The sequence below is a fragment of the Bufo gargarizans genome, chromosome 8 (genome assembly GCF_014858855.1).
Source record: "Bufo gargarizans isolate SCDJY-AF-19 chromosome 8, ASM1485885v1, whole genome shotgun sequence".
NCBI lineage: Eukaryota > Metazoa > Chordata > Amphibia > Anura > Bufonidae > Bufo > Bufo gargarizans.
In genome coordinates, this window is record NC_058087.1 from 175,221,045 (window position 1) to 175,293,133 (window position 72,089).

Sequence of the window (72,089 nt, forward strand, 5' to 3'; positions counted from 1 at the left end):
TCTATTAAGGTTAATTCTTGATCAGAATGAATTAAAATCGAGTAAAGTAATTGGCGTTCAGCGACGGTATGGAATTCTATTATGGCTAATTGCATCGTAGGAATTATATTTATTAAAACGTTATAATGTGGGATTTATAATCCGTATTACATACCGTTATCTTCTCTGGAGGACACGGAGAGATGTTGCCCGATGTCTTGATATATTATATCTGACCTACATTCTGTAGTCAGTGATATTATAATGTTATTCCTTGCAGGGAACATTCCTGTCTATGCTGATCTATCATACAAACCATAGCATGGAATCAGAGATATGAGGCAGGAACGGCGGGGAACCATGGTCTCTCCTTAAAATTTGGAAATCCCTTTAAGGGATCTCCAGCCTACTTCCCATTTAATTATGTGTAAGCCATTCCTAGTCTTCAGTGTTAGCTGCTTCTTTGAGGTCCTCTAATAGAGAACAGGTGGCTCCGGCTTATCTTCACTGTCTACTGGGAGTTTCATGGTAGTCTGATGTTCATCTCCAAGCTCTAGAGATTCATATAGGTGATGAATATTCTTATAACTTACAAGGGAGGTAGGTAGGTCAAGGCTGTGTTATCAGAAAAGCAAATGGTGCTCATGCCTAGTGGTCTCAGCCACACTCTGGCTTCTGCCACTGACCAGCCTTTTCTGGACAGTGCTTACCTCAGGGACTCCACCCTTCAGGAAAGCGTCCTCAGATGTGTCCTCCATTACCTTTCTGTTTGGCTTGAGATATCTTGAAAATACATGGCACCAGATGACCAGATTAGAAATAAAAAACCTTTATGTTACTCTATTGGGCATGGCAAGTAAGCAAAGGTTTTTTTTCTTCTGTCAAAGCTTGACATCTTGCACCACCCATAAATGGATATCTCAAGACAAGAAGAAAAGTAAGGAGGACACGTCTGGTATGTCTACCTCACCTACAGTATACCCCCTATTTTATACTCGCCGTGATCACAAACTCCAGCTCATTTGCCTTACCTATTTGAAGTTTAAAGACTATTTACACCTTCAGAGAAATTTTTATGATTGCATTTTATTCATTTTGGGCTAAAAATATTATTTTTAAATGGTCTTTATTAAAAAGGCAATGGTTAAAAATGAGTCTGTTGGCAAGCTGTCACTTTTATGTTTTCCTTGAATCCCGTCATCTAATGGCTCATGTAGGGCTCTTGTCTCTGATCTCCTGACCTCATAAACACTTATTTAAGCCATATTCTTATCAGTTTGCTAGATATTGAGCTCTAAAGGGGTCTTCCAAGAGTTTTCTACAGGGTATGTCATCAGTATCTCAACGGTGGGGGTCCAACACCCAGTGAACCCCCACCGATCAGCTGTTTCAGAATGGACCAGTGCTCCTGTGAGCACCATTGCCTTCTCCCTGCTCACCAAGCACAGCACCGTACATTGTTTAATGGCTGTGCTTGGTATCACAGTTCATTCCCATTCACGTCAAAGAGGATGAGCTGTGCCTAGGTCATGTGACCGATAAACGTGACATCCCATGGCCTAGGGAAAACTGAAAAGGCTGCGGCACTACTGCAAGTGCTGGTGCCTTCTTAAACAGCTGATCGAAGGAAGTCCCGGGTGTCAGACCCCCACTATTCAGATACTGATCATCCATATCAAAGTCTGGGAAAACCACTTTAATGAGTGTTTATGAGGTCAGGAGATCAGAGATAAGAGCTACACATGTGGCGTCAGATGGCGGGATTCAAAGAAAACGCAGAGACAGATTCAAAAGGACTGATTTTTAACACTTCGAGGACTTCTGTCACCCCCCATTGTGAAATTTTCATTAGCCGGCATTAGCCATTTGCTAATGTCAGCTGAGTGCAATCATACATGTCCTACCTTTGTCTGTGGCTTATTTCTTGTAAAAATCATACTTTTATCATATGCAAGCTGGTAGCTGCTGCATCTGCCGCTTCTAGACACACCCCATCTCCTCTTGATAGACAGGGCCAACGAGCGCTCTCCTCCTCCCGTTGGCCCCGTCTGCCACTGAATTCCCGCGCCGTAAAGTTCCTCGATCGGCGCAGGCGTACTGAGTGAAGGACGCGCGCTTGCCAGCTCCTTCCTCAGTGCGCCTGCGCCGATTACGTCACACTACACCCGGAAGAGAAGACTGCCGATTATCGCTGATACTGGCAGTCTTCTCTTCCGGGTGTAGTGTGACGTAATCGGCGCACTGAGGAAGGAGCTGGCAAGCGTGCGTCCTTCACTCAGTACGCCTGCACCGATCGAGGAACTTTACGGCGCAGGCGCGGGAATTCAGCAGCAGACGGGGCCAGCGGGAGGAGGAGAGCGCTCGCTGGCCCTGTCTATCAAGAGAAGATGGGGCGTGTCTAGAAGCGGCAGATGCAGCAGCTACCAGCAAGTACACGCCCAACTTACTGGTAGTGAAGAAATTTGCATATGATAAAAGTATGATTTTTACTACAAGAAATAAGCCACAGACAAAGGTAGGACATGTATGATTGCACTCAGCTGACATTAGCAAATAGCTAATGCCGGCTAATGAAAATTGCACAATGGGGGGTAACAGAAGCCCTTTAACATTTTCAATAAGGACCAATTAAAAAAGTTATTTTTAGCCTGAAATTAATTAGGTGCAATCATAAAAAATTGTCCCGAATCTGTCCATAGCATTTAAAGTAGTCTGAAATTCCTTTTCCATCTCTAGGGATGTAAATCATTTAGCTTAGAACCAGCAATGAAGTAGAGGGGCTACTTGGCCCCAATGCAAAAACTATACCAGAGCCTTCCAACTAGGGCTGAATTAGGCATTTCTGGGTCCCTCCCTCTCACACCCCTAAGCTCGACCCCAATTGGCACACTAACAGCTGCACCCATCCTTCCGTAGAGCTGCACTGGCAGTATGTCCACCCATTTAGTTTGTTTGGTTTGTTTTTAGGCCAACGTCTTCAGGTCAGCAGTGGGCCCCCCAATCTGTGGGAGCCCAACCATTTGCTTGGTTTGCGTATTGGTAAAGTCTGCCCCTTCTCCCACATACCATGTGTTACCTATACCACTGGTGTCTTCGTCTGTGGCAGAGGAGTCTTAGGGCCCCATTCAGGTGGCAGGGCTGGGGTCCAAATTCTACCACTGCATTCCTCATAGCTACACCCCTACAATGGAGGTAAGTGATATATTGCTCTATACGAAGTGTTGACTGGTAGATCCCAACATGGATTTATGAAAGCCAAAAAGAAGACACTACTGACCCCATCCAGGGAGGACAACCTCCATCATGTGCTCCCTACCGAGGCTCTACCTCTGTCCGCTCTTTGGGTTTAGATTAGTAGAGCATTCGTTATCTTGGGTGTAAATATAATTAGAATCTCGGTTTTGATTTATTAATATCTGATTAGATTAAAGGTTTAGTCATGTCACCTAGAGCTGCAGGGGATTATCGTAATATGATTATTCTCCCGGTCGGCAGCCCTAACGATGTCTCTAACATTAGAAATCTAATTCCTTACATATGAGTGCGAAATTCACACCCGGTTATTAAATCCGACCTCAAATCTGTCATCTGCATGGGAGCTGAAGAACATTGCTCTTTGATGAGCATAACTTAATCTTCATCATCCAGGTGACTTCATGGGCCAATATGCCATGTCTTTACGAGGTACCCAAATTTACCCAAAAGTCTCATCCTTGATGTCATTTCTTTGAGTTTTCCTTATTGAAAGGGTTTTCCAGATTGCATCAACATGATGTAAAATAATCCTTCATGAAGGTGGCTGTATTCTTGTAATGTATTTCTTTCACCTTTATTGCTCCTATCTCCCGTTCTGGGCTGTGATCACATGACCATGTCCATAACATCTCCTGTGACGTTATGCCCATGGGCGGAGCAGTGATAGGGGAGTGTCTATGTAACTAGCTGGGTGGGAGGAGCTATAAACTAGTTGGGTGTTGTTAGGGGCTGGGCTTGAGACGTGGCAGAGGAAGGAGAAGTGCATCATGGGTTTGGTTGGATACAGGAACAGGAAGTGCTACATACAGGATGGAAACAAACCAGAGGGATTGGTTTACATGGTGAAAACGAGTCAGGAGAGTCCAAATAAAAAAAAAAAAAAAAAAGCATAGGGAAAATATACATGAGGTAACAACTACATAAACATATCTGTTATGTTAAACCCATACAAATCCTAGAAAACCCCTTTAAATAGGCTGTCTCCTCTCAGACAATGGGGGCATATCGCTAGCATATGCCCCCCATTGTCTTATAGGTGCGGGTCCCAGCGGGAACGGAGCCCCGCAAAGTGGTGACTGGAGGACTCCGGTCCGGCCACCACCAATCGCTCTCCCTATAAAAGTGAATGGGAGCGCACTGCGCATGACCGGCCACCGCTCCCATTCACTTCTATGGGCCCCACGGAAATAGCCGAGCCAGTGCTTGGTTATTTTTGGCGACCCCATAGAAAATGTGCGCATGCACATCTTTGCGATATGACCCGAATGTCTGAGATGAGACAACCCCTTGAACTCCCGCCTGGTAACAGTATATAGTAGTTAGCTCGAGCCGCCATACTGTTACAGCGCAGTGATGACGCCAGTGCAGGAGTTGCTCCAGCTGTAAGTGGTTAGAAAAACATGATCTTAGGCTTTTGAAGGATTCGTTCAAAGTAAACTATCCAATAGTTGGTGTAAAGTTTTATGAACAGGTTGTCCCATCTGGGTCCCTTGAACTCCCTGTGGGTGCTCATGTATCACGTTGAGTCCACCATGGAGACAGATCCTGAGCCAGGGACCCCCCTCTATGATCCATGTGCCCTATTAGGGCGTATGGAAAAGGGATACCGCAATTTTATTACTGGTTTGCTTTGGTGGCCGTCATTGGACACCATTTCTGGCAGAGCAGGCTTCTTCTTGGTATCTGGGGGGGGACTTCCTGTGACCCTGCTTGGGATTTCTGGATGGACGATGGTTTTTTATTAGCCCCCAGCATTACTGTACCTGCTTTATCCATACAGGAGAGAGGCCTCTGAATCAAATCTTTTTTTTTCTCTCACAACCTCTAAATGAGATTATTAAACGTGCTCCCCAGGACTTCAGCAAAATCAATTCTTATCGATCCACTTCCTGAGATGCCTCCGAACAGCAGCTAAAAGAATCCTCAGAAAACGTCCTCCTCACCAACTAATAAAAATAAATCAGTTTAACAAGAGACCAGCCCGATAACGTGCATGATCCGGGGGCCAGGGGGGAACGCCGCGCTGTATGCCGAAGCGGCTGAACATCTACAGCTGGACCAGTTCACAATCAAAGCCTTCTATGGAGCCCGACACACACAAGATTACAATCAAGTGCAGGATACGCCTACGGCACAGATCATCAACCTTCAGCCCTCTGGCTGCTGTGAAACTACAACTCCCAGCATGCACACTTAGGCCTCATGCACACGAATGTATTTTCATTCCGTGTCCATTCTGGTTTTTTTTTGGCGGACAGTATACGGAATCATTCATTTCAATAACATGTCCTATTATTGTCCGCATTATAGACAAGGATAGGACTGTTCTATTAGGGGCCAGCTGTTCCGTTCCGCAAAATACGGAATGCACACGGTTGTCATCCGATTTTTGCGGAACGCAAAATACATACGGTCGTGTGCAAGAGGCCTTACTCGGCTGTTCTTGTAACTCCCATAGAAGTGAAAGGAGGATTCTGGGAGTTTTAGTTCCAGAACAGCTGGCGTGCCGGAGGTTGCCGATCCCTGGCCTAGGGGTTCGCAGTTATATGGAGTCAGAGCGCAACATTTTGCCATCACAAAGAATACCATGCGGTGGGATCTTTCAAGATGGTCGCAGGTGGCTGGTGACTTTTTTCCTTTCGAGAAACATTGAAGTTGGTTACAACAATGCCATAATTGTAGGGTATGACCACATGGCACGGCCGTGCTGCGTTCCAGTACCGTGCGTCCGCAGTCGGCTCCAATTAAACTAATGAAGACATCTTTTTACGGAACAGACATTTGCATGATTCATGTGTTTTCTGCATCCGTATGTCCGTTCCGCAAAGGAATAGAACATGTCCTACATTTGGCCGCAAAATGTGGACCACGGACCCATTGAAGTCAAAGGGGGTGCAAAAAATGTGGATGCAACATGGACAGTATTTGTATTTTGCGGATCCACAGTTTGTGGACCCCAACATACATACAGTCATGTGCATGAGGCCTTACAGTGATTCACAGGCGATGCCCTAGCCCAGTGATGGCTAACCTTGGCACTCCAGCTGTGGTGAAACTACGACTCCCAGCATGCCCCATTTATTTCTATAGAGTTCTGAGAGCAGCCAAGCAAGCGGGGCATCTTGGGAGTTGTAGTTTTACCACAGCTGGAGTGCCAAGGTTAGCCATCATTGCCCTAGCCTATAGCTAAAAGAGACCTTGCAACCATCACAAAATGTCCATCGTAGTTGGATTGTATGCATTGTCACAATGGGGCAGATTTACTAATGAAAACGTGCAAGAATTCTGGCGTACACGGCGTCCGCCACATTTAAAGAAGGAGCCTCCTGACATGTCTGTTGTAGTAACTACTTGCATTCCCTATGTAATAACAATTTTGGAGCATCTATTCTTATGGCTCTAAATTGTGCCATTCCTCTATTATCCTGCTAGAAGTTATGAATGGATTGCGAGCAGTTTCCAATGAAGGTCCAGATGGGTGTTACCAGTTGGGGGGGGGGGGGTGTCCCTGTTGCCAGTGTCATACTGTGCAGGGACACCCTCCCAACTGGTAACACTAAGAAGGAACTTTATTGCAAACTGATGGCAATTCATAAACTTCTAGCAGGAATAATAAAGGAATGGCAAAACATGGAGTCATAAGAATAGATGCTGCAGAATTGTTATTACATGGGGGATGCAAGTAGTTCCTAAACCAGACATGTCAGGGGAGGGGACAGGTCTTCTTTAAAAAAGTAAACTAAATATATTTAAATGTAACTATAAAAAAAAAAAATAGGGCCTCATGCACACGACAGTTGTTTTGGTCTGCATCCGAACCGCAGTTTTTTGTGGCTCGGATGCGAACCCATTCACTTCAATGGGGCCGCAAAAGATGCGATCAGCACTCAGTGGCCCCGCAAAAAATATATAACCTGTCCTATTCTTGTCCGTTTTGTGGACAATAGGCAGTTATATCAATGGCTGTCCGTGCCGTTCCGCAAATTGCGGAACGCACACGGACGCCATCTGTGTATTGCGGATCCGCAATTTGCGGACCGCAAAACACACAACAGTCGTGTGCATGAGGCCTAAAAAGATAAAACACTTTTTTTTTCCCCAGACACCTTTGTGACGTATTTGACAAGATAGGTGTGGCTTTTTTGGGGGGGAAAGTGGAGCGGCCTAAGAAATTAACCAGGGCCAGTCTTTCATACGCAATTAAATTTTATTATTACAGGGCCGGCCGGAGGAGGAGATCGCGGCTGGCCCTGTCAATCAACACGACGAGGGGGCGGTTTTTTGCGGCGGCTACCAGCAAGTAGACGCCCTACTTGCTGGTAGAGACCTGATTTACATATTATAAAACTTCGTTTTTATAAGAAACGGCTGAATGAAAGTAAGTAACACCATTATATTTTCATATATCGCGCTATAAGGAATGTAACTAGCCCCAAAAAAAAATGACTTTAGTGGGGTGACAGAAGCCCTTTAATTCTGAACACAGCGACATCCCCAGTTATAAGAGGGTGTGCACACTTATGCAACCATATTATTTTAGTTTTCTTCCCTCCACCTAAAAGATTTCCGTTTGTTTTTCAATTGAGTTGTACAGTTTATAGGTCACATTAAAGGTGGAAAAAGTTCTGAAATGATTTATCTTTGTCTCATTTTTTTACAGCACAGAAACCTGACATTTTTCTGTAGACTTTATATATCCACTGTATATATATATATAGATATGGCCTTCGACCCCAGTAATTGTGATTGGTGGGCACCCTGCAACCCAAGATCTATCACCTCTCCTGCAGCTAGCTAGCAAAAACAGCACCACCCCTGGAAAGTGTCTGGTACTGCAGCTCAGCCTTTGGTTAATAGTGAGGGAGGCAGGACATACAGGAGCGGAGAATTCGCAGGGGGCCAGGTTACAGAAAAGTATCTTTGCAGGTCCATCGTGAGAATGCCTTGGGCCGGGATATGTCGGAGAACTTTCCTCCTTTAGCTCCCTGACCCTTCCCTCCGACATCTAAGCGTTCCATCGCCTTTACGGCCTCTTTTTATGAGACCCTCCACATTTATTGCATTGCCGGTCGTTTCAGGATTAACTGAGCGTCGCCTCCGCTCCAGACATTGCGTGAATCGGTTCCTAGATCGGAGCTGGTGATGATCCATTCCTTGCAGCGAACCTGGCAAGGCTCCACTCCCTCCGCACTCCATTAAAGGTTGCTTTATTACGAGCACCGTGAGCCCGGGGGGAGGGGGATTGGCGGCGAGCAGAGCGGTTCCAGCTTTGTCACTAGTAATTCATGCTTGCAGTTGTTAATCAGATTGGTGTTCATGGGACAGTAATTCCTTTCTCAAGAGATTATCCATCTGATCGGCTGCAGCTTGCGGGGGGGGGGGGGGGGGGGGGGGTCTCAGAACGACCAAGAGATTTGTTGTTTTCTAATTTCTTCTAACGCGTTGTATTTACAGGGATGAGGATGCTCAAGATGACGGCCGACAGACCAACAAGAAATCCTCCCTTTTCACACTATTCCCCAAAGGGCGACATAGCTGCAGATCTGTAAATCTGCTGGAATAGAATGAATGAGCGTCCATAGTGTATTTAGTACGCTGACACTTGCTCAGCCGTTCTTTATTAGTGGAAAATACAGTTTATCGCATTGTTCCCTTCGGGGAAGTCTGCGGCGGCGGCGCCTTCACTGTGTGAGGTTCAGTGACCAAAGCAAGTGGAATTGATTGTATTGATAAATGTTTACATTCCCTATGAAATAACAGTCCTCCAGCCAATTCTCTTAGGAGTGTGCATTATGCCCTCACCTCTGTTATTCCTCTTGGAAATGTATGACTACACTGACTACTGGGTATTACCTTTCTCCTTAAAAGGGTTGGGTCACGAAACATAGTCTATTTTTTTTCAAACCAGCTCCTGGATCTGAATACTTCTGTAATTGCCTGTCCTTAAAAATTTTGTATAGCTACTGAGCTATTCAATAAAATGTATCTGTATAGCGCCACCTGCTGTTTGTTCTTTTCCTTATTTTTTGTCCGTCTCACTGAGCTGGTCGAACGTGGTCAGTTTTAGGGCTCATGTACACGGCCGTTGTTTTTGTCTGCATCTTTTGGGAATTGAATGCGGATCTATTCACTTCAACGGGGCCGCAAAAGATGCGGAGAGCACACAGTGTGCTGTCCGCATCCGTATGTCCGTTCCGCGGCACCTGCAAAAAAAAAAACAGAACATGTCCTTTTCCTGCCCGTACTATGGACAAGGATAGGACAGTTCTATAGGGGGGCGGATGTTCTGTTCCCCATAATTGTGAACGCATGCGGCCAGAATCCGTGTTTTGCGGATCTGCAATTTGCATACCGTAGGTACGGTAACTGCCGTGTGCATGAACCCTTAATCTTTAACTGCCTCCAACCATATGTTCTGTTAGGAGCTGTGGCAGTTACAGGGAGAGAGCTGCAACTGAAAGGCCACGCCCTCTTGGCTGTTAGGCTGAAGATAATCTATCAAAACCATTGGAGCAGTGAATGGGGAGATCTATGGACCCATGAGAGGTACAGAGCTGGTTCTGTTTTGTTAGAAAGAGATTGTCATGTCCTATAGGATATCTCATTTTTATATCGATCATGGCAATAACCCCTTTAATAGGGTGTACCCATACAGTCTTGTTGACGGTAGCACTGATTATACTGCATAAGGCTACATTCACACGACCATAGTGTTTTGCGACATAATGGGCACTCAACCCCACTGCACTGTGTCCTCTGAGGGCATCCATGACAGATCAGTGACACAGCTGCTGTCCCCTCACACTGCAGGGTCTCCATGTTCTTCTATGTGAAGCGGCTTGAGCCGGTCAGCTCTTACATGCAGGAGACCAGTGTGAAGCTACAGCTCATAGAACTACACTGGAGAGTCAGCACACACAGATAGTACAGGCTGGTTTGTAAACCTGCAGCTAATCACTGTATACACTCACCTACTATATATCTGCACTCCTGGTTCTTTACATAGGGGAGAGATTATGTCCTCAATGGAATATATGGATATACAGAGTGAGGAAGGGGGAGCCTCAGAGCTGCCACGAGGGAAATGATTGGTGATGTCACAGAAATTCAGCCACGTGGGAGAGACGGAGTTGCTGATTACACATTAAAGCAAGATATCAGACTTGAGGTCACATGACCAGGTTCCCATAATGAAAAGGTTCAAAATGTATGAATGAAGCCGAGTTAAGATAACAAATTACACTTGCTTGGCTGTTCTCAGAACTCAACAGAAATGAATGGAGCATGCTGGGAGTCATAGTTTCACCACAGCTGGAGTGCTGGAGGTTAGCCATCACTGTCCTAAACTACACATACATGTCTAATCCTCATTGGATGGGTTCCAATCTCTATGCTACAATAATGCACCTCCTTTGTCCTGTCCAGTCTGATTTATTGCCTCTCGCCCGAGTTTAAATAGAAGTGGTCCCCGGCGGTCTACTGATCAAGCCAATCGGGGCCACATCTGGTTATACACGCTGGCCATTCAAATGAATGGAGACTGTACAGTATAGATGGTCCCGAGCGAGAATTCCTTTGACAGATTTCCTTCATTGTAAGGGTTCATGCACACGGCTGTTGCCCGTATTGCGGCCCGCATACAGTGGGTCCACAATATGTGGGCACCAGTCGTGTGCTCATCGCATCATGGATGTGGACCCATTGATATGAATAGGTCTGCAATCCGGAAGGTGCGGTGCAGAGCAGAAGCACTACGGAGTGCTTCCGTGGAGTTTCTCTCTGTGCCTCAGCACTGCAAAAAATAGAACTACTTCTATTTATTTGTGGTGAGGACAGATCACGGACCTATTCAAGTTGAATGGGTCTGGATACATCACGGCAGCAGCACGGGGGTGCCCATGCATCGGAGACTGCAAATTGCAGCCCAGAATGGCAGTGTGCAAGAGGCCTAAGGGTAGGTTCACACAGCTTTTTAGAAGAGGTTTTGAGGCAGCTTTTCAGCCAAAGCCAGAAGTGAATCCAGCAGGGAAGGGGAAGTATAAGTCCTTCCTTTATATTTCAAATTCCTTTCAAATTCACTTCTTCAAAAACTCTGTGTGAACCCACCCAAAGAAATGCCGTTTAAGAGATTGTCTAAAATCCTATTCCCTGGAATAAGTTCACATTTTTCATATGCAGTCCCGCAAGCAGTCAGTGATGGGAAATCGCCCAAGATCTCCGAGCGCTCTGAGATTATCGTGCGCATTACTGACAAAACTCATAAAGCTTTAATCTCGACTTCCCTTCATCATGAAACTTCATTTAAATCCATCAGTTAATGCGTTTTGAGAAATAAAAAAAATATATAAAAAAATAAGAGTGCAGCAGTGGGGCGTAACATTGCTTATCTTTAACCATACGAGCGCAAAAGAAAAAGCCTGTGTTTGATTCGTCTCTGGAGCATCGGATTAGGTTAGACGCAGCACAAAAGGGGGGAGAAAAAGGCGCACTGCAGTCTATCATATTTCTGGAATTAGTGCGATAAAAGCTTTCAAAAATAATTTTAGGTTATGAAGCACAATCTAAAAGTGGAACCTGCGGTGTCAGAGTGAGGACCTTAATGAAAATCAAATAAACTCCATAAAGCAAGTCAGGTTCTTAAAGGGACGGAAATTAACAAAAGATGTAACAGCGTGGCTGCACTGCGTAATCATGTATACAGTATAGAACATGGTAAGGGAGTATTGTCACCAGTATGCCCCGGCAAAGGATGGAATTGTGCCAACTGAATGATCCCTGATGTGCCCCTATTTGTACTAGGGATCTTAAACCTAGGTTGCAAAACAACCATGCCCAGCATGTCCAGGAGTAGTAGTCTCAGAACAGTTGAGAAGCCACAGTTTGGAGCCAATTGCACTATATTTCTCACCCCATAGATTTAAAGCTTTGGCCTTCGATTGAAGTATGACCTCACGACTCTAGCCGTGCGACATTACGTGCTAGATCTTCAATCAAGATGGCGGCGGCCGGCTCTTCGTGACAAAACGGAGGCAGTAAGTATCTGAGGGGTACAATGACGTGGAGTGTCGCAATCATCGCCACACATTTTTTCCAATAGATCTTCAATTAAAATGTTCAACTGTTTGTCTTCTGCAGCCTGCATGTTTTCACATATAATCTAGGCTGCTCTGTCTCTTCACAGAGAAACTGTCCGAGGTCTAAATCTGTACCCCTCATTTCTGCTCTCCTGAGAGCTCAAAGACTCAAGTTGAATTCGGATCAAATTGCTAAGAATTCAGCATTGATAAGACGATTTCACAGTGAAGGAGACGGCACAGCCTGGATTATATGCGAAAAGATGCAGGCTGCACAAGACAAACTGTTGAACATTTAAAAAAAAAGATGTATTGGACAGAACATGAGACCGAGGAAATAAGTACAATGAAATAAAATAAAAATGCCCCCAGATGTGTTATGCCCTACGATAGGTAGCTAACATGATTTGGAGCAGGATTTCTGAGTTAAAGGGAACTTTTCACCATAAAAATGCAATGTAAACTACCGGTGGCATATTATAGAGCAGAAGGAGCTGAACAGATTGATATATTGTTTTATGGGAAAAGATTTTGTATAATGTGTAGTTTATACGTTTATATTCCTGCTCATTCTGGGCTTTGAAGTCCAGGAGGTGGTCCTACCAGTGATTGACAGCTATCTATACACAATCACTGTCCATCAGAGATAAGACCGCCCACTGGACTTTAAAGCCCCGAATGGGCGGGAATTTAAATGAATGAAGTACAAGTTATACTGAATATTTTCCCATAAAACTATATATCGATCTGCTCATCTCCTCCTGCTCTATAATATGCTGCCTGCAGCTCAGACACCATGTTCCACCTGACAGGTTCCCTTTAAAAAGCATGTCACCATAATCGACCAGATTAAACCAGGCATACAGCCTGGTAGGGTTGATCTTGCTGATAAAAATCTTCTGGTGTCAGCACTTGCGCAGTGTTTCTCTCCTGCTGCGTAACAACGGAGCATGCACTGAGATTAGTCATCTTGTGCCTGTGTTGTTTTTTTGGTCTCCATATTCAGTGGTCACTATTGAATGCTGCATCTGAGGGGTTAAAAAGTCGAGATCAGAGTTTTATCTAAGGATCCGAGCCTCTGCAGACAGGTGTCCGCTATGTAAACTCATCCGGCACCCGCAGTGTACGGAGTAGGCTCAGCTTCTGAGCCCCCTCCATATAGGCCCTGCGTACTGATGACATACAGTTATATCGTGGTACACAAAGGAATTAAATAAATAAAAATCATTGATAATTCTGGACCTAGAATTGACAGTAATTAAAGATGATGCCAATCCTAATTACATTGTATTTTTTACCCCATAAGACGCACTCACCCCCCCCACCCACCCCCTTCCCCAAAGTGGGGAAAAATTTCACTGCGTCATATGGGGCAAATACTAATGAACGCTACCATTATGGATAGGCTCATTAATACCAGATGACCTGTAAGCGGTGAATGCAGTGATACCCGGGCTCTGTACTCATCGCCTCCTGGTCGGCTGTGCTGTGACTGCGCACAGAGTGACGATGCTCAGTGATCTCACGCTGTGCGTGTCCGGAGCAGGACAGGCAAGTTGATATATTTTTTTATTTTATTTGCTCTGTGGCATGGGGGGGGGGCTGATCAGAGGTCTGAATGAGGGGTGGGGGGGGGGTCTTATTTATATTGGAGCTCTTATCTAAGGTCTGATTGGGGGTCATTCACATTGGAGTCTGAGCTTAGGGTCTTATTAACATTGGGGGTGTGATTGCTGGTCTGATCTGAGGTTTAATAAAAAAAATAAAAATAAAAATCTTACTGTCCTACTCTAAAAACTAGGTGTGTCTTATAGGGCGAAAAATACAGTTAAGTAGACATTCTTTACATAGGTTCACAATAAAGCCACCTTAGCTTACGGTATTACATTAGAACGGATAAGACACGCTAAATTAACGCTGCCCCTCCTTGTGAACAGAAAATGATGAAAATAGATAAAATAAGCACCAATGGGATGAGAGCTTAAAAAATTCAAATGAAGATCCATTTAATACTGTGCCCTCGATATTGAACAGTCAGCAACAACCCTCTGTCAGAATTATATTTTCTTTAAAACAAATACATTTTCAAGCACAGATGAATTAATATTAAAGCGGCTCCGCTATAATTGGGCACCGTGTCACAGCACAACTCATTATCGCCCTCTAGAGGGAAGATGAAGCATAATGCTACGTAAAAAAAAATAATAATACTCAGACTCCGGTTTATTTTTGTCCATTTTGATGCTTTAATTTCTGCATTATAATATCTTTAACTACAGGTTATCAAACGTGTCTCCCACAAAGAAGCATTCTTGAACGTAAAAAATATAAATTCTGCATATTAAAAGTGCATACACCTGGCATAATAAAACATAAAAATAAATAAAAAGGCATTGTTACACCGTCATGCACCAGGCCCGACATATTAGAACCAGTGTTCCCAAAAGAGCAGAGTAGGAGAGATCTGGGAAGGGCGAGCGATCCGTGTCCGTCGCACGCTCCCCCAAACTCGCAGGTAGCAATTTTCAGATATCTACAATCCAACAAAATAACAAAAAACGAAAAAAGAACAAAAAAACTCACATTTGAATATACTGCATAAATGAGAAGGCAAATTGGTAATAACACCGTAAAAAAGGGAAAAACATGGGAATCAAGCAATCGTATACAAATCCAGTGTAGCAAGAAGGGTCTGGACACGCACATGAGATGGAGCTGCTCCTATAAAGGGTTGTCCTCAAAAGAAGTCCAAGAAACCGATGGCACAACGTAATCACTCTGGGACAGGAGGCATGAGAACCTGTAGGCCTCCAAGACCAAGTCCCACAGCACCATGGGAGGGGCCATTATGTAGTGCGTAGGTGCCACCTCTGAGATGTCCCATTTTCTAGGCAGGGGTGCATCGGGTCTCATCACAGACACTCATGATGGGGAACTAGACCATGGCGATGGAGCCACCATAAGAGGCCACACGCTGTGGATGTCCGGCACGTGTGGCTAATGCCCCCAAAGTGGTCAACAGTTGACCAGAGCACCGATCACTGGCTGCTCCTGCCCTGAATACAAGATTTCAGCCTATTTCGATATGTCCTTGGAAGGGAATGTTCATCAATTAGCAGCAAAAATTACAACAAGAAAAACACAACATAGAAGAAATGTATTGTAATACTTGGGCAGCCAGATATGAGAAGGGGTCTGCAGAATAAAAGGTATAATGGTCCACTGAGGTCCTGACTATACAGCACAACGTGAGGGCTTTCATGAAATTGTAATCCACCCCCTGCCCCAAAAATAGCACCACTCTTTACCACAGGTGGTGCCTGGAATTACAGCTCAGCTCCTTTTAAGTGAATGGGGATGAGATGCAATACCAGAAACAGCCTTGTGGGCGAGAGAGGGTGTGATTTTCATGAAAAACAATAAAATAAAATACGTATTTCTAACGGAGCTTTCACGGCGGCGATACACATCTCAGGTCTTACTACTGACACACAAGGCTTGGATAAATTGAAAGGGGTTCTCCGAGACTTTACTGGAGACCTATCCTCAGGAAAGGCAATTAATATCAGAACAGCGGGGGTCCGACTCTGTGCCGAAACCAGACGTCAGCTCTGTGCACTATGTAGTGGCTGTGCATCTGCCACTGAAGTGACTGGTATGGCCCCTACACAGTGAAGGGAGCCGTGTAGTTCTGGTTCCGCACAGCTGATCGCGGGGACGCCGCTGATCCGATATTGATGACCTAGGTTGGCAAGCATTACATCTTGGTGAACCCCTTTAAAGGGTTGTACGCTTTTTAATATTGATGACCTATCCTCAGGATAGACTATCAATATCAGATCGGTGGGGTCCGAGCCGATCAGCCGTTTGAGGAGACGTTCAGCAGGTGTAATGACAACTGCTCTATCCCCATTCACTTCAATGGGCCGTCTCCGTCCCATACGCTTGAACAGGGAGTAGCCATCCCATTGAAGAGAATGGGACGGCAGAGCTGCAATTATATCTACTCACCGCTGCAATGTCGTACAAGCAGTGCTTTCTCTTTAAACAGCTGGCACCCCTGCTAATCTGATATTGACGACCTATCCTGAGCATAGGTCATCAAAATATAAAAAAATTAGATTAAATAAAACACGTGCAACCCCTTTTTTTCCCACAATGTGTGGCTGAAAATTGCTAAAATCTAAAAATTTATACTGTAGAACTGGGTGTGGAAAATCCACAGCATTTCCAGTAAAGCAAAGTGAATGAGATTTTTAAGAAGTGTCACCAACCCACGGCATGGGCTTTGAATCCGCAGCATGTTATTAAGCTGTTGTTTTACCCCCTTTGCAATGCAGAGGATTTGCATGTAAATGATGCAGATGTGTGAAAGATTTTCCACAACAAAATACACCATGTGCGGCGTACCCTTATCAGATTATGGCCGTTTTGCTAACCAACCTTCAATGATATCATGGAGGTCCATGTTGCACCAGGTAGGAATCCACTGCAAAACACACGTTGGAAACTCTGCATGCACTGAACAGCCAGCGTGAGACCAGACAGTGCACCCAAATGTAGTACTGGTGCACCGCTACTCAGCATGGATCTGGCGCTAACATAATATAGTCAAAGCTGTGCAACTGCCCACTCCACAGAAGGCCATGGAAAGCTTTGCTACTGCTGTCTAAGGCCTCATGCACACGACGGTATGTATTTTGCAGTCCGCAAAAAATACGGATGACATTCGTGTGCATTCAGTATTTTGCGGAAAGGAACAGCTGGCCCCTAATAGAGCAGTACTATCCTTGTCAGTAATGCGGACAATAATAGGACATGTTCTATTTTTTTGCGGAACGGAAATGGAATGCACACGGAGTAACTTACTGATTTTTTGAGGACCCATTTAAATAAATGGTTCCGTATACGGTCTGCAAAAAAAAAAAAATTACGGAACGGATATGGAAAGAACATACGTTCGTGTGCATGAGCCCTAATGGCGAGGATGACAGTGTCCTGTATGAAGGGTTGTGGCATCCGTACAACATAAAAGCTGCAAACCGATGCTACAGCCCCTCGTCTTTGTCTATCACAAGATCAGGGTCACCTTCAATTTTGGGCCTTAAAAGACAGAAAAGAACAGGTCAAAATAAGCTGCACTCCAATAATTGTTAAAATAAAAATAAAAAGGTTTGGGCCCTAAAGTGAACATCCACCATTGATCAGCATTATGTTCAGAGCTCCAAATCCCCTGCATAGGGCAGAGTTACATGAAAACATGTTTTGCTACTTGCAGCCAGCACTGCATACAGTGTTATTACTGAGCTCAATGTATAAACAGTATGCAGTAAACTCCTGAGCTCCCTCTAGTGGTGGCTGCAGGAAGAAAACATTTTCACATTTAAAGGAAATTCACTGGTACACCACAATGCCTTGTAGGGCTAACTAAGCTGAATGCAATACCTTTCATTTAGAGATCCATTGCTTCGTTGTGGAGGAAAAAGTCCTTTTAATCCATATGCACATGAGCAGTTAAGTGCACTGAGGACTGGCCCGAGCCACTGTGCACCCCTGCTCCTCCTGCATCCTCTGCCAGCCCCTTCCGCTCCTTCCTGATTGACAGAGTTCCTGCATAGTCATCTCTCCTGGCCCTGTCAATCATGAAGGAGAGGGAGGGCATAGCAAAGGAGACAAGAGGAACAAGTATACACGGAGTGGCTTGGGCCCACCCTCAGTGCACTTAAATGCTCATTTGCATATGGAATAAAGCATCAGATCGCTAAGTGTAAGATACTATTACATCCAGCTGAGCTAGGCATTTTACCTGTGTATGAGTGAATTTTTGGGTGCCCGACTCCCTTTAACTACCAATGGAGAAGCTTTGGAGCTCTGTATCAGAACAGTGGCCCTCTGGCCAGTATTAAAAAAAATTAAGAAGGCAATCCGTACAGAATTTAGATTGATGATGATGATGATGATGATGATGAAGATGATGCCGACAATAGGTAGAGTGTCACTTTAAACAAATCATTTAAAAAAAAAAAAAAAAAAAAATGGACATTTCTCAGTCATTAATCCAATGTGAACTTCCCGGCAATAAAATGCCCCGGGTGACACAATACCCACCATTACCTGAACGGCAGAAGGAATTTTACACATGGTTTCCCATCCGCAAGCTTCTGCCGCCAGCCATTTGATCAATAAGGTCGCAGAAAGTGCGACCTTGTACAGCTGGAACAGCGCAATGCCTTCGAAAGCCTGGGGCAGCGCAATGATCAGAAGCCAAGAAAATAAAGAGAAGTCTGCCTAACGTCCCAGGCATCGGCGCCACGCTGCCAAAAGCCAAGGGAGGATGGAAATGAGGAAGCGCTATGCAAATCGGGCTGCATAACATTTAGCGGAGCAGGCGACTCTCTAACCTTTGCAGTCCGCTCTTTAGTGTACAAGATTTTCCATATATTTTTTTTTTGCAGATTGTTCCTCATTTGCATAAAGTTTGCATTCGGCGGCTCAGGGCTTCTCCAGCCTTTTAGGCTAAAAAGAAGACAATCAAACCAAGATGGGGAGAAACAAAGAAGCTTCTCCTTGAGGCTGGATTCACATGTGGCGTAATTTCACAGCACGGACAAAATCCACATGCGGAATCGGATGTGGACGTGCCACGGATTTAACACTTTGCAATGCAAAAAGCAAAATCAGCAGTTATTCCACCGCAACTCCGCCTGTATATTTGGAGGCGGATATGTTCATGGCGTAAAATTACTGCACTTTTACACCCATTTTGGTTAGTTTCACACCTGCGTCTGGCTGTTCCGGCTGAGAATGCGAGGAATGGACCAGACAAAAACGCTGCGGGCAGTGGTTTTTGTCCAGCTGATTTCCAGCATATTTGCCGCGTAGCAGCCAGATCTCTGCAGGACTCCATTATAATCAATGGGGTCCGGTGGGCAGGCGGCAGTATCCAGCAATGCCGGATCCAGAGAACTTCGGCAGGCTGTTCTATGGTGGAAAGTAGCCTTAAAAGGTGTTAGATTAAGTTATCCCCATTCACAGGATAAGAGATAACTATTAGATTGCTGGAACCCCCACTGGCACCGATCACGAGAATGGGGCCCCCGTATCCCCTGAAATAAACGGAGCGGCCGCTCCATTAATTTCTATGGAAATTCAGGACACAGAGTGCGCTGTATTCTGCTCTCTGAAATTCCCATAGAAATTAATTAAGTAGCCACACACATGTGCAACTGGCCGTTCCGTTCATTTCAGTGGGTACAGGGCCCACGTTCACATGATCAGTGGGGGTCCCAGCGGTAAGACACCTTCCAATCTAATAGTTATCTCCCCTAGTCTTAGGATAGGGGATAACAATCTAACTGGAACACCCCTTTAACTGATCATTGTTCCAGGGTTGCCCTAAAACATTTATTTGGACTTCCTTTATAAAGGGGTCATATAAAGATGTCATTTCAAGATCTCAGCTTGCCATCAGTGAACGGAAGCACTGTTCATATCTAAGGGGTGTAAGCTTGTCATGCACAATAGGTGCAGGCGCACCACTTAGGTATCAGAATGCTCTTCTCAGCCTTTGAATGTGGACAAAAATGTTCCCAGTTTACTGACAGCAAACAGAGATCTTAAAAATGGTGAGGAGCTGAAGCAGAGCCGCTTACCTATACCCTGGACAGCGGCAAATGGGGGCTGTTAGACTTCCATGGGCCATTCATATGAAGCTATTCTCACCTAGAAGTTGGTTGGCGGTAGGACCACTAGGCACACGCTGATCTCCAAGCTGAGTGGGTCAAGCTCCTCTACGGGGAGGGTAGAAACAGCTGCCTTCCTGTAACTTCATCTGACAGACCATGAAATTCCAAAATGTGAGTGAAAAAAAGTTGCATCCCTCCAAGTCAGGATAAGAACTGACCGCCTAAAGGCAGGCATGCTCAACCTGCAGCCCTCCAGCTGTTGCAAAACTACAACTCCCAGCATCCCCGAACGGCCATCAGCCTACATAAGGGCATTTTGGGCGTTGTAGTTTTACAACAGCTGGAGGGCCGCAGGTTGAGCATGCCTGGTCTAAGAGCTCAGGGCCTCATCTTCCCAAAAGGCAGGTGGCTGTGAACTCCGCCACCCAACATGCCAACCGGACTAGGAGCAGTCATCGGTCCAGCAGGTGAATACAAAAAAGCATAAAAGATGATAACCTTAGGTCAACGATGGCTGCAGTAAGATACTGAGAGCAGATGCAAGGGATACAAAGTAATAAAAAAACTAAAAAAGAACAGAAAGCTGTCATCCTGTGACCGTCACGACATGTCAGTAACACAACACACACCACAAGATATGTCGGAGGTGAGAGCACCGAGTAAATTACAGTTATTAGTTTGCATAGGTTACGAGTGCGTGCACATTCAAACACTGCCATGCAAAAAAAATAAGTGCTTGAGCAAAGGGACAGAAGACTAGGGAGAGGTCCAGCCGTTCGTCCAGTCGTATGCCAGCCTGTGCTACAAAAAAGGAGGGGAAAAAAAGACACAGATCCACTCTCCTTTTTTACCCAAGCAGCAATGAAAAGGAGAAAATATAAAAATGTAAACTAATAAAAACAATTCACGTTGTGTTCACTTGATCTAAAAGGGAATTTTAGTGTTTTACTGTATTGTACTTCACAGCTATACTAATAGGGGGCAGCACCATGTGATTGGCAAACCAGAAGTGGCAGATATGGCGGTCTGCCGTTAGGAAAAAGAAAACAAAAAGCCAACCTTTTGGAATGTCATTTGCTGTACAGGAAATGTATAAGAAAACCTTCCTCTCCGACGAATGGTCTTCTCCGTTCTTTGCCTGCAATCTCCGAATACTGCTACAAAAGCTGCCCTGGGATATTACAAATCCTTCCTGAGGTCAAAGAAGGGGGTTAAACACTGGGGTGGTGCCGGAGAGAGAAAGACATGTGTGGAGCCAGGTCATCAGCTAGGAAAACATGAAACCGTAGGGCGCACGTCACAGCATGACCAAAGCACCTAATGCAGGGACTGCTCCGCGTGGAATAGACCTCAGTCTTGCAGGGCGGTAACTAGGAAGCGGCCTCGAAGCTCACAAACATCAAGTGCATGGAATGGCGGCCAGGAGTTACAGTTTTAACCCCCTTTGCTTTCCGGCGCTTTATATCGAATAGTGGTGAGTATACAGTGCAATAGTACTGCATAGAGTGGAGATATGACATGAGAGCGCGCAAAACGCTACACTATCGACAAGGATGATAGGATTTCCCCAAAAAAAAAAAAAAAACTCCGCCACAATGGGGGAAGGGTATGTATGAACCAAGGCAACCAGCAGTGGCAGTCTACCAACTGACCGGGCATTGGTTAGCTTAATCTCTATGTTAACCGTTATGATATCAAGTGATTATGCATGAGTGGGAGCAGCCACATCAACACAACAGGTCCTATATGCCGCACTATAGGTGATATAATGACGTAATGGAGAACACCATGAAGCTTCGAAGAGTGCTCCAGATAACTTCAATGGTGTATGAACAAGGGTCTACCAAGATTAGAGCTCCCCGCCCCTTAATGTAAAAAGTCACCCAACCTTCCTCCTACTGTCCTCTGTGCTAGAGTCACAGCCGAGCTTTGGTAAGGAAGATAAGAAGAATAAAAAGCAGCATTCTGTTAGCAGAAGAGGAAAAAAAACAAAAAACATAATTCCTCCTCTTCCCTGGAGAATTAGGACAAAGCGGGCAAGGTTCAGCAGGACTGGGGCTGAGTAATTAAAAGTCATTTGGCTGGTAGGGCATGGCTTACTCCACCAGCAGGTTTAACACCACAAAAGTCAACTTCCATGCGCAAGCAATGCTGGGAGAATACAAGGACAAGACCCTCAACTCCACTAAAGTTATTAAAAAAAAAAAAAGTGCATACATTCCCAACGGCGTAGGCAGGGACAGCTTCTCCTGCATGGATCTGCAGTCGGGACTTGTGGCACAGCTGCCCCTGCACCCTGGGTCACTGAGCTTTAGGCAATGGCTTTGACGAAGATGGGAATTTTTTAAGGTACTTGTCAGCAGTCTTTTTCCCACCAGGAGATGACTGGGCTTGTCTTTCATCAGGGGAAGACTTGGTTTTGTTCTGAGGTAAGGCAGAATGCTTTTTGGGACTCGGGGCCACCTCGGCCGTTGGGGAGGATGGCACAGACTCTTGCTTCTCTTGACCTACACCCTTGGTTCCTGTTGGTTTCTTAGACAACAGGCTGGTCTTGCCCAAGTCTGCTGACCGTCTGTTCTCCTTCTGCCTCAGGGCAGACTTAAAGAAGCTCAGTCCCTTATCTTCTGACTTGCTGTCCCGCTTGAGACTGGACCGAGCTGCGGTCTGAGGTGTGCGGAGGCTAGCCATGGAGGAACTTCGTACAGTACAACTATCTGCTGGAGTGCCGTTGCTCTTGGTATTTGCAGCACGGGAGGCGCTACCGGGTTTGGTAGCACAGGCTTTGTCTGAGCCCAGGCTTATTTTAGATCCCTCCCTGCTAAGAGTCTTTTCAGGTGCTCTATGCTTACTAGACGAACTGGATATAGAGGAGGTTCTAGACGAAGGAGCGGGTTTCTTAGGTGCTGGAGATGAGGTGTTTCCATGTGCAGAACTTGAGGATTTGAGCCTCGGCTGAGACACAGGAGTGGAGGCTTCCTGTGGTTTCCCGGTGTCTTTCTTCTGCTGTGTAGATGAACGACGTGTAGGAGTTTTGACTTCACTCCTCTTGGTCTTGGAGACAGGTTTTCCACTACTGCTAGGTGAAGCGGTCATGGTCTTCTTACTCTCTTTCTCTGGGGTTCGTGTTGCCTTTTCAGTCACAGCTGGAGCTTTACTGGTCACAGGCTTCTTAGTCTGTACTTCCTCGCTCTGTGGAGACTCGCGGACAGGGGACGAACTCACAGAATCACTTTGATCGACAAAGGCGATGTGGTTATTGTTATCTATAGGATCCAACGGGTTACTACTAACCAGCTCTGCCGCAGTCTTGACTGGTGGCTCTGAGGTTCCAGTTTTCTTAACCACCTGATCTTTCTGAGCACCACATTCGGCTACTGCCAACGGGGCCCGGGATGCTGCGCGATGCTCACGTCGTACCCCTTCAAGATGATCATGAAAACTGCCAGATAGATTGCGAAGGCTTCCAAAACAGGATGTTGATACGTGGTCATCGGCCTCGCCGATCTTGCTGAGGGAAGACCCGTGTATGGGAGAGTCTGAGGGGTGCCGGCAGGATGTGGCTGCGCGCAGGTGGAGTTTCGCTGCAAGTGACCAAGATGGTCTAAATCCATTCTCATTGGAGACAAGAGGACTGGTGATAGAGGCTCGACCGGAGCTCTGGCGCTGGACGCTGCGGACAAACGGCCGGGAAGAGAAGCCACCTAATGGATGAAAAATACATTAAAAGCCCAGGCATGTAAAATACAAGTCAGCAAATTAAAGGTATTGGTTAGAAATATGACCACTAAATCCGTTTACATAGGGAGAGTCTCTGGCTGTCAAGTCTTCCAAATGGCAAAGAAGTTTTGTTTTCCATTACAGTAAAACTGAGCAGATTTGCCAACTGGGAGAGAGAAAACTGGGGGAACAATCCATGGAGCTTTAGGCCATAGTCTATTATCTGTACTGGGATGTATTCACAAAGTGTGATCAAACCATTGCACCTTGCACAGTTCTACTGAACCAGATAGAGTCTGTCAGCATGAAAACTGCTGACCGCAAGGAGGAGCAATGCAAAAACACCTACAGTGATGGTCATGCAAATTCTGGCAGCAAGACCCCAAGTGTCCAACAGGAGGTCTTCATGTTCAATGTCCAGGGCTCTCTATAATTAAATGCTTCACTGCCCTCCATTCTGAGTGTGAGCTATAGCGGTCTCCTAGCTGTCACTTAGAGCGGAGGGGCTTGAACGGGTTCAGGGCACTGAACGTGAAAGGTCCGTCTCTTGGACAATTGTGGTCTTCTGGGATGAAACATCAATTTATTGCCATGTAATCTGCTTGGCGGTTACTCTAGATCAGGCACTCTCAAACTGCAGCCCTCCAGCTGTTGTAAAACTACAACTCCCACAATACCCTGCTGTAGGCTGATACCTGTAGGCTGTTCGGGCATGCTGGGAGTTGTAGTTTTGCAACAGCCAGAGGGCTGCAGTTTGAGGATGCCTGCGCTGCACGTCCAGTCACATTTATAGTGTTGACAGAAGTTTGGAGGGCTCAAAACTGCTGACAGACTCCCTTTAAGTAGAAATGGGGGAGGTCCAGTCACTGCAACTGCTAAAAAGGTGTCTGTATTACAGCAGCCTGAAATCCACAATCATATTGGCTGTGATCAAAAATTTGTCAGAAAACAAATGTGATAATTACTTCCAGACAACCATGACAATGACAAACATTTGTAATGCGCTTTTCTCACAGTTAGGGCTCGTGCGCACAAACGTGTGCCGCCCCTGCCGTGGATTGGGGACCACAAATTGCAGTCCCCAATGCACGGGCACCCCTTGTGTGGCCTGCCTTGACAAATGCAGACCCATTCAACTTGAATTGGTCCATAACCAGTCATCACTGCAGAGGAGGAAAAAAAAAAAAGCATGTTCTATTTTTTTGCAGTGAGAAGGCATGGACTGAAGTGCCACGGAAGTGCACTATAGTGCTTTCGTGGCCTTCTGCTCCATATATTCCAAATTGCGGAACCACTTAAATGAATGGTTCCGCATCCGTGATACAGTGCGCACACGGCTGGTGCCCATATAGTGCGGACCCGCTGTTTGCGGGCTGCAATATGGCCACGGCCGGCACATGTTCATGGGCCCTTACTCAAAGCACTGGGATAGATGTGTGGCCTGGGAAGTCAGTGGCTGCCATATAGCTGCTCGATCCCCAGTGCACCCTAGGGTCAATTTTATAGAAAGCTAATTTGCCAATCTGTATATTTTTTGTGTTGAGTGTAGGAGAAAACAGGAGCACCTGGCGTAAATCCACGCAAACACGGGGAGAACATACAAACTCCATGCAGATGTTGTCCCCGATCGGATTCAAACCCAGGACGCCACTGCTGCAAGGCACCAGCGCTAACCACTGAGCCACCGTGCTGCCAAATCATCAACATTGAACCAGTTTACCGTTAAAAAGATATTATAGTAGAGAGTTATGTCTCACCATCGTCCTCACTCTTCTCCCCCGTCAGTTCCACAGACTCCGCCAGTGATGCCAGAGATGTTCTCCTAGAAGAGGCCGCTGATGCAATACTGGGCTGTCGGCTGCCGGGTAATCTAGAGATCCAGTGATCACATAGTGAGGAGCTTGTGGAACCTGCAACGTACAAGAATAGAGATTTTCGAGGATGTGCTTGAACCCATAACGTAACGACAGTCCGGTATGCTTTCCAGTGAGTAAATGAAAGCATCCATGAAATGAAAGCTGTAAGAAAACATACCTGCCACAGAACTGTTCGCCGACCAGGATGGCACAGCCGCTCTGCGCTGGTAGAAGAGGATGTAGGCGGTTGGTTTACACACTTCATCCTCTGCGAGGGCCTGTACTTCACTGTCATCGAAGCAGTACCACATGCCGTCCACAGAGTTCTTACAGTATGCTGAGACACAGACATGCTGGTTACACCAAGAGTCGGACTTCTTTAACAGTTCCCAAGCAGGACAGATCATTAATGACATGTGCTCCATTCAATATAAAGGCGGGGGGGGGGTAGATACTCAATTCTATGCACTCAAAGGCAACATACAATCAACACCAAAAGGGGCATTCTGGTTAGAGAAAGCTATCCCCTATCCACAGCATAGGGGATAAGTATTAGAACAGTGGGGGTCCTACTGCAGGGACCTCCACCAGTCAGAAGAACCTGTACCCCAGGGAGCCCCCAGAAACGGATGGAGAGGCTGGTCAGAAATGTGTGCCACAGTTCCATTCATTTATATGGGAGCGCCGAAGATAGGCGAGCTGTGTACTGTTACTCCGTCCATTTCTAGGGGACTCCAGAGAGCACGGGGCCCCTGTTTTTGTGAGCGGTGGGGGTCCCAGCATTAGGATCCCCACCAATCTAAAAGTTATCCACTATCCTGTGGATGGGGGATAGCTTTTGTTAAACTGGAATAGCCCTAGAGGGGTTATCCAAGAGCTATAATGCTAACCTATTACAGGTCTTGGATAACCCCTTTAAGACTATTTGCATCCTGTCAGGTTTCCAGTGCAGTAGCAGATGAGGGAAACCCATGAGAGCCTCAGTTTAAGTCATGGCTCCTGTAAAATCGAAAGCAGCACTTGCACATGGATTTTGCCCCCCATCATACCTGTATAGTGCCCTCCCTGCATGGTCCCATGGTGGTTGCACACAGCATAAAGGTCATATATGAAGTCCTCAGGGTCACGCCCCAGGCCGTAAGGACGTCTCCACGGTGACCAGTGTGACGGGAGGCTCCAAGAGCTTTGACTGCGCTTGACCACGTGGGGTGTCATATCCAATCCTACTAATGGGAAGCGGACTATGTTCTGCAGCTTCACCCTTCGATCCCCATCCTGCGCAGACAGAACATGTTAGAGACAGGACGACGCCAACGACTACGTTCCAGGTTAGTGTTAGTAATCTAAGTGTTTTTACCCTAGATGACAGGACCTCTCCTGACAGGTCTGTTTTTTTTTTATTAAATATTAATATTCCCCATAATAAAGCAGTTCTGAAGCATCTCATCTTAGATCTCTGCGTTGTGCCGTCCCTCTGTTATTCCTCACAGAAATGTGAATAAAATGACAACTGGGCGTTACCATTCCCTGTGTAAAAGGGATGGGTCCCTACAGTCAGCACTGATTGGACAGCTGCCCAGTTGTCAATTGACTATTCGCTTTATCAAGGAAAATACAAGTATTTACAGATGTGTCTTATTTAAAGGGGTTCCTATTTCACCAAATCCGTAGTTGTAGCTAACCTCTGGAAGGAAATCTCTTTTACATAGTTCTTAAAAGGCCCCCAATTCCACCGTCTCACATTCGCTGTGGCCCCTTTTCCTGTTCAGCTGCATTGTAGTAAATGAAGCTGGACAGGCAAAAGTGCATGCTCTGGGACCCGGGCAGAAGAGCCTGCAGCGTGTGCAAGCACAGCAGAGACGGTGGCATCGGGGGACGAGTGAGTACATAGGTTATAATTACTAATTAGGTGAAATGGCCGGAGAGCCCCTTCAAGTTTAAAGGGGTTCTTTAGGGCAGGCATGTCCAAACTGCGGCCCTCCAGCTGTTGCAAAACTAACTCCCAGCATGCCCTAATAGCTGTAAGCTATCCAGGCATGCTGGGAGTTGTAGTTTTGCAACAGCTGGAGGGCCGCAGTTTGGACATGCCTGCTTTAGGGAGTTCAATATTAATGGCCAATCCTAAGCATAAGCTATCAATATCTGCTTGGTCGGGGCCTGACTCGAACCCGCCTCCTGCCCCCCTGTCAATCAGCTGTTCAAAGAGGCCAGTGATGTCACGTTCATTGGTCACCAGGCGTATGTGTAGCTCAGTCCCATTAAGTGAATGGGCCTGGGCTCCAACGCCATGTAGTACAACAAATACCAGAAATACTATAGAAACAGAGCGTACATCCAATCCTAATTAAAATGTAAATGGATTCTTATTAAGCACAACATTAAAATACTCTATATAATAAGAGAAACCTTATATAGGACCTGTATATGTCCTCCCATAAATGTGTGCGAACTAGTCGAAAATAAGGACAGTCATGAAGACCTGGACACATTAGAATGAGCTAATCCATACAAAAATCTAAACGTGACATCCAATGATAAACATGAAGTAACAATACAGCAATAGGCGTCCAGGATCTAGTGAGCACACATTCTCCCCCATGTGTACAGCTGGAAAAAACAGCTTCCTCAGGGGCCTCCAGAAAACAAAAAAACCTGCTTCCTCAGAGGTCACTGGGCACAAAATACCAAGCACAGCCGCTATACAATGTACGGCGCTGGTCTTGAAATTCTGGGAGAAGGATGCAGCGCTGACTGGAGTACCGTGGCCTCATTGGCAGAGGTGCAAAAGTCAGACACTGATGGCCTATGCTGAGGATAGGCCATCAGTACTGAACTCCAGGAAAACCCCTTTACTAAAATACAGCTCATATAGCAAGTTCACAGCCGTTGGATCAGCTCACATAACCAGGGAAAGTTTTCAAATGAATGTGCAACCATGTAATGAGCGGCCAGGCTGAGAATGGTACAGCAAGGGTAACACTTTGTAGGAAACCAGTCCCCCTTTATGACATCCATATGCCATAAAATATCATACAGAAGCATCATAATATTGCCAACAGGACAACGTATAGCAGCTGTATAATCCATTTTAAAGTCAGTCTTAAAAGAGGTATTCCGGCATTTGGGTGAGAAGTCTCCAGGGTCGTTACACACAGCACAACACTAATACTATATCCTAAATGTATAAGTACCTCTCGTCACATTGTTGGGTCCCTCCTTCTCTGTGCAGGAAGAGTCAGCAACCTATGTGGGTAGCAGACTAATTCCAATCATGCATTGCGGCCATCTATTCCAGACTATTCTCTTGCCCCTGTATTTCGCCACCTATGTCCTCATGTGCACCTCATGATGAGCTTCCTCACATGAGCAAACAGTTGCATCTTCCTATAACTCCTAGTGTGATGGAACTGAGCTCAACCACCAAGCTGAAGCTGGACTACAGATGGTAAACCCGATGCAGCGAGTTAAAAACATCACATTTTGGGGAAGTAAGGGGTGAGTGATTATGTGGGAAACTACTGAAGATTTAAAATGGTTTTTCATGACTTTAATACTTTGGATAGGTCATCAGTAGTGTTGAGCGAACTTCTGTTTTAAGTTCGGCGTCTAAAGTTCGGCTTCTGGTTAGCGGAGAATCCCGATATGGATTCCGAATACCGTTGTGGTCCGTGGTAGCGGAATCAATAATGGCCGATTATTGATTCCGCTACCACGGACCACAACGGAATTCGGAATCCATATCGGGATTCTCCGCTAACCGGAAGCCGAACTTTAGACGCCGAACTTAAAACAGAAGTTCGCTCAACACTAGTCATCAGTATCTGATTGGTGGGGGTCTGACACCCGGGACCCCCGACAATCAGCTGTTTGAGAAGGCGGCAACAGCAAACCTGTGAGCGCCGCAACCTTCTCGCAGCTTACCAAGTACAGCGCTCAGCACCATTAACGTCTATGGGGCTGAGCGGCGCGTAGGCTACATGACCGATGAACGTCTCATCACTGGGCCTAGGAAAAGCTGAGAGAAGGCTATGGAGCTACTGTGAGCGCCGGTGCCTTCTCAAACAGCTGATCGCCGGGGGTCCCGGTGCAATACTGATGATAACCTATTCAGGAGATAGGGGCATCAGTATTAAAGTCTCGGAAAAACACCTTTACTATATATATTGAGAATTTTTTCTTTGAACCCCATACATTCAGCAGGCGTTTATACCGGAATACCCCTTTAAAGAACTACAGGCCTCAAACTGGATTTTAGGACTGAGTTCCATGCATTTGGCGCAGGAGTGTCCGGAGTCTCTACATCGGATCTGTGGTCAGTAAGTTAGTAAAGCTTTCAACATAAGCAGCTAATGGTTACAGCGACCGATAGTTACACTTTGCTGAGTGGACGCCCTCTTACCTGTCGAAATCTTTTCAGGTGTAGTATAAGCACATCAGGCAGGGTCCACAGGCTGAGTTTAATGCTGCCCTGTTGCAGCTGTTTACAGTGAGGGCAGCGCCAGGCATTGCCGGGAGCCAGCTGCAAATAGGCGGCACAAGCGGGTCAGGCAGATGGATTTGAGAAGCATAAAATATACAGCACAGGCGGCAAGTATTCAACAGGAAAACAAATTACTGAAATGAGAGGTCACGTCACACAGACTGGCCCTTACGGCGCCATAGGCTCTCCACTAACCTGCTCCTCTTTGGTATACAGCTGGAAACACTGGGAGAGGCTGCAGCACTGCGGCTGATGGTGCAGCTCCCGCTGCAGGCGGACGCTCTCAGAGTCAGGGACATATTCCTCTTCTGTGTTCCCGAAAAGGCTGCAAAATAGAGCACAGGGCGGATGAGACCATCGTTTAAAAGTAATTATTGTCCATCAGTCATCTATATGAGGTTTCTCTAAAGCGAGAGCAATAAAATGGGAAGAGCGAACCTAATCGTACAGCTTAGCTGCTCATACCGTTCACATGTATATTGGGTGAGGCTGGCAGTTTACATTACAAGTGCACCTTTCACGACTTTTAATTGCTGCCATAGTTATTAGTCCGACATGTTAAAAGGACAGACCGACCCAGTGATTACATGCGCATACAGCAAGGAACTCCCATTGTGAAACGCAAACCAATATTTGTTTCTCATTGCCAAACATGGTGAGAACATACAAAACCCATGCAGAAGTGATCGCAGAAGGGCTTCTCCAGCCCCTCTCTCCTGACCGATCTGATGCTGGAATGGAGAGATGCTGCTACAGGCCAGCGAGGGGAGATGGGATGCCAACGGGACATTCGGCATCCGACATAGTGATGCACGTGCCCTATTGATTAAAATGGGCACATGCACAATACTTCCTAGGCACTGGGCAGTACTGTCTCTCCACATTTGATGTCAGATCGGGCAGGAGAGAGGGGGCAGGACAGTCCATTTAAAAGTGATATACCAAAAATTTCTGATATGTGTGGGTTCCAGGAGACCTGCATCTATCTCCAACGAAAGGGGCCTCCCCACCCCCATTCCACCTGGTGAGGCAATTGTCAGACACCGCATTCAGATAAAAAAATGATTTGAGAAGAGGACATGCATGGCCATAAGTCCCAAAAGAGATAATGGAGATTGTCCCATTCATACTCTGCCTGGAATCTGAAGCAGACAGACCATCAGGCAGGATGGGAAAGCCCATTCCTGCATCTATTAGACATTCATGGCATGTCCCGTGGAGTAGCGATCACGAGGGCTCCGATTTTTTGGACTTCATGTACGTCATCCCATTCAGGAACATATGAAGAGCTCAAAAGTAGGAAAGGGCATGAAATGCAAAGCAAATGTATAAACTGAAAAGAGTTGTAATGAAGTGGAAATGTGCATGTACGACTACGGTGCTCAATCTATTGATTGGTGGGGGGGGGGGTCCCAGCCAATTAAACACTGATCACCTCTGGATGAAATATCAATGAATTTGGTAGGAACACTCCTTTAAAGGGGTTCTGCACTTTGTTTAAACTGATGATCTCTCCTCTGGATGTAATGGCAACGCCCCCGGTGCTCTTTTTCATGTATTAAAACATCATTTTTCTCAGCATCGTGGACACATATGAAGATGGGACCGACACAGATGACTTCATGTGCCAAGTGCACATGTAACAGGTCGGCCAGTTTCATGGGCACAAATCTGCTGACAGATGCCCTTTAACGAACAATGCAGGTTTCCGTTCTTATTTTTTTATTACATAACTTACGCTTTTTAGAATTTTTGGGCTTATAGCTTGAAATAATTAGCAAAAAATTTGCCATTTTACATTTTATATATTTTTACTTCTGGTAATACACAGTTATTATAGACTTGTATGAATTCATTATTGTCTACCGCAATATTCCACATCCAATTTCAGGTACGGTACTTGTTTACTAGCTGAGGCTTTATAGCAGTCCCTGTTACAACCTGTCCAGCTACAATGTGCGGTGTCACTATTAGGGCTGCTCTGTGTCTGACTGGATCCAGCAGCGGCCTCCTTATACCGTCATCCTAGCGATCACATGACCAGTCACATGAACACTGGGAACAAGAGATGCAGTGGCAATACCACAGCTCCTGTCTCATACGCAGCGCTGGCTATGTGGTGAAAACCGCTTCTGACTTCTCCCCGGCAGCAAGGGAACCTGACAATCGACAGCCTTACCACTTGGGCAGTCAGCTAAAACCCAAAAACATGCAGTGTGCACTTCTAATCCACTGAAAGGCCATTGAGAGGTATTGTCACACTTCATTTTGCGTGCATTTTTCACAAAATGTTGCACTTTGATGCAAAGCAGCATGAATGGCGCTGATGAGCGTATGAGGGTGATGCATGCGGGGGTATAGTAGGATTCATTTATTTTAGAACCCAGATTTTATTTATTTGAGCACGTCAAAAGTCTGAAAATTCTCCCGACACCCCCCTGAGAACTAAGCAGCTAAATATACAGAAGTTGTGGCTCAGTGGTTACGTGCGTTAAGCGACAGGATTTCACACGCTGTCTGCAAGAACACACGCAATAGGGGGAAAACACTGCAGCCGAAGCTTGCTTGCCGCAGTCACGCGTAACATCTGAAAAAGCAAACGCCAGGAAATTGTCAGTGCTCAAAACTGGTTCTTAGGGAAAGGGATTACAGCTGATGAGATGCGATTTCCCGCAAGCATGTTATTACTCAGGGTAATGCTGTAAATGAGGAGGGATAAGGAGGAGGTGGGAGGCCGATTCTTGCTGAGAGCTGTCAAGCCGCACTCTCTTGGAGCCTAAACGTTTCCTTGTGTGTCATGCTGGCGCTCCATTCTGGTGCCTGCAACGTGACATCATTTAGGTAAGCACTCTGCACTCATTTAAAAAGAGGACCTGTCCCCGCTCCTGACATGCCTGTTTTAATAGCTCCATGCATTCCCCATGTAATAACCATTCTGGAGCATCTATTCCTATGGCTCTATTTCTACTAGAAGTTGTGAAAGAATTGCTAGCAGTCTGCAGTAAGGGTACAGAGGGGTGGTAACCAGCTGGGTGGGTGTACCTGCACAGTCTGACACGGCAACACCGATTGGATAGTGCGAGTCTGTGCAGGGACACACCCCCCAACTGGTTACCTCCCCTCTGCACCCTTACTGCAGACTGCTAGCAATTAATTCATAACTTCTAGTAGAAAAAAAATAAATGAACGGCAAAACATAGAGCCATAAGAATAGATGCTCCAGAATTGTTATTACATGGGGAACGCATGGAGCCATTAAAACAGACACGTCAGGAGAGGTGAAAGGTCCTCTTTAAGCAGAGGTGACATTTAGCTGTTTAACAATGAATCTCTACTTAGGAGAATAAACGGTGGTCACTCAATGGTTAAATCCGGCTTCACATAGATCGTGGTGTTGTCTACAATCTAAAGGCGGATTCCAGTTGGAAAACTAGAAACCTGGACAACCCGTATGAGGTTGCACCCTTTTCCTTAGGCCGGTTTCAAACAACTGTGTTCAGTCCGTGAAATAAGTCCCGCGTGATGCCCACATTTCCTGGACTAATCTCGGCTTTGCTGATCCGATCTCATGGCGATGTATGATGCTGCGAGTTCCAGTACTGTGCTCCCATCACATCATGTGAGTACAGTGTTCCAAAAACCAAAAGGAGTAATACTCACCTTATCCGTACCCCTGCCGGGTTCTGTTCACCAGGTTACGACACATGACGGCTGCGTCCACACGCTGGTCACAGGGGTGATCTTATTAGCAGTCCACGCTGGATCCTCGAGAACAGAGACTGGTCAGGAACAAGTGTTAACACTGGAGCAGCTCGGGACTGGTTTGGTGAGAATTATTGCATGACATTTGCAAAAAATATATGGGTATGTTCACACGTAGTGAATATGCTGCAAACTTTTCTCCATGGAAATGCGTTTGGAAAATTCAGTGTATTATAGCAGCAGCAAAGAGGATGAGATTTTATTAAATCTCATCCAAACAGGGCAAAAAAAAAAAAATTTGCAGTGTAATCTGACCTAGGGTGTGGATTTTAAAATGTCAGCTTCAAATATTTCACGCTCAGCGAAAAAGCCACACGTCTTACATGCAGATTTTGCCGTGGATGTGTCCCGGATTTTGGGGAGGAAAAACTGTCAACGCGTGGCCGTAGTGTTGGCTGGGCACCGAGTCCCTCAGGGACTGCGGTCTCAATGGGCCTGCATAAAAATCTGAGTAACTGCTGATGCTGATCCTGGGTTACACTATGTATTATAGTCTACAGCTGAATTCACAACACTGCAAAGTGCAGAGCTGAACTCTTCCAGTGTCCCACGCTTGCTCACTGTCCGCACAGACCTTGCTCTGGCGATTTGCACTGTGGAAGGTGTCTTCGGACCACGCACTGCAAAAGGCGGACTCTGCTTCTCGGCAAAGCGGTGAGGGGTGTATCCATCAGAAGGATAGGTGGCGTAATTCTAGAACAGGCAGCAGAATTATGAATACAGGCAGTAAGTAGCCTTGTGTGGTTCTATTTATTCATGTCCGAGTGCCTTCACTGTGACACCCAGATTGGGCCAAGTAATGTGTACCAGTAAAAATATGTCTAAAGCAACAGACGAGCGCCTCGCGGTGTCGATCCGGCCTCGAGTATCTTCAGACGAGCTCGTGACTGAGGCAATTACAGAGCTGTGCTTAAACATCACAGGTTAGTAGACATCCTTCAGAGGCAGCGTAATAAAACCAGACAGGTGTAGCCTACACCGGCGGAGCTATCAAAACAGCTCGTCAAAGACAAGGACGATCCTGTCTGCAAATAGCTGGTCCCGATTCTGCTCAATTTTAATTTGCTCCATTAGTGCCCATTAGTTTGTGTGCTTCTTGAAGACATCAAGTGTGACATGTAATGGGAGAAGCAGGCTGGATCACCACCACATTTAACCGCTTATATATCCTGTTATTTAACAGCTTCACAGCTAAATGCAATCTACGGTTTCCTGCCATCAGCCATTACAGGCTGCAGAGAGAACAATTTAAGTGTTTTTCAATGGGATGACTAATAGGAAAAGCCAGAAAAATCTCTGCCCCTATGATCAGTATTTAACCTCCCTTCTACGCGCAAATCGTCAAAAATCACAAGGGAATTGTGAGAATAACAAAAGCAACTTCTTTAAAGTGGTTGTTCAGGATTTTACAATTACTCAGGATGGATCATCATTATCTGGTCCGATACCCTGCATCCCCCCGATCAGCTCTTCTGCAGCAGCTCCAGTGTCTGAACTACACAGCCCCTTCCAGTACACAATGGACGGAGATGGGCAGTTTCGGCACCGGAGCCACTGGAGAACAGCGGATTGACGGGGGTGCAGTTTGCTGGACCACTGCTGACCAAAGAGCGATGGCCTAACCTGCACTCGTAAAATCCTGGGCAACCCCTTTAATAGGGTAATGAAGAATTAGGGGAAAAGGGTTGTCTTTTATATGCTTAGAAACAGTGCCGCCCTTGACTCTGGGTAGAGACTGGTATTGCAGTTCAACCCCATCCATATAAATACGAATTGCAATACCAGCCACAGGCCATGGACAAGAATCTCTAGCAATTATTAATATTGTGTTTCGTGCCCAATGGTCGAAACCATTTCTGAAAAATTTACTATACTGTAGTTTGCAGAAAAAAATAAAGTATACCACATAATTTCTTCACCATCATATGCATTCAACATTCACCAGCCAAATTATTCTAAAAATATTATACATTCATAGGTATTCATTTCCAGAGGGGTAGTCTCATCATGTCCAGATTCAGAAGGTGCAAGACCAAGCCCCCTAGAGCTGGAGCTGCGCTTTGTTAGTGCACTCCGGATAAAGCCTCGTTCACACGTTAGTGTTTTGTTCAGTGACTTCCATCAGTGATTGTGAGCCAAAACCAGGAGTGGAGCCTCCACAGAGATAAGGGAAAGATCTGCTCCTGTTCTGTGCTTAGAGCCGCACCTGGTTTTGGCTCAAAATCACTGACTGTGTGAATGAGGCTTAACAGAGATCCAAAGCAGGGAGCCTCCCGACCTATGGTGTTGGTTTTCCCTGATAGCAGGGCTTATGGAAAGGGTCTCTTTACCGAGAAAACCCCCCTTAAAGATTTCATGAAGTGTGTATCTGTACTCACTATTCTTTAGTTTCTCTGTCCCATTCCACCACAAGCTTTACATGGGCAGCCCCGCCAATACCACAGGATTTGAGAGCCCTGAAAACAAACAGAATTACTTCATATAGACAAATCAAGCGTACATTTCCCCAGAAGAGCAAGAGCTGAGCAAACAGGAGACAAGACCCATTTCTCAAAAAAATAAAATATGACCATTTACACAGTCAGGTCCCAAAACACCTGTACTATTAAAAATAAATGCATCTTTCCCATACAGTGAAAAAAAAAAAAAAAAAAAAAATTATATATATATATATCCATATATCCGATTTGCTTTTTTGTTGCTTCACCTGCCCCAATTTATTTTTTTTAATTAATAAAAAGGTCGTCAAACACTCCAAAATTGCATCAATAAAAATAAGATTGCCATGCAAAAAATGAGCCATCAAACAGCTCAGAATATGGAGATGGATTGTTTCAGTATTAAAACGCAAGAAAGACTATAAAAATTGGTTCTATTGTAATCATACTGACCCGCAGAATAGAGGTAACAAGTCAATTTTACTGCATAGGGAAATCTGTAAAAACAAAACCCGTAAAACTATGTGGGGCCTCTTACCGCTATTCAAAAAAAAAAAAAAAAAAAAAAAAAGTTATGGGTCCGGGAAGGCAGGAAGAGAAACAAAAATGGAAAATCTCCCACACTGAAAGAGATAAAAAAGAGCTGTTCCCTCTCACGACAGGTCTGTTTTAGTAAATACTTGTATTGTCCATGTAAAAAGAATTCTGAAGAGTCTACTTTAAAAAAAAAGGATGCTCCAGAATTCTCATTTCTTATTCACTAACAGACATGCCAGGAGAGGGGACGGGTCTTCTTTAATTCAAAGAGTGACGTTTCCATTTGGAGAAGCAGAATCAGGACAGGGTGTGCATTACAATGTTCTACCTTGTCCCGACTGCTGCAGCTTTCTGAAAGTGTAAGCCCCTAACTCATCTAAAGAGTAATGCGCCAGCTTCAGGCATTTGCTCTGTTCCTTGCTTGCATCCCAGGTTATTATAAAAAAACACACCTTTTCCTGCATCGGTGTCAGGGTTTACCTTTCCACTGTGGGGTGACACAGAGGTTTTTCTTCCTGAGGTAGGAGGTAAGTTATTCCGACAGCTGTAACCACCCGGAGGCTGAATGGACACACCTGGCATTAAAAGTATACATAAAACATAAACGAGGTGTCAACGCCTAGTTAACACGACCATCAAACGTGACGAATACGACAAGTCAACAGTATGAAAAAATTATTAGCACTGTATCCCCTAATAAACGTCATGATGTGTAATGTGGTGTTGCGAGGAGAGACTGCTCTCCCTACACAAGTTCCAAAACAGCACACAGCGTAAACCTTCAGCAAATGGCATTTATCATGTAGAGAAAGTTAAAGGGGTTGTCCAGGTTCAGAGCTGAACCTGGACATACCTCCATTTTCACCCCGGCAGCCCCCCTCACATGAGCATCGGAGCAGTTCATGCTCCGATGCTCTCCTTTGCCCTGCGCTAAATTGCACAGGGCAAAGGCATTTTTCTGAGTTCCGGTGACGTACCGGGCTCTCCATGGGGCTGACAGGAACCCCGGTGACGTCACCGGCACTGATAGGCGGGATTTGGCTCTGCCCTAGCCAGTAAAACGGCTAGGGCAGAGCTAAAGCCCGCCCCTCAGAGCCGGTGACGTCACCGAACACACCGCTGGGGGGAAGTTACCGCCCGGCAGTGTGTTATTAAAAACAAAAGAGCCTGTGCCCTGCGCGATCTAGCGCAGGGCACGGGAGCGTATCGGAGCATGAGATGCTCCGATGCTAGGCTCATGGGGGCTGCCGGGGTGAAAATAAGGGTATGTCCGGGTTCAGCTCTGAACCTGGACAACCCCTTTAATACAAGGCACTTACTAATGTATTGAGATTGTCCATACTGCTTCCTTTGCTGGCTGGATTCTTCCAACACATTATATACTGCTCTTTTTGCAATGTAGATACGAGGTGGCCAGGACAAGAACTGCTGCGCATGCCTGCCAATGCGTGCTCCCATGGTCCCGACCGCCAGAGAGGCTGGCACTTTTTCCTATAGTGTACACGCACGACCACCGCTACTGGATTGCAGAAACAAGCAGTGTATAATGTGATGGAAAAATGAATCCAGCCTGCAAAGGAGGCAATATGGACAATCGCAATATTTTAGTAAGTGCCTTGTATTAACCTTTTCTACATGATAAATGCCACTTACTGATGGGAGACATTCCCTTTAATGAGAGGCTATTATCTAGTGAACAGGGGTGGTACCTGAATACTCCATGGTCAATGTAGACTGCCAGGAGGTTAGAAAATAAGGGCTGATTTTTCATCCTGGATCCATAGACCAGGTGTAGTATTGCAGCTCACACCGATTGAAGTAAATAGGATTCAGCTGCAGTACCACAAGCAACCTATGGGCAAGAATGGTGGTAAATAAAAGGACTACTCTTGCCCATAGGTCATGTGTGGTACTGCAGCTCAGTAGCATTTTTTTAAATTAGGTCTGAGCTTCAAAAGCAAACATAGCGTATAGGAAGAGAGGTGATGTTTCTGGACAGAAAGACATTTTTGCTAATGTCCTTTAAAAAAAAAAATAATAATAATAATAATAATAATAATAATAATAATAATAATAATAATAATAATAATAATAATAATAATAATAATAATAATAATAATAATAATAATAATAATAATAATAATAATAATCTGTTGTATAAACACGGACACGGCTCACCTGTACACAGGCTGAGGGCCGCAAGGAATACTGCATTTTCTCCAAGATCTCTTTTTGCAGGACGTCCCATGTGATGTTCCTCTCTAAATGTAGTACAAATGGCTGGCCGAACCTATAGGAATCCAAAGTACATAATAAAGCATCAGACCACTGTAATATTGGACTACAGAACAGTTCAGGCGCATTCACACTACAATTATGGTTCTTTCCAGAAACAGATTTTTAGATAAACTGGATCAGTTACAAAATTTTTTTATTTTTTTTTGGCAGAGATTGCAAAAGAGGTGGGGTTTGGATATCGTAACCTGCCATACCCCCTGATCCGTTAAACAGATTGAAATATATACTGCCGCCTGCGATCGGTTTAGGCCTCATGCACACAACCGTATTTTCAGTCTGCATTTTTTGCGGATCGGATGCAAACCCATTCATTACAAGGGGGCCACAAAAGATGCACAAAACACTGTGTGCTGTCCCACATTTGTTTGTCCGTTCCACCGGCCCGCTAAAAGATAGAAAATGTCTAAAATAGACAAGGATAGGTCATTTCTACTGGAGTTTTTATTTTTAAATGGCAGCATGCACACATTGGGATCCAAGTTTTGCGGATTAGCTATTTACCGATCGGAAAACAGATACTGTCGTGTGCGTGAGGCCAAACGGATCCTCCTATTACTTTCATATGTGCCCGGACTGCTGAGAAAAATGACATTTTAATATATGCAAATGAGCCTCTGGGAGCAACCGGGGCGTTACCATTACACCTAGAGACTCCGGTCTTTCCGAGCCCTCTGCAATTTGATTGAATTGAGGAGAAGTCAGGGACAGATGTAATGAGTTTTCCACTGACTGGTCCTGTCTATCAAAGTGCAGAGGGCTGATCAGTTGCAGAGAGAGCAGAGCCTCTAGGTGTAATGATAACGCCCCCGTTGCTCCTAGAGTCATTTGCATATAATAAAACATCATTTTTCTCAGCAATGCGGGCACATATGAACATGGGACCAACACAGATGCCTTCAGCTGCCAAGTGCACATGGAACAGGTCAGCTGGGTTCATAGGTACAAATCTGCTGACAGATGCCCTTTCATGGAAAACACAATGTGGGGTGAAAGAGGCCTTCTAGGATTGACCCATCTTACCTCTTGCCATGCTGCCCGCTGTATGACCTGTTACACACCAGGATTACAATACGATCTCCTATTCCAAACCTATTCATGGAGAGCCGCGTTGAGCCGGAAGAGTAGTGAGAAGACCGATGCTGGTCAATCCCATTCCTTATGTAATTCTGGTTATTGTTCACACAGACTCCTGTGACAGAAAAAAAGCACTGTGAATAGCAGCAAGCTGACAAACAACCGAGGCCCTTTTCACACCACACTTGGCTCCAGTTGCAGAATCAGAAATAAAAGAATGTCGTCAGACAACTTGTCTATTCACCGCCGCTGGTTTCCTTTGTACCCACTGTGACGTCATCTCCCCTCTGGTCTGTGGTTAACCATATAACCACAATACAGAGATGGAAACCACATGATCTAGCTTGCCTTATAGCTACTAACATGCACAGGGGCTCTGCAATCTTATTATGTTTTATGACATGCAAAGAGAAATTTGAAAGTGTAAACCTGTTGTGGGTTGTTGAGATATAGATAGAGAATAATATATATTTACAGCCAGGTGAGGTCAAATATCGGACCGGGTTTTGGCAGCACCTGGCTGTCCTTAAATAGGCAGCTGGGCTCAGGAGTCATGTCTCTGTGTTGGGATCTGGAAGCCTTGTGTCTGGAAGAAGGCTTGCTACTTGTGTGGTTTGAAAACAGGTTGGTGCTGCTATCAGCAAGGACTCTGAGGCAGAATTGCCGCATGGTGTCTATTACCACCAACACCGCAAGGTGACTTTGTTTGAATATGACTGCTTGTTTTGTCACTTGCCTAAAGTGTGAATAAAACACTGAACTGTTTTATCCAAAGAACTTGTTGTTGCCTCTATACTGCGTCCGCTAATCCTGTCTACCAGAGCGAAACCCCACAATTGGTGTAGGATGCGGGCAGAAGCAGTGAGGCTGGCGTGCATGCCGAAATATTTTAGTTTTTCCGGGCACAGTTGTATGTCTTACATCAAACCAGCACGATTACAACCTGTGTCTCTCGACAAGATGGTAGCTGTCATGAAAGCCCTCGAGGAGGCTAACTTGCAACAGCGGGAGGCTAATTAGCAGCAGCAGGAAACCACCCAGCTGCTATTGCAACATGTGATGGCTTTACAAGCGGTATCCCAGAGCGTCCACAATGCCTGAAAAACGGTCCATGCGGCGATCCCCAAGATGACCCCTCGGACGACGTCAAGACCTATCTAGCGGTGTTCGAGAAGGTGGCTATGAGGGAGAGACTACCCCAAGATCAGTGGGCTGAGGTCCTCGCTCCATTCCTGGCATCCGGACCCCAGCAGGTGTTTTTCGACTTACCAGACGATCAAGCGGCCAATTACCCGACAGTAAGGCCTCATGCACACGACCGTCGTGTGTATCCGTGTCCGTTGTTCCGTTTTCCGTGATTTTCTGCGGACCCATTGACTTTCAATGGGTCCGTTTAAAACTCAGAAAATGCACCGTTCGTCATCCGCGTCCGTGATCAGTGTTTCCTGTCCGTCAAAAAAATATGACCTGTCCTATTCTTTTGACGGACAACAGTTTGCGGACCCATTCAAGTCAATGGGTCCGTGAAAAAACACGGAGGCACACAAGGTTGTCGGAAGACACACTGAAGAAGAAACGGACACGGAACAACAGAACTCAGTTTTACGGACCGTGAAAAAATACTGTCGTGTGCATGAGGCCTAAAGGGTGAGATTCTGGCAAAACTGGAGGTAAATGTGTTGGTCCGGGCCCAGCGGGTGCATCAGTGGGAGTTTAACCTGGCTGAACCCGAGAGACCTCAGTATTATGATCTGTTACACCAGTTGCAAAAATGGCTGCAGCCTGACATGCTGAGTTCCACTGCTATGCTTGACCGTCTGTTGGCGGATGTATTCTGGAGGGCTTTGCCGTACCCTCTCCAGCACTAGATCGGCCAGGTGTCTCCTGGTAATGCCCTTGAGATGGTCGACCTGGTGGAGCGCTATGAGGCTACCGGGACTCTGCAGGGGGGGGGCAGTCAAACCCCAGAAATCTCCATCCCAGACGCGGTGAGTGGTGCCAGCAAAACCCGCCCGGGATATACCCCCTACAGACCTAGCTCCAATAGTCTGCTGGCGGTGTCAGGAGCCTGCCCACATAAGGGCCGACTGTCCCCATCAGGGTGAACCCATGGATACTAACTATGGCTACCGCCACTCCTAGTATGCCAGGAAGCTGTGTGCAACAGGTACCCCAGAGACTATAGACAATAGCCACCTATGCCAGGTGGAAGTGGGAGACACTCTGGAGGTAGCTCTGCTGGACTCAGGGAGTCTGGTGTCCCTGGTAAGAGCTTCCCTGGTGCAGCCTGTCGAGTATACTGGCTGAAAAGTCGGGGTCGTGTGCATCCATGGAGACTTAAAGGACTATCCCACCTCCCTGGTGTCTATCCACGGTGGCCAGGAGGTGGCCTTCGTCACCAATTTACATTATGAACTCATAATAGGGAGAGACATCCCGGCACTGTGGCCTGCTATGAGAGTGACTGATATCCATGAGACAGTGGTAACCCTAGCTGAGTGGTCAAGCTCAGGGGGGAGACCAGAACCCTTGGAACCTGAGACCGAAGGGCCAGCGGTAAGGGTGACCACCACTTCAGTGGAAAAGGGGGAGACAACCCCGCTAAATGTGATGGTGGGAGACATGGAGGACTTGCTGCCGGGTCTTCAATTAGCAGACATCAACGTCTCTGGGGATAATTTTGGTACCGCCCAACGTCGGGACCCAACCCTATCCCACGCCTGGCAAACTGTTTATAGTAGATGGTAAACCACAACAACCTGGGGCAGAGTCAGTGTTTCCCCGTTTTGTGGCCCATCAGGATATGTTGTATCAGGTAAACAAACTAAGGGGTGAGCCTATTGAACAGTTGGTGGTCCCCAAGGCTTATTGCAAGCTTGTGTTAGAACTAGCCCACCAACACGTTCTCGGGGGTCACCCGGGGCTGCAGAAAACTCAGGATCGTATTCTACAGTGGTTTTACTGGCCCAGCATATTCAGAGAGGGGGAAGAGTTTTGTAAGTCTTGCCCGATCTGCCAGATAACTAGCCCCCAGCCACATTTCCATAGTCACTTAGTAACTCTCCCGATTATCGAAGTACCGTTTGACCGAATAGCTATGGACCTCATGGGCCCAGTGCCGAAGTCCGCCAGAGGGCATCAACAGTCATATCTTAGTCATTCTAGGCTTACGCCACTCGGTACCCGGAGGCAGTGCCACTGCGACAAACCTTGGCCAAACTTATAGCTAAGGAGTTAATGGAGATGTTTTCCCGAGTGGGACTACCTAAAGAGGTTCTGACCGACCAAGGAACCCCTATTATGTCCAAGGTGATGAGGGAACTCTAAGTTACTGCACATAAAACCGTTACGGATGTCCGTTTACCATCCGCAAACAGACGGTCTGGCAGAACCGTTTAACCAAACATTAAAAAATATGTTGAAAAAAAGGTAGTGTCTAAAAGATGGGACCTACTTCTGCCCTATCTCGTGTTTGCAGTGCGAGAAGTACCCCAGGCCTCTACTGGGTTCTCTCCCTTCGAACTGCTACATGGCAGACACCCTCGCGGTCTCATGGACGTAGCCAAAGAGGCGCGGGAGTGATCGGGTTTTTGTTCTGGTACCGACCATGGACAGTAAATTCCGGGCTAGGAGGCAGGAACCCTACGAGGTACTCGAGAAAATTGGAGAGGTAAACTACAAGATACACCAGCCAGGGCGGCGAAAGCCGGAGCAGGTTTACCATGTGAATTTACTTAAACCGTGGAAAGATAGGGAAACCTGAAGACAGCCAGCGGCCAGGTTTTCTTGGAGAAGAGGTACCAGCCCCTCTGTCTGATGCAAGAGAGGCGGCTGCCACAGTAAAAATTGCTGACAGCCTCTCCTCTAAACAGGCTCAGGAGGCCAGAGAGTTCATTAGTCGGAACACGGATGTGTTCTCGGACCTCCCTGGACGCACTTCCATAATGACATTGTCACTGAGCCTGAGGCAAAAGTCCGATTTAAACCATACCGGGTACCGGAGGCTCGGCGACAAGCCATCGTGGAGGAGGTGCAGCTAATGCTGCAACTAGACGTCATTGAGGAGGCAAAAAGTGAGTGGGCCAGTCCTATAGTATTGATACCCAAGCCGGACGGGGCGTTGCGGTTTTGTAACGACTTTCGAAAACTTAACGAGGTTTCCAAATTTGATGCGTATCCCATGCCCCCAGTGGATGAGCTCATCCAGAGGTTAGGACCAGCCCAGTATTTGTCTGTTTTGGCCCTTATGAAAGGGTACTGGCAGGTGCCCTTAACATAGGCTGCCAAAGAGAAAACTGCCTTCATCACACCTGAGGGGCTGTATCAATATAAGGTCTTACCCTTTGGTCTGCATGGCGCCGCTGCCACTTTTCAGCAACTAAAGGACATTGTGCTTCGTCCACAACGTCGGTACGCTTCGGCTTACCTGGACGATATTGTCATCCACAGTACCGACTGGGAAAGTCATCTACCCAGAGTGCAGGCTGTAGTGGACTCCCTTCGGAAAGCTAGCCTAACCGCTAAACCCCAAAAAATGTGCGATAGGGTTAGAGGAGACTAAGTACCTGGGGTATGTCATTGGGCGTGGAGTCATCAAACCCCAAGTGAACAAAATATAGGCGATAAGGAATTGGCCCCGACCAATGTTTGCAGTTTTTTCAACTGAAAAGCTTTTTTTTTTTCCCCTGTGTCAAATCTGAATACAACTGTCCTCAACAGAGTCAATGTTCTTTCAATTTTGGAAACCACTGTTCACATTGGCATCAAAGTTTTATTAGTTAGGGTCTGTCCTGCCTCTTATTCCCGGTGTGCTGAATGCATCTTTTGCGGCCCCATTAAAATGAATGGGTCCGCACCCGTTCCGCAAAATTGCGGAACGGATGCGGATCCATTTATACGGTCATGTGAATGCATCCTTATACAACAGAAAGAGCACATTTATCTACATCAAGAGCTCAGCAGCAATGATCTAGACCAGGGGTAGGCAACCTCAAGGCACTCCAGCTGCTGTGAAACTACAACTCCCAGCATGCACACTTGCTTTGCTCTTCTAAGAGCTCTTATATAAATGAATGGAGCATGCTGGGAATTGTAGTTTCACAACAGCTGTAGTGCCAAAGGCTACCGATTCCTGATATAGACATTGCCTCCCCTGCACAACTCATAATTACCTCTCTGGCCTAGGACCCCATCAGAAGTGTAGATATCTGGAGTCTCAAATGCAAATATACAGTCGCTCTCCTGGATAGCATCCAAGTCATCTGTGTCAGAGAAGGAGCGATGGAAGCCATCAAAATACATTTCAGTTATTACTATCTGGAGTGAGAGAGAGAGAAAGAGGAGAGCAAAGATGTAAGATGGACACAGGCAGCACACAGTAAAGAGAGAAAACGTGCACCTCTCCCGCTATAGTAATTACACCCTCTTCAGTTAAAAAAAAAGGTTAAAAATGACGGATTGTATCACATACAAAGAACTACTGAAACTGACTTTCCTGAAGTTCACAAATGTAACATACAACTTGTATATTAATGCAGTATAAAGTATGGCGGAGAGAGTATTTACACATAGAAATATTACACTACATTGTAAAGTTTTTATTGGGGCGGAAATCCATAAAAATTTTTATTTTTATTTGAGAGTTCAATATTGATGGCCTATTCTCAGGAAAGTTCACCAATATCTAATCAGTGGGGGTCCGACTCCCGGCACCCCCGCCCCATCAGCTGTTTCTTTGACCAGTGAAGTCACAGTCATTACACAGCTCAGTCCAAGTGAATGGGGCCTGTGTAAAGCACAGTCACTGCACTACGTAGGGCTCTGTGCTTGGTCTGCTGTGAGGAGGCCGCAGACCGGGAGTCGGACCCACGAGCGATCAGATATTGATTACCTATATTGAGGATAGGCCATCAAAACTGAACCCCCAGAAAACCCTTTAAACTGTGTACTTCATAAGCAGTTTAGCTCTTGTGCCATGGACTCCAAGTCCCATCAAGTTATGGACTGCTTAAAGCGGTTATCCAAACCTTATAATGCTCGGGCCCCTCACAAAGGTTGTACTTACCTTGTTTCCCAGCACGCAAGTCGCTTCTGATGCCCGCACGGCCACCACATCTCGTGGGTGATGCTAGGGAGGCTCGTTCCCATCACTGCATATTTTGATCCGCGCGATGGGGAGCTGATGTGCAGGCGTCAGAAGCGTCACAGGTGCCGGGAAGAAAGACAAGTACAACCTGTGTGAGGGGCCCGGGCATTATAGGGTTTGGATAACCCCTTTAACACACCCTATATCAGTGATGGCTAACCTTGGCACTCCAGCTGTGGTAAAACTACAACTCCCAAGATGCTCCGCTAGCTTGGCTGCTCTCAGAACTCTATAGAAATAAATGGAGCATGCTGGGAGTCGTAGTTTCACCACAGCTGGAGTGCCAAGGTTAACCATTACTGCCCTATATTATGTAGGAGGAGAAGTGATGAAAATTATATATATATAAAACACAGGGGTGCACAATCTGCGGCCCAGGGGCCATATGCGGCCCTTAATACCATTCTGTGCAGGCCCCAACCATCTGGTAACAGAAATGTATGTCTATGTCTTGTGGCTGTTCACATGTATTTTTCATGTAATTCCCCATTAGATGGGAGTCCTGGAGGTGTAACCGGGCATTAATAGTATATACAGTATGTACAATACACCATAAATACAATATTTCAGTTCTTAATACCCCTTTTAATTTTATTTTCGGCCCTCGTGACAGGGGGCTTCATTTACCTGATCGGTCGGTATCTTAGTCTCCATGGATATGGCTTCCCGTAAACGCACTACATTTCCAGACAAGGGAACAGCAACGCCAATGCGCATGCAGTGCGAGCACTTCCCCTGATAGACCACGGTCACGTAGAGAGGCCTATGGACATGTAGAAGAAAAAAAAAAAAGGGGGGGGGGGGAATGTTAAAATTGAATGACTCCTAGTCGCTTCTCAGAGGAGTAAAAGAGGGACGGCACAAAACAAGAAAATTCAAATATTCACTATACAGATAATATGCAGCGTCCCAACAGGAATGAAAGGACTGTACAAATGTATTAAACTGCTGATTGTATATTATATTACCCCTGCCTAATACTGGCTAACATCAGGCACTGAACCAAACAATATAGTTCAAAGGCAAGGATGTGCGGCAGCGGCGGCCATAGACATAGCAGGCCCATAACAGATGAAACATCTGCAGAATGAGGAAGAACAGATATAATCCTCTTATATAATGGATCAGTGTTGTATCAGGAAAGCACAATGTCTCGGCCGCATTCACGAGGTTAATACCTGAATTACAGACTTCTTTAAAATCCCATCTAATCTTTAAAACTGAGCTCCATCTCTGAAAAAATGTCCAGCAATTCTGTAATATGCCGTTATCTGAATATCCCAGGACCGGTGCACAGGCATTAGATTTCATGTGGATTTCTGCTGGTAAAACCCACAGTAGAATACAGTACCGGGCAAGGCGGTTTTAATAAATCTCATCCACACGCGGTTGAAATTTTCCATAAATTTTCCACAAGCTTTATCTAGATTTTTTTATTTAATAAAAGTTTTTTGTTTTTTTTTAACCATTTAGTAGTCCTGCAAGGGGATTTCAACAGGCGATCTTTAGATTGCTTCTATAATACACTGCACTGCTTGTGAAGTAGAGTATTATACTGTCGGTGCTATACTGACCGGCACCACCAGGGTGCACCAGAGAGGCGCAGCCTTATGGGCATACAATGCAGGCAGGCCTGGGCTGCGATGTGATGGCATCTGCACCCCGTTATCTCATTCGTGGGGTGCCGATGGGACACAGAGGGAGCTGCCTCCCTTCAAACCACTTAGACGCTCTGGTCAATACCGCTTGCAGCATCTAAGCGGTTAAACGGCCCAGATCCAAGCTCCACTGCATGACAGACGTAGAATAAAGCCCAGTAATGACTGCATTAGAAACCCGCAACTTCCCCCATTCCAGCAGTTGTAAAACTCCCAGCATGCTCTATTCACTTCTATGGGAGTTCTAAGAACAGCTGAACAAGTGTGCATGCTGGGAGTTGTAGTTTCACAAAAGCTGGAGTGCCGAAGGCTGCTGATCCCAGCCTTAGGCCTCATGCACACGGCCGTTGTTTTAGTCCGCATCCGACTAGGATGTGGACCTATTCACTTCAATGGGGCCGCAAAAGATGTGGACAGCACTCCGTGTGCTGTCCGCATCCGTTGCTCCGTTCCTTGGCCCTGTAAAAAAAAAAAATATATAACATGTCCTATTCTTGACAAGAATAGGCAGTTATATTAAAGGCTGTCCGTGCCGTTCCGCAAATTGCGGAACACGCATGGTCGCCATCCGTGATTTTGCGGACCACAAAACACACCACGGTCGTGTGCATGTAGCCTTACAGTGTGTTCACAATGCGTTTTTTCACTAATGCCCGCTAGAAGACGTAGATTGATATTCTTTATGGGCGTAAAAAATGCACACTAAACGCAATCGCAGAAAAAGCTGATTGAACTTCCATGGGAAACCATAATTGTTTTTCTAAACAGATCCTGACACAATCTGAATCAATCGTGAGAATGTAATTTGCTAGGGTAAATCGTATGGAATCGGAGACGCACAGGGGTACAGTATAGGCCCGAATTTCTATGTGCTCAGTATTACGAATCTGTACAGCACAAATCCCTAATACAGCCATATGCACGAGGCCTAACGCTATGTCAGCAATACAGATCTCAAAAGGCAACGGGGCATAACAGGCATGAGGTCGGTGACGTCTTGTACATTATACGCTGAAGACAGGGGCTTATTCTTACCGTGTATGAGGCAAGGGAATTGGCAGAGAGATGCAAAGGAAAGGGTCAAAAGTGTTACTCTGTTTCTGACAATGGGGGCACGTCAGGGAGGACCTACAAGGAAAGAGTTAACAGTGAAAGCAACAGACGATGCATTAGAAGACAAGAGCATTGCCATATTACACAGACAGACCAACGTGGTTATAAGCCTTGTTAAGGGGAAGGTAAAAATAAGAGACTACACGCTGGCGGACATGGCGCACAATACCTATACTGAGCTTGGAAGAGTTCCTGAACAAAGGTCCCGCTGGTTGGAAACGCTGGACCCTCTCCGGTCAGATCTTCCTCCACCGGAGGCTGTAAAATAATCACATTTAGTCAGAACCTGCATAAAGGACACCTACTTGCCCAAGTACAGGATAGTCGTAGCCACTGAACATGCTAGCCATCATTGTCGGTGGCCGACTGGTAAACCCAGCGGCACACCCTAACATTTTCACAGCAGATTTCTATTAAAAAGTAAAAAATAAAACTGCTTAATCTAAAAATTAACAAGATCTCATGCACACGGCAGACCCATGTGTCAGGGGCCTGTATGAGCGCACACACAGTCACTACAGTCCCGCACTATGGAGCCATAGGAATTGTGTGAAGCCTACGTGTGGTACATTTTCTTTTCCTGTTGGATTCCAAATTAACCTCTGTACGCCATACAGTATGGCTGCATAGACATTCATAAGTGCCATACTATAGCCCCATACAATGCAGAATATGTACACAGCAATAATACAGCTGTATGCATGAGGTGTCAATTGTATGCAGCCATAACAACACAGACTTCTTTGGGGCCATACTGTACCGCCATATGTCTGCCACCAATTTCACAGTTATACAGAGATTGACTCCAACAGAAGAAAAAAAACCATCGGACATCAGATTATGCAGATCTTCTCCGCGATGCACAGAGGCTCCGTCGTGTGCATCAGACTGTCAGATTCCCCTACATCTCTGCATCGCAGGCTCTCTCTCTCTCCATTACACTTCTCCTGCAGTGATGACCATGCATACTGTTACACGTGGTGGACATGATAAAGGAAGCGGCTATTACACACCCGAGGCTTGTGCTTGACGAGGATATTCAGGTCTTCGTGCACCCGGTCTAGAAGCCACAGCAGGAACTCCTGGGCGTCGTGCTGAGAGGTGCCTCGATACTGAAGGGCGTTCCTGGACACCACCGTCTAAGGGCAAAGAAAATAACATTGTTTCGTAGGGAATCAATTAAGCATTTCTTTAATTTATACAATATAAAGGGATCACATTGTGATCAATAGGCCTATGGTATAAGTCTGCAGGGCTAAGGCTACATTCACACTAGCGTTAATATTTAGTTAGTTAATATAAGTTTTGATCAGTATAAGGGCTCATTCACATGACCGTGGTCCGTTTCCGCATCCGAGCCGCATTTTTTGCACCTCGGGTGCGGACCCATTCACTTCAACGGGGGCGCAAAAGATGCGTACAGCACCCCATGTGCTGTCCGCATCCGTTGCTCCGTTCTGTGGCCCCGCAAAAATTATAAGTCATGTCCTATTCTTGTCCGTTTTGCAGACAAGAATAGGCATTTCTATAAAGGGCCGTCTGTTCTGTTCCGCAAATTGCGGAAGGAACACGGGCGGCATCCGTGTTTTGCGAATCTGCAATTTGCGGACCGCACAAAACGGCACGGTTGTGTGAACAAACCCTAAAGCAGGGCTAGAAGTAGCACGTCTGCAAGCGACAGGTTGGGGACCACCACTAATGACCACACTGGCGGGGTCTCGGGGATCACCTGTAGCCTGCAAGCAGTGCGTCTTCCATTAATATTCTGGGCGCTCAGCTTTTAAGCTTTCTAACCGCGTAATGGCACACCACAGTTTCATGTCAAAAGCACTTTGCACTGGATGAGGGTGTGTACTGGAGGGATCTCCTTGCCTAGGAGGGCGCACATAGCCAAGCCTGGCACACCAAGCGTGCCGCAGACCCACATTAAATAGACATAAATCAATGGAAAACATACAAAGTGCCCAGTGGTCGTCCAAGAGCTTGTGAATGGGGATGATTAGCTGGAGATAGAAGAGGGCCCAGGAGAATCCTAAATGAGTCTTCTCCCAGTTTCCGTGGTAACAGAGCTTTGCCCGGCGCCTTCACACTGGCATCATACTGGAAGGGCACTTCTGAGAGTGTAATTGCCGGTTATCAGTGTGGCGTCCGATCGCAGTGTCTTTTGCAGCCAATGATTTTAACAACCAACATCCCACGACCCGTTCCGCCAGCGGCACTTAACGGCTCAATTGCTGCGCGATCACAGATACCTGCGTCAGGAAGAAGCGCCGCGGTCAAGTCATACGCCGCCAGCTGCAGATAAAACATCCAGTAATAGCTGGTATTATCCCTGGGAGGCGGCATTATCTGGCATCACAGAAGAGAACGCATCTTGAGACTCAAGTCAAAATGACTTACAAAATATAAGACGTTTACTTCTCCACAACGCCGTTACAAAAGTCACACACGTTGTTTAAATATTTCCGTCGGCCTATAGAAATGAATGGAAGCCTGGGCAGCGCATGCGCTGTGCGCTCCTGTTCACTTCTATGGGAGCAGTGCTTGGTGGTGGACAGGCCCCGGGAAATCTGGGGTCCTCCAGCCACAGCTCTCCCCACTCCGTTCTCGTTATAGGTGCGGGTCCCACTCATTGTCTGAGATGGGAATACCTCTTTAACACATAGGCAGCCGCTGCTCCATTCCCAGCCTCTTCTGGTGCCCGCAGGACCAGGAAGCGGCTTGGTCCTGTGTCCGATGCGACCAGTTACAGACTTCAGCCCCATCCTAGCGATATGCCCCCATTGTCTGAGATGGGACAACCCATTTAACACATAGACAGGGGTCGGAGTCCCGGGACCCCCACCGATCAGCTGTTCCAGGAAGCGGCCATGCTCACCATAGCTCTGGTGAGTGCAGCCGGCTACCTGCAGCTCCTCAAGCACAGCGCCGTACATAGTATAGTGGCAGTGCTTGGTATTGCAGCTCAGCCCCAATAAAAGTGTTTTCCAGGATTTTACTACTGATGACCTATCCTCTAGATAGGTCATCGGTATCTAAATCTGTGTGGGTCCGACTTCTGGAACCGCTGCCAATCAGATGTTTAAGAAGGCAGCGGCGCTCCCAAGCACAGTGCCATACATTGTATAGCGGCTGTGCTTGGAATCGTGCTCAGCCCCATTCATTTCTACGGGGCTGAGCTTCTCCTAGGCCAAGTGACCAATGAAGTTGTCGTCACTGGCCTAGGAAAAGCAGAGAGGAGGCCACAGCCTCCTATCGCGAGGACAGGTCACCAGTATAAAAATCTCAGAAAACCCCATTAACTTCAATTAGGTCATGTGACTGATGTACGGCGACGCTCACAGAGCAGCTGATCGGCATGGGTCCCGGGTGTCGACCCCCACCGATCTGATGTTGACGAGCTATCCTGAGGATAGGTCATCAATATTATTTCCAGAATAAACACTTTAAAGGGGCACAGGTTAGGACCCCAGGGAATTATACTCAATTCACCGGATACGATGGGATAGGTATAACTGACTAATCAGTGAGGGTCTAACTCCTGGGATCCTCACTGACCCCGAGAATGGTGGTTCCGCACCCCTGTCCTGATGGAGCGGCAGGTTGAACGTGCGCCTTGCTGCGCCATTCATTCTGTAATAGACTGACGTAGATAGCCGAGCGCAGTGTGACCTGCCACTCCATCTGGATGGGGGTACAGGACTCAGTGGAGATCATAGAAGGCCAGACCCCGACCAATCAGTTAGTTATCCCATACCCCGTGATATCCAGTGTATAGGGCAGTGATAGGCAAACTGCGGCTCTCCAGCTGTTGCAGAACTACAACTCCCGGCATGCAAAGACTGCCTACAGCTTTCAGCCTACATCAGGGCATGGTGGGAGTTGTAGTTTTGCAACAGCTGGAGAGCCGCAGTTTGCCTATCACTGGTATAGGGGATAACCCCTTTCGGTCAGTCAAGTTTTCAGCTCTTGGTTGGAAACAAGCAAGCAGAGATCTTGAAGCCAGTGAGGAATAGGAACACACATTATATTAGATGGTTGACTAATGACAATGATCCAGCTCCAGAGACTGTACCTCCACAGCAAGACATGCAGAAAACCTGTTGGGAAGAGGAAGAAGAGCAGAGATCTGCCAGTGAACACAGCATACAGAGGAGGGATAGGTATGTACACGCTCAGGTAGAACGTGTGGGTGATATTAAAAACGCCTGAAGGATCCGGGGGCCACACCCGACAGCAACAATCAACCTTTCGCTGAAAGAATTTTTACTGGGTCTGTGCAGATCAAAAGCGGCCCCTGTGATAGCAGAGAGGCGTAGGAGAGGCATGCGGGCCCCGAGCAAACACGGCGCTACAGCAGCCAAAGGCTGACGGCCCAATGACAAGATCTCACCCGACAGCCCTGACTTTCACAATCGCCGCCTCATCATCCATTGTCACTTTCCGGGAATGTCAATGGAAATAAAACTACTACTCCTAACATGCCCTACCTGCTAGGGATTATCCCAGTCCCCTGGATTCTTATAGCCATGTCGCTTGTATGTGCGAGTACTTTCTGTATACAGCTCTACGGCTTATGTCGGTGCTCTAAGACACCATCCCTACACTGTAAGCAAAGGGTCAACTCCATAATAATACAAGTAAACCCGCCACCTACACCGCAAGCTAGTCGGGGAGGCTTAAACACTGCCAATTTTGCAATATGGTCATTAAGTACGGCAGTTTTTTAAGGCTATGGGAACCTACAGGGCAATTTTTATGATTGCATTTTACTCATTTTGGGCTACAAAGCATTTTTTTCAATTAGTGTTTATTAATTTTTTTTAGCCATTTTTGAGATACACGGGTAAAAAAATAAAAATAAAATCTGCCTGTATGCCGAGTATCATTTTCCAGTCCCATCAGCTGACGGCTCATGTGTAGCTCTTAGCTCCCAACCTCACAAACACTCATTTTAAACCATATTCTTATCAGTTTGAGAAGAGTTTCACTATAATGAGTGTTTATAATGAGTAGGAGGTGAGGAGAGCAGAGACAAGGCCTCGCCTGAGCCATCAGCTGATGATACTCTGCAAACAGACTTTTTAATCCCTGTATCTGAAAAACGCCTGAAAGTTTTTAATAAAGACCAGATTATTTTTAGCCCAAAATACAATCATAAAAATTGTCCCGAAGGTGTCCATAGACTTTGAATTAAAGGGCTTGTCCAACATTCTGTGTGAACGAGGCCTAAGGATACGTTCACACAGGACAGATTTTCTGACAAGGAACTGCAGGATTTCAACCTTACAGAAACAGCACATTTTAGCCACATGCTGTGGAAATCGCCATGCGGTGCCAATTTTTAACTCCGCAGCATGTGGATTGCACCATTTTCGATGCGACAGATACTTGCAGGTTTTGGGGCGGTGTGCTCAGCTGGTAGCCTCTGGCGCGACGACTGTACGTGATTTACATCCGGTCACATTCCTGCTGCCTCCATCACAAGAACTTCTCAGTAATAAACAATCACACGCCAGACTACACCCATTATACTATAGCCTGAGGTGACAGTCAGCAAGCTGGAGCACGACTCCTGCAGCCTCCCAACCTGAGAATATGTTCTCCGCCCTGCACTGATGTGGTTTGTGTCTGCAGACGTCCTGGTCTGGTATGTATTGATTGGTACAGGGGCAGCAGTCGGGCGCAGGTTTTGCTTCTTCCTCGGCCACTGCGCTGATGTCACTTGTTTTGCCATACAGCACACATTCCTCACACGTGAAAGTTAACTTAAAGGGGTTCTCCGGGCTTTATCCTCAGGATAGGTCATCAATATCAGATTGTTGGGGGTCCGACACCCGACAGCCCCGACGATCAGCTGTATGAGGAGACGTGCCATCTCCCTTCCCGCTCACCATTGCTGTGTGAATGGCAAAGCAGCTGGAAGAGAGGAGGGAGACGGCACGTGGGCACGCCTTCCCTTCATACAGCTGACCGGCGGAGGTGCTGGATGTCGGGCCCCCGCCGATCCTGAGATAGATCATCAATATTGAAAGGCCGGACAACCCTTAATAAAACAATATTGCTTATATTCGTCATTACTTTATGATAAGTGGGAGTGTGACCTCTTGGACCCCCGCACATCAGAAGAATGAAGTGCTGGTTTAGAGCGGAGTCCCCATCACAATTTTTCCCTGCAGAGCTGTGCTCCGTCTGCGCCCCCCCCCCCCCCCCCGAAACCATTCAAATGAATGTCCCTGCACAGGCAGGTGTCTGGGGCAGCACTGTGCAGGGAAACGTGCCCCCTTAATTCTGAGGATCGTAGGGGGTCATCTGGGAGCCCCAGAACCGAGTCATTTGCCAAAATGGGACCCCTGAAGGGCAGCTGTGCATGGATAGACACTGTCCGTTCACCGTAATGGGAGTTGTGAAAATAACAGAGTCCTCGCTCAGCTAATTTCGGAACTCCCAGAGCGATGAATGGAGAGCACACTGCACATGCACGGTGCGCTCTCCTACGTTTCGGGGGTCCCGTTCTGGAGATAGAAGCAGGTCCTAGACGTGCACCATCTGACATTGATGGCACATCACTAGGATATGCCACCAATGTCCCAGATGGGCCAACCCCTTTAAAGGAGTTTTCCCCATCAACACCATTTATCACCTAACCACAGCATAGGTGATGTATAATCCTGAGGGGTCCGAGTGAGGAGACCCCCACCCACCACAAACACAGGGGTTCCCGAGTCCCCTGTGTGAATGGAGCGCTGCTATTGGACAGATACAGGCGAGCACAGTACTACATAGTACCACGAAACTTAAAAGAGCGCAGACCATTCACACAGACAACTCAGGGATAGAGATGAGCGAACTTCTGTTTTAAGTTCGGCGTCTAAAGTTCGGGTTTGGATTAGCGGAGAATCCCGATCTGGAACCGGATATGGATTACGACTTCCGTTGTGGTCCGTGGTAGCGGAATCAATAATGGCCGATTATTGATTCTGCTACCACGGACCACAACGGAAGTCGGAATCCATATCCGGTTCCAGATCGGGATTCTCCGCTAATCCAAACCCGAACTTTAGACGCCGAACTTAAAACAGAAGTTCGCTCATCTCTACTCAGGGACTTCCATTCTCCTGATTGATAGGGGCCCCAATTGTCAAACCCCAAGGGTTTAAAAATGAGTGTTACTTACCTCTTCAATTCCCCACATCGATGCTCCCACAAGTCTTCATTTATGGCTCCAATCACAAGAGGTGATGTCAGTAATACATACAACATGGTACCTGCTGAAGCCAATGATTGGCTGCAGCGGTCACGTGCTGGCGGTTTGTACACAAGGACTAGGGGGACAGATGGAGAGTATACGCGTCAGCAGCGGGGGACTGAAGAGGTAAGTAGTGCGGTTTTTGTTAGAGCATTCGTTGCTACCTCCATAGGCAGTGTCATTAAAGGGGGTTGCCCATCTCGGACATTGGGGGCATTTGCCCCCAATGACTGACAGGCGAAAATCCCTCCTCTGGGACCCACCCCTATCATTAGTACGGAGCCTGCACTGCGCATGCGCGGCCGCCTTCCATTAATTACTATGGGACAGACGGCTAATTCCTTCGCTTATTTTCATCAGTTCCATAGAAACGAATAGAGGGCGGCCGCGCATGCGCCTCCTGCACTTTGCGGGCTCCATTCCAAGGATACCCACTCTGGGGGCATATCCTAGCAATACGCCCCAATGTCCAATATGGGACAACCCCTTTAAAGGAAGGATGTCAGTCACTGAGAAGAACCGCCCACCGGACTCCTGAGCGCCGAACAAGCAGAGATGTAAATGAGAACAATGGAGGCCGCTCTACTGAATCTTTTCCCACCAAACATGCTGCCAACAACAAACCGCTTCACCTGTGCTACTACAACCCTCATCGTTGAAGCAGAGATATTCCTAGAAGCCCTGTCAATTTCCACAATCAGTCACTCTATGGCTGATAACAGGGAGCAGCACCTTGTATGTGACCGCACCCAATCATCCATAATCCATGTGATATGAGACGCTTCTGAAGAACCACAAGTCCAAGCAATACCAGATGAAGGCTGGAGATGCTGGGAATTGTATTTCCAGGGAAGGGGCACTCTGGGACTTGCAACATGATAAGACTGATGAGAGTAGCAGGACTTGTAATCTCTCCAGGGCGTTAGGTCTCACACACAACCGTATTATTTTTAGTCTCTCCGAGGGCAGGGGGGGGGGGCACGCTGGGAATAGTAGTCTCTCCGAGGGCAGGGGGGGGCACGCTGGGAAAAGTAGTCTCTCCGAGGGCAGGGGGGGGGGGCACGCTGGGAAAAGTAGTCTCTCCGAGGGCAGGGGGGGGGGCACGCTGGGAAAAGTAGTCTCTCCGAGGGCAGGGGGGGGGGGCACGCTGGGAAAAGTAGTCTCTCCGAGGGCAGGGGGGGGGGCACGCTGGGAAAAGTAGTCTCTCCGAGGGCAGGGGGGGGGGGCACGCTGGGAAAAGTAGTCTCTCCGAGGGCAGGGGGGGGGGCACGCTGGGAAAAGTAGTCTCTCCGAGGGCAGGGGGGGGGGGCACGCTGGGAAAAGTAGTCTCTCCGAGGGCAGGGGGGGGGGGCACGCTGGGAAAAGTAGTCTCTCCGAGGGCAGGGGGGGGCACGCTGGGAAAAGTAGTCTCTCCGAGGGCAGGGGGGGCACGCTGGGAAAAGTAGTCTCTCCGAGGGCAGGGGGGGGGGCACGCTGGGAATAGTAGTCTCTCCGAGGGCAGGGGGGGCACGCTGGGATTAGTAGTCTCTCCGAGGGCAGGGGGGGCACGCTGGGAATAGTAGTCTCTCCGAGGGCAGGGGGGGCACGCTGGGAATAGTAGTCTCTCCGAGGGCAGGGGGGCACGCTGGGAATAGTAGTCTCTCCGAGGGCAGGGGGGGCACGCTGGGAATAGTAGTCTCTCCGAGGGCAGGGGGGGCACGCTGGGAATAGTAGTCTCTCCGAGGGCAGGGGGGGGCACGCTGGGAATAGTAGTCTCTCCGAGGGCAGGGGGGGCACGCTGGGAATAGTAGTCTCTCCGAGGGCAGGGGGGGCACGCTGGGAATAGTAGTCTCTCCGAGGGCAGGGGGGCACGCTGGGAATAGTAGTCTCTCCGAGGGCAGGGGGGGCACGCTGGGAATAGTAGTCTCTCGGGGGCCGAGGGCACACTGGGACTCTGCATGATACACGGGATGGGACCTGCAGTACCACCAGCAGAATACATGATGAGAGTTACCGTACTGCAGCTCAGCAGGAGCTGGGACTTGCAGTACCACAGGCAGGCAATGTTGGGGCTGGTAGTACCGCTCTTACCTTGAACTCCCGGCTGTGCTGCGGCGTGTACTCCAGGGTCCACAGGGAGCGCAGGAGCTCGGCCAGCTGCTCGGTCACCTCCCCCCGGTCCTGCGCCCCCGGGCTGGGTAGGGGGCTCCCCGAGGCCTCGCTCTCCTTGTACTGCTCCAGGCCCAGGAACTCGGCGAACAGGTCGGTGTTGCTGAGGCACTGCAGCACGGCGTTCATGAAGCAGGTGTTCCCGTGGTTCTTCAGGCCGGACAGGCCGGGGAGGCGGCTGGGGCTCGGGGAGGGAGGCGGCGGCGGCGGCTGCGGCAGCAGCAGGTGCGGGGACTCCGGGGCGGGAGGCTGGGGCCGGGCCGGGGAGCCGCTCTTCTCCCGGGCGGCGGCGGCATCCTCCTCCTGCTCGGTGCTGAGGTGGGACAAGGTGCTGAGCGTCCGCAGGAAGCGGCTGACTAACCCGCCGCGCCGCCAGAACAGCTTCTTCCCCAGGGAGACCTTCTTCTCCTTCCAGCCACCGGCCGCCGCCGGGGCAGCACCCGACACCTGCGACATGAGGGCATTCCCGTCCGGGCCCCGGGGCTGCCTGTCACAGGGAGGTGCAGCACTAACTTCCGGTCCGGGGGCACCCTGCTAAACGCTCCCCTGCATGGTCGGGGCCAGATTGGAGTTCCTCCTGGAAGGTCCGGATGACGTGCGGGTCACGTGGTGTGCAGTTCAGTCACATGACCTCTGCCTGTTTTACCTGCCCAGTCTATGGAGGGTGGTGGTCGTGCGGCAGGGGCTCTCTGGGATGTAAGGATGGGGGTTGTAGTCCTGGAGGGAGTCTGTTGAGCTTCATGAAGGGGCCTGCAGGGGTTAATAGGCTGTATGTGGGGTGTGGTGGAGACTGTGCACAGGGTAGGTGATCATGTCTGACCACTGGGGGTCCCACCACAGTGTCCCCCTTAGAGTGGGGGTCCAGAGCCCCCAATTTGTATGGTCCAGCATGTATGCTGTCACTATATTCACAGTCTATGGCACAGGGCTCTGCTGTCTGGTGGTGGTAGGTGTCCCTGCATGGATTAAGCCACACCCCAAAGGGGCGGGGCTTAGCACTGTCATCATGTGGGTCCCAATGCCCCCCAGTAATATTAATGCCTCTATTAGTGCCCCCCAGAATTGATAATGCCCCCCGTAGTGCCCCCCAGAATTAATAATGCCCGATTAGTGCCCACAGAATTAATAATGCCCCATTTGTGTCACCAATATTAATAGTGGCCCCAGAATTAATTACCCCATTAGCGCCCCCTGGGATTAATAGTGCCCCTAGTAATAGTAGTGCCTCCCCCCCAGAATTAATAATGCCCCATTAGTGCTCCCCAGTAATACTAATTCCCTAGTTAGTGCTCCCTAGAATTAATAGTGCCCCTATAACAGCCTCCCAGTACTATTAGTGCCCCTATTATTTATAATGCTCCCCATTAGTGCCCCCCAGTAATAGTAATTCCCCCAGGATTACTAATGCCCCCATTAGTAGCCCCCAATATTAATAATGCCCCCATTAGTGACCCCAGAATTAATAATACCCCATTAGCGCCCCCCCAGAATTAAGTGCCCCCAGTAATAGTAATGCCCCCAATAGTGCCTCCCAGAATTACTAATGCCCCTGTTAGTGGCCCCCAATAGTAATAGTGCCCCCATTAGAATCGCCCAGTAATATTAGTGCCTCACCTCATCCATTTGATGGCGCTGCTGACTGGAAGGACAGGACCTGCGCTCCAGCGTGATGATGTTTCGTAGGTCCTGCTGCTTCCAGTCAATGCTGACGTCAAATGGACGAGGTGAGTTATTTTTTTTCTTTAACACAAGTGGGGGAGGGGCGGGAGTTAAAGGCTGTACTATTGAGCGCTCCACAATGGAAGCGCTTATTAGTAACAGTCCATATAGGAGAATACTACCAGCAGGGCACTAAAATACCGGCTTGGCCGATGAGTTACCGGCCAGGTGGCAACCCTAGCGTCGCCCTCGCCATCTAAAAGTGTATAATAAATGTCCTTCAGGGGACAATCCGATAGATGGGGTGGGGGTTCGGGGTTAGTTAGGGTTTTACAAGACCAGCCATTAATATATGATCATGAGGGTTCATCTCCCAAACTCCTTCTGGTTATCTTAAGGGGGTTGTCCAGCTTTGGAGCCGGCAACCCCTTTGGTCTGGACCTGTCCCCCTGAGCGTAAAAAAAAGAAAGGAGGCTCGCTTGTCCGCAGTCCTTCCCCACAGGACCAAGAAGCGGCTGGGTCTCGTCACTGCTGCAGCCAGTCGGGGGCCTCAGCGACGGCTTGAATGGTACATCACCGTTGTAATGGGGCCACTGTGTCACTAGAACAGACCTGGTGTTGTCTGTCTCCCTGGGTCTTTATCCTTTCTACAGAGATCTGGACTGTGCTGCAGGGGAACCACCAGGCCACTGCCTCCTGGAGGAGTCTCTGTTCAGTGGCTGCTGACCTCCAGGGGTGAAGAGACTCCGGTCTGTGCAGAAAGCACTGACAGATCAGGCAAAACCGCAGTCAGGGAAAAGCCAAGGTCAGAGTTTGTGCGATCTGGTAGGCAGTCCAAGGTCAGGGCGGGCAGGGGTCAGGTCAGGCAGCAGTCCAAATCCAGAAAACGGTCAGAAGTCAGTACACAGACAGACAAATGTAGAAACAGCACACCTTAGCAGGAACCAAGCAAACTGGTACCTATTGCTTAGGCCACTTCCCACAGGGGAAGGTGCCTAAAGTACTGGATGATTAGCCTTTGACTTGGAAGGGTTAGGGTGTGCCTGTGCTGGCCCTTTAAGAGCCAGAGGGAGTGGGGTGGCAGAGCAGTGGCATGGGGCTGTGAGGTTCTAGTCACTAATGGGGGAGGGCTAAATGTCCTGGGGGGGTCGAGGATGTTTGTTTTCCGTGTCCTCTGTGTTTTATTACATAATAAAGTCTCTCCTTGGATTTGGGTCTCGGTTACTTGGGATCCGTCTCGATTTCTCATATAGGATTATAATATTAATGTCAATTGGCAGACCACCGGCAGGTCCTTCCATTTACCTGGTGCTGCACAGTACGGTAGCAGTCCGTTCTTTAAAAATGGCGCCTGCTCCAGAGTGCAGAGGAAGCCATTGCCGACGCATTTCCGCTGGTTCAAACAGCAGGAACCAGGAGCTCATGTCTGCGATCGGCGTTATTTCATCCCTCAGATGCCATAGTCAATCGTGACCATGGCGTCTGAGGCTGCCCATACCATCTCCCCCACGCAGTGATCGGGGAAGCCGTTCATTCTCTGTGGAAAGTTCTAGGCTACCACCGCAATACATTCCTACAGAGCTCTGCCTGGGGCAGCGAATCTCCCATAGAAGACAATGGTAAATCAGTAGTGATATGATGATCCTAGGGCAAACTTTTAAAAAGTATGAAAATACGTTAAAAAAAATAAAAATAAACAAAAGTTTAAATCACCTCCTTTCCCCATAATAATAAACAATATAAAAAAAAAAAGATAATTTGCACCGCCGCGTCCGAAAACACCTGAACTATTAATATGTGAATGTAGCTATCCAGGACAGTGGATACCGTAATGGGGGAAAAAAATCAAGGTGTCGGATTTGCCAGGTTTTTGTTGCTTTACCCACCCAAAACAATGGGATAAAAAGGCATGCGCACTCCAGAAATGGTATCAATGAAAACAACAGATCGCCCTGTAGACTTAAAGTGTTGCCGAAAAAGTTTTTGGCCAGTTAAAACCAGATGGGGACATATATCTTTTTTTTAAAATGTTTTTATGTTCTGATTGCAGATTTTTTTACATTCTATTTGCTGAACATGATTATGGGGGCGGCCATCTTGCCTGAGCCCTCATTAACAGTATTTAGAGAATTGCTTTACGGCAGCCACATGGGCCTCGAGGGAGGAGATAAGCTGTCATATCACCTGGCGGATCCCGTGTTATCTGTACAGAGGTGAGATCTGTCACTGTAAGAAAAGTTGCAGGAACTTATGGTTTTTTGTTTTAACATCACCCAAAATTCTCTAAAACATAAAAACATGATTTAAGCAACTGGTCATATTAAATATTAAATATATATATATAAAAAGTTCTGGAGGTCACAATATGGCCATGGAAAGCAAAAATCTGTGTTTTTTTAAGTTTTTATTTTTTTAAGTATTAAAACAAAACAAAAAAAACTGATGTAAATGTGGTATTACAGTAATCGCACTGACCCGGAGAATGAAAGGAACAAGTCCGTTTTAGCACATAAGGAAGGCCGGGAGTAAAAAAAATAGAAACGCAAAAACTGAAAATTGCCCAGTCCTGAAGTGGTTAAAGGGGCAGAGCTCATACATTATGCAGGGCCCGGGATTCTCTCCTTGGAGCTTCTTGAATTCCTGTCATGCTCCGCCCTTGAGGTTCTGCACTAGACCTAGAATAGTCTATACGTTTTGCCTGAAGTGTTCCTATAACCACCAGAACCAGGGCGCTACATCCGGTCATGATGACCCCCGTTGGGTACTGCCCAGTGTACCCACAAGATCATGGTGGGAACTTAGTGTCACAAAGGGTTAACTGTCTAGCTGTGTGACTGGTACTTTCCCTTTGTGGCAGTCATCTAATAAACCTTATCTCTAAACTACTGAGAGTCATAAACGCTATCAGTAAGAGAAGGATTGAGCTTTAGGGCTCTTTCACACCTGTGTTCTTTTCTTCCGGCGTAGAGTTCCGTCGTCGGGGCTCTATGCCGGAAGAATACTGATCAGTTTTATCCTAATGCATTCTGAATGGAGAGAAATCCGTTCAGGATGCATCAGGATGTCTTCAGTTCCGGAACGGAACGTTTTTGGGCCGGAGAAAATACCGCAGCATGCTGCGTTTTTTGCTCCGGCCAAAAATCCTGAACACTTGCCGCAAGGCCGGATCGGGAATGAATGCCCATTGAAAGGCATTGATCCGGATCCGGCCTTAAGCTAAACCTCGTTTCGGCGCATTGCCGGATCCGACGTTTAGCTTTTTCTCAATGGTTACCATGGCTGCCGGGACGCTAAAGTCCTGCCAGCCATGGTAAAGTGTAGCGGGGGAGCAGTATACTTACCGTCCGTGCGGCTCCCGGGGCGCTCCAGAGTGACGTCAGGGCGCCCCAAACGCATGGATGACGTGATCGCATGGCACGTCATCCATGCGCATGGGGCGCTCTGACGTCACTCTGGAGCGCCCCGGGAGCCGCACGGATGGTAAGTATACCGCTCCCCACTACTACTATGGCAACCAGGACTTTAATAGCGTCCTGGCTGCCATAGTAACACTGAAAGCATTTTGAAGACGGATCCGTCTTCAAATGCTTTCAGTACACTTGCGTTTTTCCGGATCCGGACAACGCAAGTGTGAAAGAGGCCTTAAAGGGGTTCTCCAGCCAAGAACAGTTTTTTGCTCTTTAATGCTAACCTGTGGATTAAAGATTATTGGTGACAAACCTTCCGCGGTGTAGCTGTTCCTCCCGGGATCTTCCTCCAGGTCACATGGTTCGTCCAGCTGGATTTTCTGTTCTTCCAGGCGAAGTCCGTCTCCCGGCCGTCTCTTCCTGCCTTGAGCAGGAGACGGATCGTCACTAATGACGTCACCGCCTCCTGCAAGTTGAAGAGCCGCCCTTCGTCTTCTTCCTCCAACGCAGGCGCAGTAGGCACAATGTACGCAGTACAGTGCGCATGCGCCGGTCTCTCTGCTCCGACTACATACAAATTTACACTGCGCATGCGCCAGAATCTCGAGTGAGGGAAGCGTCAGAAACTGCTTCCTACAGTTTCATTTCAACTTCAAGTATGAATTGCAAAGGGGGCACATCAGGGGCAGTGTGGATGGCAAAGGGGGCACATCAGGGGCATTGTGGATGGCAAAGGGGGCACATGAGGGGCATTGTGGATGGCAAAGGGGCACATGAGGGGCAGTGTGGATGGCAAAGGGGGCACATCAGGGGCAGTGTGGATGGTAAAGGGAAACATGAGGGGCATTGTGGGTGGCAAAGGGGCACATAAGGGGCAGTGTGGATGGCAAAGGGGGCATTGTGGATGGCAAAGGGGGCACATGAGAGCAGTGTGGATGGCAAAGGCGGCACATGAGGTGTACTGTGAATGGCAAAGGGGGCACTGGATGGCACACAGGGGGCACTGTGGATGGCAAACGAGCACATGAGGGGCACTGTGGATGGCAAAGGGGGCACATGCAGGGCATTGTGGATGGCAAAACGGGCACTGGATTGCACATCAGGGGCACCATGGATGGAAGTGTGGGCACTGGATGGCACACAAGGGGCACTGGGAATGGTAAAGGGGGCACTGGATGGCACACAAGGGGCCCTGGGGATGGCACACTAAGGGCACTGTAGATGGCACACAAGGAGCATTGGGAATGGCACACAAAGGGCACTGGATGACACATGAGGATGGCAATGGTGGCATTGGATAGCAAAAAGGGAGCCCTGTGGTTGTCACTGTTATGGGTGCTCAGTATAAGCGATAGGGCTCATGCACAGAATCAATATGAGTTTTGCGTTCTGCAAGTCGCAGATCCACTACATATGGTTACTGTCCGTGTGCGATTTTGAATTTTTTTTGCAGCCCCATTGAGTTCTATGGGTTTTAGATCTGCATTATGAGGACCAGAATAAGACATGTTCTGTCTTTTGCAGAACTGTCATACGGATGTGGAAAGCACATGGACGTCATCAGTGTGTTATTTATATCCGTATGTCAGTTCCAGTAAAGACAGAACATGTCCTATTCTGGTCCTCAAAATGAGGACCTCAAATCCATAGAACTCAATGGGACTGCAAAAAATGCAGATCGCAAAATGGATACGGTTGTGTGCATAAAGGTTTAGATACACAGCTTAGCAGGCTGTATCATAGAAGATGGGATTAGATACACAGCTCAGCAGGCTGTATCATAGAAGATGGGATTAGATACACAGCTCAGCAGGCTGTATCATAGAAGATGGGATTAGATACACAGCTCAGCAGGCTGTATCATAGAAGATGGGATTAGATACACAGCTCAGCAGGCTGTATCATAGAAGATGGGATTAGATACACAGCTCAGCAGGCTGTATCATAGAAGATGGGATTAGATACACAGCTCAGCAGGCTGTATCATAGAAGATGGGATTAGATACACAGCTCAGCAGGCTGTATCATAGAAGATGGGATTAGATACACAGCTCAGCAGGCTGTATCATAGAAGATGGGATTAGATACACAGCTCAGCAGGCTGTATCATAGAAGATGGGATTAGATACACAGCTCAGCAGGCTGTATCATAGAAGATGGGATTAGATACACAGCTCAGCAGGCTGTATCATAGAAGATGGGATTAGATACACAGCTCAGCAGGCTGTATCATAGAAGATGGGATTAGATACACAGCTCAGCAGGCTGTATCATAGAAGATGGGATTAGATACACAGCTCAGCAGGCTGTATCATAGAAGATGGGATTAGATACACAGCTCAGCAGGCTGTATCATAGAAGATGGGATTAGATACACAGCTCAGCAGGCTGTATCATAGAAGATGGGATTAGATACACAGCTCAGCAGGCTGTATCATAGAAGATGGGATTAGATACACAGCTCAGCAGGCTGTATCATAGAAGATGGGATTAGATACACAGCTCAGCAGGCTGTATCATAGAAGATGGGATTAGATACACAGCTCAGCAGGCTGTATCATAGAAGATGGGATTAGATACACAGCTCAGCAGGCTGTATCATAGAAGATGGGATTAGATACACAGCTCAGCGGCTGTATCATAGAAGATGGGATTAGATACACAGCTCAGCAGGCTGTATCATAGAAGATGGGATTAGATACACAGCTCAGCAGGCTGTATCATAGAAGATGGGATTAGATACACAGCTCAGCAGGATGTATCATAGAAGATGGGATTAGATACACAGCTCAGCGGCTGTATCATAGAAGATGGGATTAGATACACAGCTCAGCAGGCTGTATCATAGAAGATGGGATTAGATACACAGCTCAGCAGGCTGTATCATAGAAGATGGGATTAGATACACAGCTCAGCAGGCTGTATCATAGAAGATGGGATTAGATACACAGCTCAGCGGCTGTATCATAGAAGATGGGATTAGATACACAGCTCAGCAGGCTGTATCATAGAAGATGGGATTAGATACACAGCTCAGCAGGCTGTATCATAGAAGATGGGATTAGATACACAGCTCAGCAGGCTGTATCATAGAAGATGGGATTAGATACACAGCTCAGCAGGCTGTATCATAGAAGATGGGATTAGATACACAGCTCAGCAGGCTGTATCATAGAAGATGGGATTAGATACACAGCTCAGCAGGCTGTATCATAGAAGATGGGATTAGATACACAGCTCAGCAGGCTGTATCATAGAAGATGGGATTAGATACACAGCTCAGCAGGCTGTATCATAGAAGATGGGATTAGATACACAGCTCAGCAGGCTGTATCATAGAAGATGGGATTAGATACACAGCTCAGCAGGCTGTATCATAGAAGATGGGATTAGATACACAGCTCAGCAGGCTGTATCATAGAAGATGGGATTAGATACACAGCTCAGCAGGCTGTATCATAGAAGATGGGATTAGATACACAGCTCAGCAGGCTGTATCATAGAAGATGGGATTAGATACACAGCTCAGCAGGCTGTATCATAGAAGATGGGATTAGATACACAGCTCAGCAGGCTGTATCATAGAAGATGGGATTAGATACACAGCTCAGCGGCTGTATCATAGAAGATGGGATTAGATACACAGCTCAGCAGGCTGTATCATAGAAGATGGGATTAGATACACAGCTCAGCAGGCTGTATCATAGAAGATGGGATTAGATACACAGCTCAGCAGGCTGTATCATAGAAGATGGGATTAGATACACAGCTCAGCAGGCTGTATCATAGAAGATGGGATTAGATACACAGCTCAGCAGGCTGTATCATAGAAGATGGGATTAGATACACAGCTCAGCAGGCTGTATCATAGAAGATGGGATTAGATACACAGCTCAGCAGGCTGTATCATAGAAGATGGGATTAGATACACAGCTCAGCGGCTGTATCATAGAAGATGGGATTAGATACACAGCTCAGCAGGCTGTATCATAGAAGATGGGATTAGATACACAGCTCAGCAGGCTGTATCATAGAAGATGGGATTAGATACACAGCTCAGCAGGCTGTATCATAGAAGATGGGATTAGATACACAGCTCAGCAGGCTGTATCATAGAAGATGGGATTAGATACACAGCTCAGCAGGCTGTATCATAGAAGATGGGATTAGATACACAGCTCAGCAGGCTGTATCATAGAAGATGGGATTAGATACACAGCTCAGCAGGCTGTATCATAGAAGATGGGATTAGATACACAGCTCAGCGGCTGTATCATAGAAGATGGGATTAGATACACAGCTCAGCGGCTGTATCATAGAAGATGGGATTAGATACACAGCTCAGCAGGCTGTATCATAGAAGATGGGATTAGATACACAGCTCAGCAGGCTGTATCATAGAAGATGGGATTAGATACACAGCTCAGCAGGCTGTATCATAGAAGGGATTAGATACACAGCTCAGCAGGCTGTATCATAGAAGATGGGATTAGATACACAGCTCAGCAGGCTGTATCATAGAAGATGGGATTAGATACACAGCTCAGCAGGCTGTATAATAGAAGATGGGATTAGATACACAGCTCAGCAGGCTGTATCATAGAAGATGGGATTAGATACACAGCTCAGCAGGCTGTATCATAGAAGATGGGATTAGATACACAGCTCAGCAGGCTGTATCATAGAAGATGGGATTAGATACACAGCTCAGCGGCTGTATCATAGAAGATGGGATTAGATACACAGCTCAGCAGGCTGTATCATAGAAGATGGGATTAGATACACAGCTCAGCAGGCAGTATCATAGAAGATGGGATTAGATACACAGCTCAGCAGGCTGTATCATAGAAGATGGGATTAGATACACAGCTCAGCAGGCTGTATCATAGAAGATGGGATTAGATACACAGCTCAGCGGCTGTATCATAGAAGATGGGATTAGATACACAGCTCAGCAGGCTGTATCATAGAAGATGGGATTAGATACACAGCTCAGCAGGCTGTATCATAGAAGATGGGATTAGATACACAGCTCAGCTGGCAGTATAGCACACAACAGGTTCTCTATCAGGCACACATACATGTTAGGATTAGATACAGATGTGTTTGGACGCACTTGCCGATTCCAGCTGTTTATCACACTCTGGAGATGGTGAAGATCCCGTGGACGGTCAGTGATGGGTTTAGATACAGCTCAGCAGGCTGTATCACACAGGATAGGATTAGATACACAGCTCAGCAGGCTGTATCACACAGGATAGGGTTAGATACACAGCTCAGCAGGCTGTATCACACAGGATAGGATTAGATACACAGCTCAACAGGCTGTATCACACAGGATAGGATTAGATACACAGCTCAGCAGACAGTATCACACAGGATAGGATTAGATACACAGCTCAGCAGGCTGTATCACACAGGATAGGATTAGATACACAGCTCAGCAGGCTGTATCACACAGGATAGGATTAGATACACAGCTCAGCAGGCTGTATCACACAGGATAGGATTAGATACACAGCTCAGCAGGCTGTATCACACAGGATAGGATTAGATACACAGCTCAGCAGGCTGTATCACACAGGATAGGATTAGATACAGATGTGTTTATTAGACTCTGGAGATGGTGAGGGAAGAGCCTGCAGACGGTCAGTGATGGGCTTGAGACACTGAGTGAGAAGCAGATTCCTGTCTGTGGGCAGAAAGATGGACACAGGAGTTGTAGTGGGTGGAGCTGCTGCAGGCAGAGCGGTGTGGGGGCGTGGCCAGCCTGTGACTCATCACTGTGCAGTGCAGCCAGGCTTGTGTATCAATAAAGTTATGTATTCAACAAAACAAGAAGGGAAGAAAGTAAACAGATCTGCCAGGATAATCTGATGTCTTCCAGGGGGGAAGGAAAGCTCGCACATGAAAAACAGGTATTGGGGGGCATATGTATGCATGGTGAGGGGTGTTAGGAGCACATAAAAAGAATTTAGATTTTGGGACCGGAAAACCTCTTTAATGAGTGTTTATAAGGTCAGAGATAAGGAGCCGTCAGCTGAGCTGCCTGACGGAACAGCGCGAACACAGACAGCAGGCTACTAGAGAATCTCGGTGCTGTACAAAGAAAATGTCTCACAATTTTTTAATAAAGACCAAATGAATGAACAATTTTAGCTCAAAATAAGTGCAATGCAATAGTAACAAAAAATTTGCCGCCAAAAGGTGTACGCATCCTTTAACCCCCTCAGGCCCACTAGTGGGACAGTAAAGTTTTATTAGGAAAAAACATCAGTAAAATTAGGTGTACCCCGAAATGGCACCAGTAAAAAATACAATTTATTCCTAAAAAAGCAAGCCCCATCGATTGAAAAATGAACTTACCCTTAAAGGGGTTTTCAGCTTTTTAGCCATTTTTCAATTCTCCTGCCAGACCTGAGGAGTCAAGCGAACTTACCACTGGTCTCTTCACCAAGCCGCAGCCCACGCATGCTAATTTCCATCATCTACAGGGGACCAATGACTGGCCGCAAGCAGGGACGTGTCCACCAAGTGGCACATCACTGGGTCACAGGCCTCTGAGGCCATTTATTGGCTGCAGCAGGAGACGTGACCCCGTGCTTCCCAGAAGTTTGCATGCGTGGACCAAAGGAGCTGACACTGAGTGGCAGGGAGCAGGTAAGTAGGCATCCTACTACTGGTCTGGGAGGGAGGAAGGAGAATGTAAAAACCTAGGAAAAGCTGGACATCCCCTTTAAAAATATGGAAACTTCCCTCTCAGTTCACAGGATAGGATCCCATCATACAGAGGACCTGTCACCTCTCCTGATGCTATTTTAGTAATTCCCCATAAAATAACAATTCTAGAGCAACTTCTATTTGAACTTTACATTGTACTGTTCCTCTGTTACACATCCTGGAAATGTATAACTAAACTGACCGTGGTGTTGACAATTTCACTTGTCAAAAGGGGTTGTTTGAAACTGTCCAGTGGGTACAGTCAGACCAGGGAGAGACACCCCCTAGTGGCATTCTCAGGAGGAATAACAGAGGGATGGCACAATGCAGAGTTCTAGGATCAGTTAGGAGACCTGGCAGCATAAATGAAAACTGCATGAAGGACTTATGTGGCCTTTCTGCAGGAGCCTTATGCTGAGCAACGAAACAAATATGTGTGTCCCCCCCCCCCCCCCCCCCAATAAAGTGATACCAATAGGAAATACCACTGAGATTTCAGTAATGGTAATTCTGTAATTCAGCCATTAGGGGGCGCAGCAGGACTAGCATCTGCACAAGCCTATGAGTGATGATGTGTGAGATTCTTGCACTGGGGCTCAGGCAGTGATTCCAGAGGCAGAGATGGGACCAGCAGTCGGCAGCACTGGCTCCTCCAGGATGCACAGCCCGAGCACCGAGGGACTACACCAAGCAGAAGCCTCTGTGCAGCTCCACATCCCCCGAGACCCTGGAATATACAGGTGACACACAGTAATACTACCTCCATCTGTCTGTCTGTCTCATATGTATCTGTCTGTCTTCTCTTTCGTTCAATTGGTCTGTTTATTTATCTGTCTCATATCTATTTATCTATATATCCCGTTCTCATCTCTATTGTCTTTCTTTTTTTCATATAATTGGTCTATTTTTGTATCTATCTCATATCTCTCTCTATTTATCTATTTTCCTTTTTAATCATTATATAATTGGTCTCTGTCTCTAATCTATCTATATATTTCTATGGTACTTTCACACTAGCGGTTTCCTTTTCCAGCATTGAGTTCCGTCACAGGGGCTCTATACCGGAAAAGAACTGATCAGTTTTATCCCCATGCATTCCGAATGGAGAGCAATCCGCTCAGGATGCATCAGGATGTCTTCAGTTCAGTCTTTTTGACTGATCAGGACGTAGATAATACCGCAGCATGCTACGGTTTTATCTCCGGCCCAAAAAACGGAAGACTTGCCGGAACGCCGGATCTAGCATTTTTTTTTACATAGGAATGTATTAGTGCCGGATCCGGCATTCAAACTCAGACTGAAAAAAAGGTGAAAAAAATAAATGCCAGATCCGTTTTTCCAGATGACACCGGAAAGACTGATCTGGCATTTCAATGCATTTTTCTGACTGATCAGTTGGCATACGTTTTGCCGGATCGCTCTGCCGCAAGTGTGAAAGTAGCCTATCTATATCTATCTATCTCTTCTATCTATCTATCTAGCAAGTGTTCAGTAACTGTGATGGCGGGTGCCAGCGGCTGATGAAGCAATCCAGGCTTCAAAAACTAATGAATCCAGGAAATCCAGGAAATCCACGGCACTTCCTTCAGTAAAAACGTAAGTGTTTATTCACCAGAAATACAACGTTTCAGTTCGCACAGCAGTGATTGAAAAAGGTTCCAGTGTGAGAACCGAAACGTTGTATTTCTGGTGAATAAACACTTACGTTTTTACTGAAGGAAGTGCCGTGGATTTCCTGGATTTATCTATCTATCTCATATCTATCTATCTATCTATTATCTATCTATCATCTATCTATCTATCTCCTATCTATCTATCTATCTATTATCTATCTA

At 47.0% G+C, this 72,089-nt stretch overlaps 2 protein-coding genes across 3 annotated transcripts in view; one reads left to right on the forward strand and one right to left on the reverse strand.

Moving 5' to 3' along the window:
• Nucleotides 1–19,756: 19,756 nt before the first annotated feature.
• USP31 (ubiquitin specific peptidase 31) lies at nt 19,757–59,018 on the reverse strand. Of its 2 annotated transcripts, XM_044303402.1 has the most exons (16): nt 58,391–59,018; nt 50,085–50,210; nt 49,241–49,329; nt 48,994–49,086; nt 46,928–47,063; nt 45,327–45,471; nt 40,102–40,270; nt 38,962–39,073; nt 37,264–37,358; nt 36,187–36,264; nt 30,242–30,371; nt 29,966–30,085; nt 26,616–26,841; nt 25,745–25,903; nt 25,468–25,620; nt 19,757–23,694 (listed from the first exon to the last, which is right to left on the reverse strand). In XM_044303402.1, the coding sequence occupies exons 1-16, from the start codon at nt 58,922–58,924 to the stop codon at nt 22,295–22,297; spliced, it is 3,765 nt and encodes a 1,254-aa protein (XP_044159337.1). In that variant the 5' UTR covers nt 58,925–59,018; the 3' UTR covers nt 19,757–22,294. The 2 variants fall into 2 exon arrangements, with proteins under 2 accessions (XP_044159337.1, XP_044159338.1); XM_044303403.1 differs by lacking the exon at nt 29,966–30,085.
• Nucleotides 59,019–70,883: 11,865 nt separating this feature from the next.
• The window catches only part of SCNN1G (sodium channel epithelial 1 subunit gamma), a 26,391-nt gene continuing 25,185 nt past the window's right edge, over nt 70,884–72,089 (forward strand). Inside the window, exon 1 of the mRNA XM_044304880.1 lies at nt 70,884–70,994. Within this exon, the coding sequence (XP_044160815.1) occupies nt 70,912–70,994 (83 nt within the window). The 5' untranslated portion in view covers nt 70,884–70,911. The remainder of the gene's footprint in view (nt 70,995–72,089) is intronic.

Excerpts from the sequence above, each read along its gene's own strand:
- USP31 (XM_044303402.1), bottom strand. The coding sequence starts at position 58,924 with ATGTCGCAGGTGTCGGGTGCTGCCCCGGCGGCGGCCGGTGGCTGGAAG. Across the intron at positions 49,087-49,240 it reads CTCTTCCAAGCTCAGTATAG|GTCCTCCCTGACGTGCCCCC; the intron begins GTATTGTGCGCC and ends CTTTCCTTGTAG. Across the intron at positions 26,842-29,965 it reads ACCTGAAAAGATTTCGACAG|GATGGGGATCGAAGGGTGAA; the intron begins GTAAGAGGGCGT and ends CTGTCTGCGCAG.